Source organism: Delphinapterus leucas, chromosome 3 (genome assembly GCF_059928025.1).
Source record: "Delphinapterus leucas isolate spDelLeu-1000000601 "Yukka" chromosome 3, BTC_Dleu_Yukka2, whole genome shotgun sequence".
NCBI classification, from domain to species: domain Eukaryota; kingdom Metazoa; phylum Chordata; class Mammalia; order Artiodactyla; family Monodontidae; genus Delphinapterus; species Delphinapterus leucas.
The window spans coordinates 74,614,296-74,686,384 of NC_143131.1; the positions used below are offsets into that span (position 1 = coordinate 74,614,296).

Below are 72,089 nucleotides of genomic sequence, written 5' to 3' on the forward strand. Positions count from 1 at the left end.
CAGTCAGGCTCTGGTTCCCTCCGTGAAGACAGTGTGTAGTAGTCTGCCTTTAAACTTCCTATTCCTCCCCTAGGAGTTCAGGGCTGCCTACACCTGCACCCAGCATTTAGATCCTCCAACCACTTCTGCCTTCCTACATGCAACATTCACCCTTCTAGTGTCTAGTTCTTCAGGGCTCCTGGTGAGGATAAATGCTAACTGGGAGCTTTCTGCAGACAAAGCCTTGGTTCAGATAAGGGGTTAATTAATTATATACGTAGTGTTATAGCAAAATGCCAGGGCTTTAAATCCAGACAATCCTGGATGTGAATCACTGGTCTTTAATGTGACAGGTGTGTGGATTGAGACAGTTGCTCAAACTTTCTTTAAAATGGTTTCCCCAACTAAAAAATACTACATGTAATAATTATCTTTGAAAGTGGCTGGAAGGATGATTAAGAAAATATACATAAAGAGACCTTGAACAGTACCTGACACATTGTAGGAGCTTCGTAGGATGGTATTTACAAGACAGGCCAAAGAAAAACACACATGTGCCGTTTCTGCACTTCACAAATCATTCTACACAGGCTTAGGACAAAGAAGATTAAGGCAGACAGACATACAATCTTTCCCCTAATTTAGGAATATGTACTCCAGGTTCTACCTGGTCAGAGATTTTCGATTTCTATGATGTTCTTTTGAAAGCTAGTGCTTCGGCATACAGAAGAATAGTACCTTAGAGAATGAAAGGAGTTAATAGATTTTCCTTGAATTGGAGCAATTTTCTTCTCCTTTATTGAATCAAGAAAGCTAACTGTCAAAGAGACATAGAACGGTGTAGATAATGCTCTAAGGAAACAAAACTCTATTATGCTGTATTCCATTAGCACCGAGCCAAGGGTATTTCGGAAGGAAATTTCGCTGTGTAATAAGGGGGCATTGTAGCTCAAACTTTATACTGCATTTTCCCAGGTTTTTCTACTTTGTACCATAGTAACATTGTCCCAAATGGAAATGTCCCAGGTTAACTTTTTCCTCTTGAAAGAATCTCGTGTTAACACTAAATTGGAGATTATCTTTGAAGTAATCTACATTAAGGTGAACAGAGAAATATTGTTTCCCTTAGAAGGAATGTTTCGACTTATCATCTTCCTCCCTCCTTTTAGGGAAGCCAGGGTCACCAGTGTCTTCACCGTAAATAAGCAGGCAGGTGGCCTTGAATCTGCTCCTGAGTACTAGCCAAATCTTCTCGGGGAGTTTTACTCTCTTCTGACTGTTACACCAACGAAGACTCAATGGCTCTTTCTATGAATTAATGTTTGCTGTCATAAATCTTATAAAACCAAATATATTTCTTATTTAATAGTCATATCCTAAAATTTAAAAAATGATATCCCTATCTTAGCATTAGGAATACGTATTAAAATTGCTCAATGCAAAAAAAAAATTGCTCAATGCTAGGTAAAAACACACATCGTTGTGCTGGAATTGGGAAGATTCTAGTTACCTAGAATCTAGGTAACTAGTAAGAAAGAGACTTTTGCCTTAATAATCGAACCCATCCCAAATCAGTTTGATTATGTGGTACTCTGAAAGCAGGGTCTCACCCGCGTTTCGTACCCACTGAATAAGAAAGAGGTATGTCTAGAAGAAATTGCAGGAGTCATGGAAAAGTTTCACTTTTACTGTTGGAGAATGAAGAAACTGAGGTCCAGAGAGTTTACTGATGTGTGTACTGTGATCAGCTAGCTAGCTAGAGGACTAGGATCTAGGATTCTCAATTCCTGACGCAGTCTGCTTTCTAAAACACAGTGGCTATTCGATGATATCCTGGGCTAGCTTTAAACGAAAATGGTGAGTTTTACTGTTTTGAAATAAAGTAGTGGCCTACATACTACTACAAATTATTTTTGAGAGTGAAATTCAATTGTATAAGTTTTAAGCTACAGTATTGGTTTAAATATATGGAAATTATAAATTTTGTAATAATTATAAAATCTTGAACACCAGAGCCTGAACGCAAGGCTAGGTATTTTCACTCCATTATATCAGGTAACCCAAGTAGAAAGGTATTGTTGGAAGGGCCCCAAAAGACTTTTGTTTCTTAAATGAGGAAACAGGAAATGGGGGCCCCAGAAAACTCAAATGACTTGTTCAAGTTCATTCAGCTACTTTGTGTCTCTGGACCAGAACTTAGGTTTCTTATCTCCCAGATGAGTGGTTGCCTACCACAGTATCTAATCAGAAAAGAAAAAAAAAAAAAAAGTGGTAGCTTTTCCTTATAAATACTGCATTGTTATTATGGTTTCATTTTTGAATGGAAGGAAGATGGTATGAGTTGAATTGCATCTCCCAAAAAGATATGTTGAAGCTCTGATCCCCAACATCTCAGAATGTGATCTTATTTGGAAAACCGTTCTTGTAGATGTAATAGTTAGTATAATAAGGTCATACTGGAGTAGGGTGGGTCCTTAATCCAATATGAATGTGTCCTAATGAGAAGAGAGAGTCAGAGAGAATGCCATATGAAGAGACGGAGATACACAGAGAGAAGATGGTCATTAGATTACAGTGGCAGAGATTCTAGTGATGCATCTACAAGCCAAGGAAGGCCAAAGACTGACACCCGCTACCAGGCAAGGAAAGATTTTCCTCTCCAGGCTTCAGATGGAACTTGGCCCTGCTGTGATTTTGTACTTCTAGCCTCCAGAACTGTGAGCGAATAAATTTCGGTTAAGTCTCCTGGTTTGTGGTACTTTGTTAAAGCAGCCGCAGGAAACGAATACACAGGGCAATGTAACGAGGCAATTTATTTGGCTTTTTCAGATCAGTCTGCTCAAGGCACTCATAAAAACTCACCAGCCTGAGGCATTTGTCTACTGCTTCCCTACACAGCATGTACCCCTATGGCTATTTCTTCACAAGGGTTTTGTAGAATTGGCTTTCCAAATGGGAGGAGGAATAGTGAAGGGGAAGGAACATTTTCTCCTCTGCTTTTGTAATTTTGGAAGGCAGCTATGCTTACCACTATACCACCAGCGCTGCTTTTGTAATTTTGGAATTGACAATTTGGAGAATGCCTGTGTGATTTTGTTGTAGGTTCTGGGTATGTTTTTATAGGCTGCCGGCATACTGTTTTGTTTGCAAGATCCATGTGCTGTATTTGAGTTTCCTGTTATTTTCCTAATATTCTAAACATCTTGAGTACTACTTTTTGGGTTTCAGGCCTGTCAAGATGTCTAGATTATCAAAGTGGGCCTTGTACTAGAAGATGGAAATACTGATTTTCTTTTTTTTTTTAAAAAAAGGCAGAAACTGCTTATTCTAACATTTTTTTGCATTTCTATCATTGTTTAAGCTACTAATTCATGTGACAAAATTGACCTAATAAATCCAAATTCCTATACTCAGTAAGAATCAGATAGCTTTTGCTTTAGACAAAAATTCTTATCATCTAAAGTAATAATAGTGTAATACTTTGATTTTCACTAGTTGTATCATCACTGTTAGACCTACAAGTTGCCTACAAGGCAAAAGTAACATCATCTTATAAGGTTAAAAATTAGGGCAGTATATTTTAATTTTTCACAACCTTCTGTTCACTGTTAAGACTGTTCTGTGTAACTGGTAAACAGACCTCTAAATTATACAAAGTGATGTTCTAACTCATTATTTTAACTTTATTAGTGTTCCCAGAGACTTACCAGTGCCAGAGGTAATAATTATTTTGTTTAGATTGGAAATTAATGTTGAAAGCATATGTAAGTCTTGAATTTAGAACTAGCAAAAATCCATTTCCAGTTAGAATTAGCTATGATGTATCAGAAGTTCTTAATATAGGTGTCATACATATTTGTTTTCTTGAATCACATTAGACTATACACGTTTTTTTATAAAAGGGATGATTTTTTAAAACTAATTTTTTATAAATTTATTTATTTATTTTATTTATTTTTGGCTGCATTGGGTCTTCGTTGCTGCGCGCAGGCTTTGTCCAGTTGTGGTGAGACGGGCTACTCTTCGTTATGGTGGGCGGGCTTCCCATTGCGGTGGCTTCTCTTGCTGTGGAGCACGGGCTCTGGAGCACGGGCCCTAGAGCACGCAGGCTTCGGTAGTTGTGGCTCATGGGCTCTAGAGTGCAGGCTCAGTAGCTGTGGCGCGCGGGCGTAGCTGCTCCGCGGCATGTGGGATCTTCCCAGACCAGGGATTGAACCTGTGTCCCCTGCATTGGCAGGCGGATTCTTAACCACTGCACCACCAGGGAAGTCCCTCTTTTTTTTTTTTATAAATTTATTTATTTAAAAACTAATTTTAAAAAATATATTTATTTTTATTTATTTATAAATATTTATAAATATTTATTTATTTATTATTATTATTGTTTTTTCCTTGCGGTATGCGGGCCTCTCACTGCTGTGGCCTCTCCCGCTGCGGAGCACAGGCTCCGGACGCGCAGGCTCAGCGGCCATGGCTCACGGGCCCAGCCGCTCCGCAGCATGCGGGATCCTCCCGGACCGGGGCATGAACCCGCGTCCCCTGCATCGGTAGGCGGACTCCCAACCACTGCGCCACCAGGGAAGCCCTATTAATATTTATTTAGGCTGTGTCGGGCGTTAGTGGTGGCACGCAGTATCTTTGTTGCGGTATGTGGACTTCTTAGTTGCGGCATGCGGATTTCTTAGTTGTGGCATGTGGACTCTTAGCTGTGGCATGCATGTGGGATCTAGTTCCCCGACCAGGGATTGAACACCAGCCCCCTGCATTGGGAGCGCGGAGTTTTACCCACTGGACCACCAGGGAAGTCCCTAGACTATACACTTTTAACATATAAATGCTATAAACTATTGCTTTTTGGTTCTACATATTACCTTGACATTATTTGTCTAAGTTGGTTATTTGTGAAGCTAGTTTGAAAAAAAAATTCTTCTCCTTTTATGTTTACCTTTGTGCTGTTCAACAGTCAAAGACAGTGATACTGGTTCCATTTCCAGTTGGGCATGTGCTTTTGGATTTTTAAACTACTAGTTGTCTTGGATTTGAGGTGATCTTTCCACATTCATGTGTTTACCACATCTCTGGGTTATTTCCCTAAAATTTTTTTCTTCAGAATATTGCAGACTTACATTCCTCAAAAGTCAAAAAAAAAAAGTCAAAATAAAATTTCTTATATCAATAATTCTTTTCTCATGAATTGAAAAATGTATTTCCCCTCTGTCTTGATTTGATATCAAGAAATGAAAAGGCAAATTTCGTTATTCAGTCATGGAAGTTTTGAGAAATGCCGATTGTTGACATGGGAGTTCGAAAGGTATAATAATTGCCACCAGGGACTTCCCTAGTGGTGCAGTGGTTAAGAATCTGCCTGCCAATGCAGGGGACATGAGTTCGATCCCTGGTCCAGGAAGATCCCACATGCCACGGAGCAACTAAGCCCGTGAGCCACAACTACTGAGCTCACGTGCCACAACTATTGAAGTCTGTGTGCCTAGAGCCCGTGCTCTGCAACAAAGAGAATCCCCCGCGATGAGAAGCCCGTACACCACAACAAAGAGTAGCCCCCCACTCGCTGCAACTAGAGAAAGCCCGCACACAGCAGCGAAGACCCAATGCAGCCAAAAATAAATAAATTTTAAAAAATAAAGAAAAAAAAATTGCCACCATCTCCGTAGTTACAAAGTTCTGTCTCAAAAATATCAAGCCGTAAATATGCCTTGGGATTTAAAATGGCATGGTTATTTTTCACATATTAAGTGGCCCAAATCTTCAGCTCTGTTACACCTTGGGATTCATGAAAACAGTTGCCTATTGTTTTCGTCTCATACGTTTGTTTGGTGTGCTGCAGTTTCTCAAACATTGCTGTACTTATTGTACAAATCACCTGGGAATCATGTAAACAGGTGTTTTGGGTCAGTATTCTGTGATAGATCTTGATATTTTCCTCTTTTAATGAGCTCTCAGGTGATGCCATTGCTGCTGGTTTGGACAGCACTTGAATAGTAAGAATATAGTGATCTCTTTTCTCCCTTCTTCTGGAAACAGAACTCTTTCTATTGGGAAATCCATCCTAGGTAGCATGAAACATGACCCAGGTATTGTCCAACCAGGATTTTCCCTAACAAGTGATTTGGGGACTTGAGATAGTATTTCTTCTGTGAGCTATAAACGCTGAGGTCAACTTTTCTGACCCATCTAACATGAAAGAATAGGCTGATAGGAAAAAATAATGCTAATATGAAAAAGGGTAAGTGAATGGAGATGAGAGATGAGGGTGTCCTCAGAGGATTATTTGGATTTCTGGATCCAAATGTGCTTAATATAGTTCATCCCTGGAATTACTATTTAATACATTTTACTTAAGCTAGTCTGAGTTTCTCCCTCTGTTACAATCAAAAGTCATACCAATGTTGGCCATTCAAAAAATTATAATTAATGACAAAGGGAGTTTGATGAGTATAGGTGATATAAGGCAAAAATTAGACCCAGATAACTGTCTTTTATATAATTTGAGACAGGTACTGAACTGTCTAAAAGTATTCAAATGCAAATTTAGAAGCAGCATGGTTAATTTCCAATGTTTTCATAATTGACAGAGCATTATTTCTTTACCTAAATATGTATTATAACCTCACATCTGCAGTCACGATAAGGACTTTGGATAGCTACTTTTCCACTTTGCAGATGAAGAAATCAAAATTCACATATCTTGTTCAAGGCTACATCTAAAGCCATAGAACACAGAACCTAGGTCTCCCCTTCTCATGCTATGATTCCTCTTCTTCTAGTCATTTTTATTTTCTTATCGTATTATTATGTAGATTGCTGTTAACAAGGATGATAGTATAGTATTTCTATAAAATACAATATAAATGTCTGTCTCTAAATGTCTCTTTGTAACACACTTTTTTCCATGTGTGTATACACTTGAACTAGTGGAGAATCATATACTAAGGCACATATACAACTTGATAGTTCATCCGTGAATGTATAAACACTGAAAGAAGATAACTTCTAAATGTGATTCCAAACGTACTTCTTAATGTTACAAATCACTATAAAATTCAGACATTCTTTGAGAAAAAGGACATTTTAAAATTTAGAAAAATTGTTTTAAGATTAGATTAATACAACTTTTAAATTTATGTGCTCTTAAAATACTAGAAACTTGGACACATCACAGAGAGAAGGAATTAGTACCTGAAACTATACCTGGTTAAGTTTGGTTCATATATAAGATGGATATTTATATATCTTTTTTCTAACTTTTAAATTTTATTAAAAAAATTCATAGCTTAATGAATCATTAAGTAAAACGATAATTTGTACTAAAAATTCCTGTAAGCCTTCAGTAATTTTCTTTAGCAGAGAGCTAGAAACAATTCTTACCCAGAATGGCTTAAGAGTTTAATTGTAGTCTTCATTTTATTTTTTTAAAATTTTTGGTCATGCTGTGTGGCTTGCGGGATCTCAGTTCCCTAACCAGGAATTGAACCCAGGCCATGGCAGTGAAAGCACTGAATCCTAACCACTAGACTACCAGGGAACTCCCTAATTGTAGTCTTAATTGTGTTTGCACATATGATGAGTTACTGATATGATCAGATTCAAATAAATCTCCAAACAAGTTTACAAAAAGGAAAAAAACCGAAAACACTTTTATTTTCCACAAGGAAGAGCAATAGGAAAAATTAAATCATTTCCCACATATTGTTTTCTTAAAACAGCCTACAAGGACATATTCAGCACCAAATAAAAAAGAAAAAAAGAGAGAAATTACAAACAGCCACAGAATATAATCTATAAAGCAAACATTTAATATTGCACTTCGTTTTGCTAACGTTTTGGATTTTACTTTTCCTAATTGAAAAATCAGGAATCTATCTTGAATACTGGAATACACCTGTGAACCTCACATCTTATATCAAGAATTGACCAATATTTAGAAAGGAGTAATGCCTCTAAGTAAGAAAGTAAAGGAATACTTTAATGGGGAAAATAAAACTTTATTTGATAAAGTTTTATATATTTGAAACTTTATCACGTTTTGTAACCCAGTGCCAATTATCAGAATATTGGTCATTCTTTCCTCATGTGTTATTTAAAAGAGTATATGGTGATAAGTATTCCAATGCTATGCATATCAATAATTGTTCCCTAGTCAGTTAGACATAAGAAAAGGGATTTTCTGACAATCCCCCCACCCCCCGCCCCAACAAAAATAAAACCACCAAATGCCCTTTATGCCAAATATTCCATTAGCTTCTTTTGAGGGGGACATTCACAAAATGATTTAACAACAATAAAAAAATATTTCACCCCCATTTCCTTATTATCTAGTATTAGTTTGCTATGGGAGCCCAAACCCTTTAACCGAATCACTTAAAACGCGATTCATTTTTACATGGGCTTTCTTCACCCTGTCAGCATTTTTCAAACATGAATTGTCTTCCATGTTTTCTTAAAGGCCACTTATGGAAAAGCCTATTTGTTTTGTATGAAGCTTTAAGACAGTATTTAACCAGGTCAAGCACCAAGCCAGAGTTACTATTATTTTCAGCCACTTTATTAACTGTGGGATTAAATGGCAGGATAGATGTTAAGACCCATTTCACGCATATGTTGCAACACCAGAGATGCTGATTTTCATTAAGATACATCAGAGCTGAATTCCTTCTAGAATAAGACAATGAGTACAACTTGGTACCTTGGAAAATGCAGTTATAAGTGTCTTCATGAATGCTGGTATATTTATGAGCCAACTGTAAATTATCTTTAATATAAGCTATAATTTACTGATGTGATCGTTCTTCATAACTATATATACTCAAAGTGAATGATTTCTCATGCTTAGCAAAATCTTCTTTAGGTAATGGAAGAAAATACTTTCATTAAAAGAACCACAAAAATATAAAAGTTATTATTCCAGCACATATTCTAGTATTTGTAATTTTGAAGTTATACACTTTTAGAATAAACTTGGGTTTTCAAGCTCTGTCAAGCTTGAGCAGGATAGGAAACGTATAAATTGAGCTCTCTAATCATAATCTGAACATATATATTCCTGCTCATGAAAATACTCTGCACCAGCAAAAACGATTTCCAACATATGTGTTTTGGAGGTAATTACGTAACTCTGTATAAAAATAAATGCACTTTCTCCTCCTTTCCAGTGACTGGAAAACTTCCATACTTTTAAAATAATAATAAAAAATAACAATAATTTTAAAGAGCAACAGCCCTTAACTCTTTGCTGGTGCCTGCCATACTGCCTCTCTTTACTCCATTCTTAGCTCTGCTAGTTTCTTCTCATATGTAATGATAAAAAGGCAATGCGGGTGGGTTATCACTTTTGTGTATGTCCCTTTTCCAAATTTCCCTCTCCAAAAAGCCAACCAAACAAACAAACAAAAAAACTCAACAGTGCAACAAAACACAAATAGCATTCCAACAGTTTGGCAAGTGATGCGTTCACCTGAGATTAAGTGATTTTAGGCAGTCAGTAACAAAATGCTGCTTTGCTGTAATAGTAGAAAGGCAACAAATTCTTAAAAGAAACCAAGAAGGTATACAATCTTGACAGTCTCTTATTAGCTTCCTCCTCTTATCTCTTTTCCCACATATCTGTTGCGTATCTACTACAGTAGGCTGCAAAACATACAGCAAGAAGGATTGGCTTGAAGGCATTTGATGTTTGTAAATAAATCCACAATAGGATCCAAGCTGAAGAGGTGATACATGGTCAGCCTAGTAGGACAATTCTGAGCATGTGCATACGCAGGTAAAGTCCAGGCTATATTAAATTAAAAAAAAAAAAAATGTCAGTGCGTTTTTTTCATGTTAAAGTTTTTTTCAAAGCTTTCTTTTGTTCCTTGTTGTGCTCACTGCAAACAAGTTTTAAAAGAGTATCAAGAGTCTGGCATAAATGGAAAAAAAAAAAGCTGTAGTGACATGGAACCGCACAATGTAAGCATTGAGCATGTGCAAATTTTCAAATCAAAAGAAGGAAATCATCCCTCTTTACAACGTGGTGTCTTGACACGTATGACCATAGGCTAAGAAGACTGCTCTTAGTATGTGCCAGTTTTAAAGGAAAAAAGCTTAGATCTTCAAGCATGTTGGAGCAGTCCCAGAACGTTGCTGTAGGCTTCTAAAGCATGATCACTGGTTGTTTCATGTATTCGCCATTTTTCTGGGCAAAAGCAATTCCACTTCCTCTGAAAACGTGTCTCCAAGATACTTCTCTGTCCTCAGCCGGGAAGGGAAGAGATACAGTTCGGAACCCACATCAACTTGATTTAATCAAGTATTCCTTCAACGAGACGGGCAGGATGGTCTATCATCTGCTGACTGATCAGGATTTGGATCAATCTAGAAAGAAAAGAGAAAAAAAAACCCAAACCAAAGTTAATTGATAAGGTTTAGTAAGAATGCAGCAAATACGCTAATATTTTGAGTACTGGTTGAGAAATGTAATCAGAAAGTACAGAGTTTGTATGGGGAAGAAAGGGTATTAGTATCATCTATAAAGTACTTGCTATTCAATTACTAGATTAACAATTAAATTTAGAAGGGTATGCTGGAATAGTTTTATTTGACAAAAGGTAAAGGTAACATTCTATCAGAGAATGGAGTTTTACTCAGCACTTAGTCATACTTAAGACTCAAATACACAATTGGCCAACATTTTCATAGCAGTGATTTTCTTCTGTAAAGTATCCATTTCATCCTGTTACAAAAAAGTCAACTCATCTTTTCCCGAGCTTTGGGAAGAATGTAGTTGTGTAAACAAAGTTCTTGGTGCTTACGAGAGGTAATAACTCATGGGTGTAAAGCCCTAGGGAGGGCCTAGGAATACAGTGTATATCACGAAATAGGAATGGTGAACCCAAAATGCTCTAGAGGCTTCCCACCTTGCCTCTTTCTGTAGTGACTTTCATATGCACATACACTTAATAAAAGTGAACATATTTCAGTTGCTTCTCAGGTACAAAGAGAATGGGCACAGGAAGGCAAATTGTTGGGTTTAATACATTTCTTTTACTGAAAGATCTTTTGGACAAGACCCATTTACAATACTTTCCCCCCTCTATGTGACTAGATGTAAAATAATTAAATCACACAATATAGGGTTTTAAAAGTTTTGAATTCTCTTAATTATCTTTAGTTCATTTAAAAAGAAGGAGGTAGATTTTATGACAAATTGCTTAAAAGTGGATACTTAGATTGCCATTCTTTTAAAATGCCTGTCAGATCAAATCACAAATGAGGGACTTAATAAGCAAGACAGAAATGTCAGAATAAAAATGTAGTGACAATGTTTCTAAAAGTGGGAGGACATTTTTAGCATCTAATAATTTTATGAATTGAAATAGTGGGATAGAAAAATTATGTCCAATCAAGAATCTGCAGAGAACAGAACAGATTCTGAACATCCTATAATAAATGAATAAAGTGGATTTCATATTAATCATATCCAAAGGAAAATTAACTCTTCTAGTCATGGTATTAAGGGGAAAAAAAATAAAAGCAATTCGTTGAAGAGTGAAACAATCCTTTTATGTCTTTCTTGGGAGTAATATTTCACTGTAAAATAACTATCTAAACTACAGCAACCAAAAAGAAAAAGCTGATGCTAGTGATTTACAAAATCATTTGGTATTAACATTGGTATCAAGGCCAACTCTAAAGTCCCTACAATGTATTATTATGCATATATATATTCTGAAGTATCCCGACATTGCTGGATTGCTCCCTACCTCCTTTCCTTTGCACATATTTTTCTTCCTGCCTGGAACATTCTACATTTTGAGAATACTTACTCTTCAAGAATCAGTTTAACAATCACCTTCTTAGGGAAGCCCCTCCTGATTCTCAAGACCCAGCAAGCTGCTCCTCAAATGAACTGTGCATTACTATTACATTGTTAGGTAATATTTTTGCTTCTAAGTTTGTTTTTCTCACCAGTCTGTACGCTTCTCCCAAGGGCCATGTTTTATTCTTATAAGTGCTTAGTTACTTGAGATGAATAAAAATAATCTAAGAGTACAGGAATGCTGTTTAAGATGTTATTACATATGTTATTTTCCCTTATGACTGAGAATATTAAAATATGAAAATTAAATTGGAAAAGGATGATAAGATAAATTCTAGCTATTTAATCAATGACTGTAAAATGCCAGTTCTATAGATGCTTTAAAAGATGATTTATTCCTTTAACTGGCATTTTGGAAGTATGAGGTTAGATCATTATCTTTATTTCCCCAATAATATAAGAGACCAGTCCTACCTCTGGGTCAAACTTAGTAAATAGTGACAACTTTATGATCTAACTTTTAATCTGTTGTTCAAAATTATTTATTTTTCTCTTATGATAATCAAAACCTAGCTGTGTTTTTAAAAAGTTTGCAATACTGTTTACTAAGAGAGTCACAGCCCATTTTGTACTTGAGGGTTTGATGCTTACCTCTGAATAAAGAGGTGGAGGCAAGAAACGAAACTCCTGAATATATGCAAACAGTGGTCCCTGAAGCGCTCTCTCAAAGTCATCACAAGCACTCACTGGTGCAAGATTATTCCGCCTTTGTTCCTCTGTTACCACTTCTGCATAGCTGGGTGGTGCTGAAGAAAAAAGATACACGCAATTCGAACAGCACGTTCTTATGCATGTCAAAATACACAGAATAGAAGGTATTAAAAAGGACTGTCAAGTAACATAATAATAATCTGTCTTGTGATCAAAACTAGGGGGATATACATTTTAAACCTAACATTAGGGGCACATCTACTCTTTTCAAGTATAGACAAACTTTAATCATAAAATATCAGAAGCAAAATTATGTTCTTGAAAATAATAGATTAAGCTTAGATATGCATTATCAAATTATTACCTTCAGGTCTTTCAGGTAGGGATAAACCAAGCCAGTTCATATTCATGCTACACTGACTGCTTACACTTGAGGTTCTGCTACCAAATGGATGTAGAGGAATGGTACCAATGACAAGTGGCAAGTTAAGAAATAAATCCATAGCTCCAGGAATATCCACGTATACCTAAACAATGAAAGGAGATGTTAGGTTTAGAATGCCAAGTACTATTTCCTCTAAAAAAATGAAAAACCCAATCTAATGTTATTTGAGGCTCTCATTTACTTCATTTTTTAACTTATATACATATGATATACTTGAAAAGTTTCTCCATCGTGTACATTACCTCAGGTAAAATTAGTAATTATATTCCAAACTACATAAAGAATTACATATAATTATATATATCACACATGGAATAAAAAAAATCAAATCCTGGGTAAGACAAAATGATACCCTTACGACTTTAAAACCTAAAAAAACCCCACCCCAAACCCTTAAATCTATACATACCATTAGTGAATATTCCACACGGATTATACTACAGTCGAGGATAGAGGGAGAAACTGGTGGAATTTTCAGCAACTTGCCATTCCACGTCTCTGTCTTTCCAGATGATAAGGATTCCCCACGCAAGTTAGCCACGAGCTGTTTGACTTCCTTCATTTTCCCTTTGGCATAGAAGGCCTGTGTTTGGTAAATGGCTGCCTTTGGCACCACCATTCGGGAGGAGCAGTTCTCAATCTCAGCAAATATCTGAATTGATTCACCTACAGGAAAAAAAATATATATCTACTGTTAAAAACCAACCAACCAACCAACCCCAAAACAAATGTAGACTCTCAGGCTAAAGTCTGAAAGTTCAATGAACTACAGGGATAAAAAGCTATCCTAAGAGTGGCAAATAACTTATAGTTATAAAAATAAACACATTTACAGTAGCAATTTAAAAAAGAAGACTACATTCCAATTTATAAAAGGAAACTGGATAAGCACAATTTATGATATTTTACCAAAGAATACTGTATCATGTCTGCATTTAGTAGAAATAATGTAAATTTATACACAAGAGCTAAGTGAAGAAAGATCATTTTTTTGTGGGAATGCACCTCATACATACCTGGCGTATAGCCCTTCCTTTCAATTTTGGCACTTAAGGATATTGGGCCTGAGGTACAGAACCAGCAACAGAGAGTCTTTTCTTTTGTGCCTGCTTGGGGTGACTGTAAGAAATAAATTTATAGAAAATGATCAATGTATGAATTGAGACAGTAATAGAATGTTTTAAAATACAATCTTAAATTCTTGAAGAATTTAACATTTAAAGTAGTGTTGTTGTTTTCTTTTCAGTATCCAAATATACTTTTCCACTAACCAATGGGCTTCTGATTTATATTAGTATTTTTGTCTTTATACAAGTTTCCATTCAATTAAAGAAAAAAGGGTACAGGGTTGAACACCATATTTCATAAACATAGTTTTAGCCCAGGCTATTTACATACACAATAATTAAAAAACAACCAAAAAAACAAACAGAAAAAAAAAAAAAAAACCCTTTCCACATTCCATTTAAACTGCCTTTAAAAAAAAAAAAAAAAAGCAGTTTGGAAAGCAACTTGGTTATAATCCCAAATGATAACATCCTTCTCTGAGACTGTAAAACTCAATACATAAAAAAAGAAAACTGCTCATTTTTAAGATTAATTTTACTTGCTTAAAGATGTTATTATTTGTTTAAACCAAGTAAAGTTTTTGAAATCAAATTTGAATCTTGTGAAAAAATACAATTAAAAAAGATTTCCTTTAAAATAGAATTTAAGTTTTTTCATGAAAATAATTATCTCCCCATCATTTGACAACTATCCCTATATTGGAATAATGCAATAAATAATACAAATTTTAGATTATGATATTTTCAAGTTAAGTGATATTGTTATAATAATAATTGATACTACTGTTCTTTTTCCACTAAAATTATTTAGGGAACAGATCTATTCTTTTGTTATTGCTGTTACCTTCTGAGGAAGATATTTCATACCAAATACTGGTCTTACTTTAAAAATTTACTTAAAGTTATTACAGTATCAGAAAATGTGAGCATATCCTGCATTAATTTGTGTGCTCTTAACTATTTTTTTTGAAAGTGGTATTTATGTAATTCAAAAATGAAGTTACTATTTAAAAATTATAAAGAATGTGTATGTAGTTTAGGTGATTATTCTTTAATATTTATATGCCAAAAACAAAAAATGAAGAATTCAGTTAATTCTTACCAGTAATGAAGGAGTGTTGATATCTATATGCTCAAAGACTGTAAATTCCTTCTTTAATTTTACTGGTAGAAGCCAAGGCCTGTGCAATTCGGCTTTCACCCAATAGCGCACACTGCCATGTCGGCCTTCGAATGAGGTAGCAAGTGGTCTGTGCAGAATATAAAGGTCAATATATTAATCTTACACCTCTTTTTAATATTTATACAGTAGCTCATCATAGAAGTGTTAATATATTGTAAGTTTATACATGAATGAGTTATCAAAGGCATAATTTATATTTCCAAAGGGATAAGTCACTGGGGAAAAAACCTTCTGTTTCCAAATAATAACACAAAGTTGTTAAATATTACAGAAATTTGGTTAAAAAAGCCAGAAGAATACACTCTCTTTAAACTAAGAAGAGGCTACTTTTAATGCTGGTGGCAAAATTACGAAAGTCTGGAAATGAACAATTCTTGAAAAGGTCAAGACTTTAGTTTAAAAATAAAGTTAAGAATGGTTTAACTATTTCTATTGAGATATTCTGGACACTGGTTAAACACTCAGACCAAACGACTCCCTATGGCGCTCCATTTTTCATTAACTAAGAATTATTATTATCTCTTATTATAGTAACTGAGATTTAGAAAAGGCCTGGAATAGTCGTTATAGTTTCAAAAGTTTTTCACATTTCATTAAATCCACTGAAGCTCTAAAAAAATGCTTTTACATTTCCCAGTTTACTTATGTTCTAACTCTTTTTGGCCATGCTTTCTAACTATACTATAGACTTAAAAAGAAAAAGAATTTTTTCTGTTGACCTGTATCAAGAGAATCATAATTCTTTTTCAACTCTCCCAGATTTTATTACTTGTGGAAGATTATATTTTAGTGAATTTAGTCTCTTTTTCATAATTTCATTAGAAAAATGCACAAGGTTCATTTATTTACAAGGTAGAGTGCTAGCTTTTTATGAGGAGTAGTGGTGTTTTTGTTTTGTATTTTAGACTTCTGCATTAACTTGTATAGCAGAGAAATAAAACGCAGGATCTATGCTAGTCTTCTAGAGTTTACTTTAAATGACGGGTTTATAGATAGAATTTTTAAAAAATATATTAAATTACTTCCATGCTTTGAAAATATTCAGGCCCAAATGTATTATTCCTATTGTATTCAGACTTAAAATATTTCTCTCAGAAAGTAATTAGGGCATTATATTAAAAATCATGTTCTTAAGCAATATGATACACAGGATACTCTGAAAAATACCCTTTATGAACTCTATCTATATATAACAAGTACTAGAATTTAAAAAAATACAGAATTATGTACATTTGGCACTTGACGTTCTTATGTAATGCAAGTTTACCTTTCAGAGCAAACAGTACAAGTGCCACTTTGCATGTTTTAATATCTGTTAAAGCATTTTTTTCAAAAATTACTCTTTGTATAATTTCCTTTAATGATTTATTATTACATTAACAATATACACGGGCTTCCCTGGTGGTGCAGTGGTTGAGAGTCCGCCTGCCGATGCAGGGGACACGGGTTCGTGCCCCAGTCCGGTAGGATCCCACATGCCGTGGAGCGGCTGGGCCCGTGAGCCATGGCCGCTGAGCCTGCACGTCCGGAGCCTGTGCTCCGCAACGGGAGAGGCCACAACAGTGAGAGGCCCGCGTACCGCAAAAAAGAAAAAAAAAAGAATATACTACTTTCCTTCTTCCTTTCATACTAGATTCCAAGCCTTATATTAAGGTATCTCTGATGGATGTTTCCTTTTAAGTACAGGTCATAATATCTCGAGTGACCTTCTCAATAGCTCTTTGCACAGAAGCTAATGAATTCATAACAGAAAAAACACATCACTTCTAAAGTGAGGATATTCTTAATTATTTTGACTTTCTTAGCTTACTGCTGTTGGGTAGCATCAGTAGAAAAAATGATCACTGAATTTTTATAAACTACTAAATGAGAGACTTGTTATGTTCTACCTTTTCTGCTAATGCTGATGATAAACTAAGTATTAAATGCTTACTATTTTACTGGCACCTTCCAATTCACTCAATTTAAATGAAATACTATTCAAGTTTTAAAAACCATATAAAACTTGAGACAGCATACTAAGAATTGAGCTTTGCTTTCTATAATATTGCCACTCTAGATTAAAAACATAGCTTCTTTTCTGAGTATATGTTTTCCTCTAGCAAGTTTCAGTAATGAAAAGGGTTTTTTTTTTTAAACTAAAAATATTTAAATTTAGAATGTTTCATTTGAAAAGAATGGATGTTTATGAAAAATGCCTGTTACAAAATACTTACGTCTGTGGAAGCTCGAAGCTGAACGCATATTCATGCCTTCCTGAATGAATAGTGTTGAAGCCTTCTTCGGAATTATCATCATCTAAAACAAACAGAAAAAGAAAACAAAAAACTTGTTAAACCTTTACACTCTCTTCCTGGTGGCAGAACTTTAAAGATGCTCACATAGTAATTAAGGCCACAAACTTTAGAGTGTGAGAGATCTGAGTTCTAATTCCAACTTCATCACTTCCTCTGGGTAAAACAAAAGTCCTGTCTTCAGTTGCTTCATCTGTAGAATGGGGATAATTAATACTTATACCCCATAGTTGGTTTTTCAATGGAAAACAACCTAAACTGTAAAGCATCTATGTGTGACAATACAGGCTCAACAAAAGATCCAGATTTCAAATCTCATACTAAGATGTTACCTTTCTCTTCATCCACTTACTTAAATAGACTATATATAAAATGAAAACTGTTCATGTAAGCCTTTTAAAATATGTCAGTTTTGATGCAGAAGATGTGAATGTTAAAGCTCTAAAACCATTAGAAAACTCTGTCAAATAGATGTTGGAGTTAAAAAAAAAAAGGAACAGTGATTTTAATGTCAGTTTCATAGCTAAAAATAAAAATTCTTATTGAACCTAAAATTATGACAATCTCAGTCTGTCCTAGCAACAGCTAAAAATTCGCATATATATAAAATATACCTTAGATTTAAAAGGTGCCTGCTTAATGGGAAACAACTGTCACACATCCTTGAAAAATGAAGACTAGGTTTGTTTCCCATTGCTAGAAAAAACGGGATGACTTTATTTTACAACCAATTTCTTTTGCTCAAATAGGTTTATCTCCAAAACGTCTCCAAAACAAATATAACGAAATGTGGGAGGGTGTTCTGGATTCTTAAAATGATTTTCTAAAGCGTTCCGACCGGGTAATTTAATTACATAAACGTCTACTAGCGCAGTTTTCTCGGTGTAGAAACCTTTATCATTAACCAGGAGACTAAGAGAAACGGGTATTATCATTTAACTTTCCCTCACCAAAGTAATGAATTCACACAAAAATCGTGATGCTTCCCTTCCACCACAGGAGAAAAGGAAAAAAGCGCCTATATGTGGAAACTTGTATTCAAAAAAAATCACCAAGACTCCCTTCTACCTCAGTAGTATTTTCTTCTCCCCCCGTGCAAATCCTCTCTACGGTATTTCAGCACGGAAATCCCGCTGACGAGCTGGGGGCCATTTAAAATCGCTCCTCCCGACGGCGCCCAAAGTTTGTCTCCCTCTCCCTTTCTTCCCGTCTCGCTCCCTTTTTTGTGCCAGCTCAGCAGTCTCATCGAGGCGAGCGGCGGCGGCCGCGCCGTGGTAAACAAGTGCCGGGCTGTCAATCAAGAACTAGACCGGAGCAGGAGAGGACCGGCCTAAACCGGCGCGAGCAGATCCCAGCCGGCCCGCCCGCGCGCCGCCGCTGCCGCCCGCGCGCCCAGCTATACATACGGCATATGTCGCACGGCGCTCGCGCTCGCGGCCGCGCAGCCTAGCCTGCTGACGTGGGGCGGGGCGAGCACGCTGCGGCGCTTCCGCTTTACACGCCCCGGCCGGTGACCGGTTCGATCTGGCTCGGGCCACCCTGACACCTTTACAGTTGCGGCGACGGCGGCGGGGAATGGTGCGCGGGGTGCAAAAGCCCCAAAGAAACAATGACAAGTGGGCAAGGAATACTCGCCGAAGCCCCCACCTCACCCCGCTTTCAATGTTAATGTCACTTTTCCTTCCCCGTCCCGGCCAGTCTTGGCGCTCTCTCCCCACTCGGGTCACATCAAGGTAGCCAGTCTGGTGACTGCATAGAAAGGGAAACACGCTGTTTCAGCTAAGAAGAAGACAAGCGTTTACAGAAGCTGCCTGACAACTTCCACCCGAAAACGTGGAAAATGGGGTCCTGCTAACCCTGCCCACCCAATTTCTCCGTGAATGGAACTGGCAGCTAAAAAGTTGCGCCCAGGGCCATCCGGCACCTGTAATGCCGGCGGAAGCTTCTCCTCTCCACTCTGTTGAAACCTGTAGTCGCTCTTTTCGGGGCTGCAAGCGGGCCCAGGTAAGGGGCAACAGAACGGTATGTGATACGAGCCCCGCGCGCCTCCAGAAGCCGGGGCAGGGATGCGAGTAGGGGCGGGGGCCGCAGCTCAGGAGGGACCTTTACCGGCGCACGCCGGTTCCAAGCCTCGCCCCAGCCGGCGAGCCCACTCTCCCCACCCGCTCGCGCCCAATCCAATCAGAGCCTGGCATCGCCTTAGCAACAGGCTAACAAAACCGGCTCCGCCTATCGCCGGCCGCCCGGGGCGGGGTCTCAGTTACCAGGCTAGTTTGAGAGGTCCCAGTTTTAAGTCATTGAAACTATTCCAAGCGAAGCTCGTTCTAGCTTGCAGGGGTTGAGGGGTGTCTCGTGGGGGTGCGGGGCACATAGTGTTCTTTACTATGAAATCGTGGCGCAATTAATGAAATTGTCCCCATAAGTCGTTATTCTACTTTTACCCCACTGCAAACCTCAACTCCTTAAAAACCTTTGTTTCTTCTCACTCATCTTATAAAAAGCTGCCAGTCCAGGAAGGATCAAATACAAACTTGTGTGTCCTGTTCAACAAATACCAGGACTGTCATTAGGCAGTTGCATTTCTTATCACTGTCACTGCTTAGAGAGGTTAACTAAAAATTATTTCAGGATGCAAATTACCTATGTGTAACTGAAAATCCAACTAAAGATTGATTTCATCTTAATATTTTAAAAATAATGCATTCATGCTGTAACTCAAAGCACCCTACGTTTCTACACTTGCCTTAGTTCAATTAGCACTTCCTCGTGGATGTGTATTTTTTAATTAAAAATGGAGGTAAAAATGTGCTCTACTCTGAAAAATCATCAACATTCGAGTTAAATACTGCATTAAAAAGGAGAAGGACAAAATTACATAACCAGTTTTAACACTATATTCTTCTTGGGCTAGGAATTAAGTCATCGCCACCACCTGACGCGTGTAACCAATCTGCTGAGAGCAGAACAAGCGCCCCTCCTCACCACCCCCCAGAACTGGTCCGAAACAGGATTGAACCGCTTCTAACAAAGGGTGGAAACTTAGAAAAACAAGCTTAGAGTCTGCTATATTTCCACAATGTAACCATTTAAACAATAGATTTGAAATCTCAGGACCCCTTCTCCCTTTGACAACCCTTCATCTCCAGTTTCTAACCAAAAATCATATCCAACGAGCCGAATACTTTTCAATTCCATTTGACTGGCACGGGTTTCATTGAATGCACGTTCCAAAGTTAGGCATGATGCTTGGAAAAGAAAATTTCTGACCCTAAATGGCTTCTAAAACTGACTTTAAACATATCATAATGATAGGTGCTGTCCTTTAAAATAGAGAATGCTTGATGTAAATTTCTAAAGGAACTGGAAAGAATAGGAAAAAACACGTGGGGTGTTGATACCATATGTCAAAATAAACCACAGAAACCCATTATCAAAGAACAACGGTCAATTCTCTTAAGTCTTTTGCGTGTCAATATTAAAAATGAAATACACCTATTAACCCACTTAAAAATGTTACTCCATTTCTTCACTGAAGCTTAGTTTTTAAGATCTAAGGTTGCAGAGTACAAGGGAAAAACCTAATATTGGATTGCAGCTTTTAGCAATTCATTTGAAAACATACTAGTAAAATTACTGAATCGCATATAAGCAGAATTTATACGTAAGGTGGAAATGGATTGCAAGTGTGTATGGCACAGACCAAGCCGGGTACAGAGGTAGTGGAATAAGTGCAGTTTGCAGTCACTTTGCAGATGCCTGCATGCATTACGGCTTAACACACGATGAATGTCAAGGAGAATTCAAATCTTCCACCTTTCCAACCTTTATCAAACAGCTATACGTTATGGTAGGAGTAGGATTATATTAATTCAGGAAAATTGAAAAGGTACTTTGCCAAAGAAAACAGGTCTAATAGTTTCTGATTAATGTAAAAAACTTACCTCTTTCGTGTCCAATTAAGATGTCTTTATGGTTGAAATATTCTACTTCTTCAGTGTAATTCTGTGTATAGGCAGTATTGGAGCCGGCGTTTCTCGATTCGGTCCAGCGTACTTTCGCATGTCCTCTTGCATGAATTTTAAGAGATTTTACTCTGATTTCCCCAGTAACTTCTAAATTCACCCTTCCTGAGACTGTATCCCCACTAGAATACACAGGGACATTGCTGTCATTAAGACAGTCAAAGCTTATTGTCAAACTCTTTACCTTTCCCAGCACCATGTTTATAACAAAATCTATAAAAAATATAATGTAAGACAAAAAAGTCAAGATCACATATAAAATGTGATCTTCACTTAACACTGATCGATGTCTTTGCCGTGCAAAGAGCTTGCAGGCAGGATCAGTGATTCTTTACAAATAGTTCATTGAGATTTCTTAAAAAGTCAGGGCAGCACAGAGGCTGCTGCTCCGCGATCCTGCTAGTCTCAGTGGTCTCCTTACAAAGACGGGCGGCTGGAAGCTGCCAGCTCACTTTAAGAGCAGCTTTGTGAAAAACAACCCCAGTGCGCATGCGCACGCCGCGGCTGCTGTCCGCCCTCCCTGCGCGCCCCCTCCCACCCCGCGCCCGGCTCGCTCGCGGGTACAGTAGGTGTACAGCCAGGGGAAGAAGACACTGGGGCTGCCGGGAGGCTGAACCTGACTTCTCTTCATTGTAGGCTCCTATTGGTAGGCAGGCTACCGTAAACCCTCGATGTGCTAGCTGGAGTCCCGTACTGAGCGCAGTCTAGTAGAAAGATAATGGCCGAGGGAGGGAACTGGGGGACAAGGTTGGGTGGGGAGCTGTTTGCAAAGCCAAGTGAGAATAAATTGCTGAGTGACCGGCCCGAAACGTGCGTTCCCGGCACTGCAGTGTTTTGACCACTGCCCTGATGGGAGGAGGAAAAAGTGATGTGTGTAGAGAAATGGGGGAAGGGGAGAAACCGGTTGGGCAAGGGCTGGTTGTTGAACATAATCTAACGTATTTCAAAAGAAAATGTAATAAAAACCAGAGAAGAGATAATGTTCATAGACAAGAGCATTCTTGGCTTGGAATTTTTTTCTTTTTAAAACCAGTGCTTTGCAGGCACGGTGGAAATGAGCCCAGTCGAGGTCAGGTCGAGACCTTAAAAGAGAATACTATAAGGAGCAAGGAAGAGAAGCAAGTATAGTTTCATCAGTATATTTTGCTTTCTCCTGAACTGCTTTCTCTTCCATCTCTTAATTCGATAGCAACGAAAAACAATCAAGTTTTTGCCTGATTACACGAGGGAAAAACAAGGTTTGACCACTTCCTAGAAGGAAGAAAACGTCCTTTTTTGAGACACCACCTACCGCTAGATTTGCAGGGTATGACATGATTACAACTCCTGTGTCCAGAGGATTAAGAATAGGATTCGGCCTAAAAAAGTATCACCTTATAAAAGGCAGCATGACATAGTGTTTTAGCTGACATAATGTTTACAACAGCGTTGAAAAATCTTTGTTAGAAGTTAGTGAAGTGCAGAAAATGTTTTTTTAAAAAGCATGGTTTGTTATATAAATAGGGCTTAATTCTGTAAAGCTTTAATTTTAATTTTCAGCTTTGGACTGTTTAACATAATTCTCATTATACATCTTTCTTAAGGACCGGTACATTTGTCTCTTTACTGTGAACGTTTTGGTAACAAATTTCAGTGCTTTTGTAAAATCACACCGGGATTCAAGGCATAACAGCATAATTATCTAGATTTTTTTGCAATCAATGAAATTGCTTATAGGAGAGAAATATAGGGAAAAAGAATATGAATCTGGAAGTATATATACATAACCAAATACACTTTGGAAGATTCTTGGCTGTCTGTGCCTAAGCCGTTTTAGGTTCTTTTGTGCAGTGTATTTGGATAGGTTGAAACTATGATTCACAATACATTGAGCTCATTCATTGGTCTTGCTGGTTTTTTCGTTGTTTTTTTTAAAGAAATTAAATTTTACTTAGTTGGGTTTTAGTTGAAAGGCAGTATCTTGGAGTCAAGAGCATTGTATAAATTATATAGAGTATAAATATGCAAACTATTTAGACAGTTAATGGACAGGGTATTTACCTCTGATAGAGCTTAGATGGTTGTGCTTAAAACTGAATTTTTGTATTTGAGTGGGGAGAATAGTCTTTTTTTTTTTTTTTTCCTCTCTTGGATGACACCTGGTGGCTATTTTAGTTGTTCAAGCACTTGGGATCTTGTACTAGCTTTGTTAACAGATACTATTTGGGTTTTTTCGCCACCTAGTGGTAAATTTGTTAAAGTGTTAGCGTTAAGGTCAAATATACTAACCATTAAATAACTTTGGGCGTGGATTTAAAAGCACAGTTCACAATGATGCCTTTATTACCAAAGTTGTTTTAAATTATTAAGGGCTAGTGAACAATTGCTGAATTCTTCAGAATTTTTAGTAAAATCTCTCCGTTCGGAATATAACTTATTTTTGAAAAAATAAGAATCAGCTGTTTAAATCAAACTAGAATTCCATTTAACCAAAAACTTATGAGATTTACTCGTAGTTTGGAAAATTGTTTAAGCACATTAAATGATTCAACCCTGTCACTCTATTACATTATTCCTTCTGTTTGAACCCTTTAGGATATTATAAATCATTATCATTATTTATTTTTCTACTTCTCTTTATTTTTTTTTTACAATGTCTTCCTAAATACTTTAGTAACTGACAAGTTGCCAAGAAATTCTTATCCCTTATAATTTTTACTTAAGATCCTTCTCACTTACCCTAATTATCACCTTTCTTCTCTTTGGATTCAGTCATGTGACTATTTCTTAAACACCTAAACTTGAGTTTACTTGCTTCATTTTGTTTTCCTCCTCCTATTTATTCAAACTATGAAAACATCAGAAACAAACAACCAACTCTGGCACCTCTAAATCCCTGCTTGTGTTTTCATTTCTATGAAAACACTTGGACTAAGTTTTGAATGTTTTCTCTCATGACTTTTATAACCTCCCCTTTTCAAGACTCCTTATCTAAATATCTACCCTGTAAACAGCTTGAAATGCTGTACTGTAGCCATTATTTGCAGCTTCTGGACTTGCTTTACTGGGCCTTTATTGTATTTTGCGTGAAATTGAAGCTGTTCATCTTTACCACCAAGGCTCTTTCCTACCACACCCCAGCCTACGTCTCATATGCCATCTCCTCCTACTCATCTGCTAACCCTCTCTACTGTCAAGTACATCTTCTGTCCCCTTTGTTAGCCTGTTAGCCCTTGCCAACATGCAGTTACAGGCTGCTTTCCCTGCCCAGAACAGTATCCCACGGCTGTGTTGTCTCCCTCCTTCTGGCACAACTGAATAAAACTCTGACTAGGCAGAGTAACCAGTTCCCTCCCCCTTTTATAGCTGCTTCAGAACTTATATGGGAAGCTCTTCTTATGGTATTTGTTTCTTGGATTTTAAACTCCATGGCTGTTCCACCTTACTGTGTAAAGGTTTAAACTCAATCTCAAGAACTCTGTCAAAAACAGACAAATGATAATTGCTATCACGGTATATAATACTGAGGCAACATGTCAAAATTACTGCCAAGTCTGGAGTTTTTCACATTATATCAAAATGCTCAGTATCATTAAAAAAAACCCAACAATCCATCTCAACTGAAAGTTTTGCTGTGTGGTTGTAAGAAAAACTGTATCAGCAGTCGAAACCTATTTCTTAAGGAAAAATATGAAATCCATGCTTACTCCTTATTTTAACTAACACCTGACAGGCTTGAGTGCTGTAGAACTAAGGGAGGTTTTGTTTGTTTGTTTTTTAAGTCTTAACTCTGCCTTTCAAGATTTTGCAACTCTGGCTCAACTCTAACATCTTCAAGATGCAGCAAATTTGACTTTGATGTGGAGATTAGAGGTAAGATTTGCTATACATAGTATTAGCAAAATGAGTAAGATTTGTTTTTTATATTAATTTTATATATGTTTGTTACATTCTTTGTACTTAATACATGTTTTAATGTCTTGTGGATTTTGTGATAAAATTCAGTACCAAATTTGGTTTCTGTTTTCCATCGTTAAATAGTGTGGCATGTGTTATATGAATGCCATTTAATTTTCTTATTTTTGATTTTCGATTTAATGTAAAATCATTCGTAATTCTACTATTCACCCGGAGATGCCACTGTTAACATTTTGGTACATTTCCATCTAGATGTACAACTAAGAAAGAAAAGCATTACCAGTTAAGCAACGATAGTGCTTCTTATCAAGTACACTTTTTAAACTTTAAAAAAATTACATAAGCTTTAGGTGTACAGCATTATAATTTGACACCTGTACACACGACAAAGTGGTCACTACCACAAGTCTAATTCCCATTCACCACCGTCCCCTTCCCCATTTTCACCCACCCTCCAAACCCCCTTTCCCTCTGGTAACCACTAAGCTGATCTCTGTATCTATGAGTTTATTTTTATTTTATTTTGTTTGTTCACTTGTTTTGTCTTTTTAGATTCCACATATGAGTGAAATCATAAGGTATTTGTCTTTCTCCATTTGACTTATTTCACTTAGCATAATGCTGTCCAGGTCTATTCATGTCGTTGCAGATGGCAGGATTTCCTTCTCTTTTTATAACCAAGTAATAATCCGCTTTGTATATATATAACGCACCTTTATCCATTCATCCATTTATGGACACTTAAGTTGTATCCATATTTTGGCGATTATAAACAATTCTGCAGGGAATATGAGGGTGCACGTATCTTTTCAAATTAGTGGTTCCGTGTGCTTCGAGTAAATACACAGACATGGAATAGCTGGGTCATATGGTAGTTCTTAATTTTTTGAGGAATCTCCCTACTGGTTTCCACTGTGGCTGCACCAATTTACAGTTCCACCGACAGTGTATGAGGGCTCCTTTTTCTTTGCATTCTCTCCAACATTTGTCATTTCTTGTCTCTTTGATAGTAGCCATGCTAACAGGCGTGAGGTGAGATCTCATTGTGGTTTTTGTTTGCGTTTCCTGATAATTAGGAAATTATCTACCTTTTGGCCATCTGTATGTCTTCTTCGGAAAAATGTCTATTCAGACCCTCTGCCCATTTTTTAATCGGGTTGTTTGTTTTCTTGTTGTTGAGTCCAGTAGGCTATTTTGACAACAGATATGATTAGTGGCTCCAAAGGTATAGTGTCTTTAATTAATTTGTAACACTTAGGCCCTGCTAAGTTAGATGAGTTGAAAAACTTTATTCATCCAGGCTCAAAGTGGCATCAGGCCTACAAGAAGGATCAGAAATGCTAAATTTCTTTTCTGAACTATTTTATGATTTTTGACCAGGCACAGCATTATGTAGTGAGGGTAAAAGAATTCTAATTATAATAACTCATATTTTCTGATGGATATTGAGTTTTAGTGGCAAAGTATAATTGAAAGGAACAAGTTCTCAGTTTTTTACATAAAACTCATATTTGGCTAACTGGAATTTCATGTTCAATATCTTACTTGGAGAATTTTACCCTTCCAGTCATCTACATTTTTTCTTTTGATGTTGAGGATCATTATGAATGATTTAAAAAACCCAAAACTTGTTACTCACTGCCACTACCTTTTCAATACTGTTTAATGGAAGCATTTTACAAAGGTCTGCCATCTAAGGTTAGTTTTATTTATTGTGGTTAATTATTATTAATATTGTAATTTAAAAATTGTAAGAGAGAATTCTTGCTCCTCACCCATCTGTAATCAGCTCAGTTTTCATGTTACTTTCATTTCTGTTGTTGGGGAATTTTACTTGCTACCACATTGAAGAAGTAGCTATGATGAAGGAAGTGTTTCATGTGAAAAGCTGTAAGGAGGAGGGGCAATTTAAGTTTAGAAGTTTGCTGAGGACTCACTGTCCCCAGAATTTTACGAATTTCAAATGACCTTGTTTCAGGATTATGGAACAGGTTAGGTGATAGCTAAACCTTAAAATCACAGTTTCAGTCTATGACATAGTAAATTCATATGTGGATCATCAGCAATTAGCTTTATATTTGTCGTTTTTGTAACATAAACATCTTTGTAGTTCTTGTATAAACTTCTTAATACATTTCAGTGGAAACATGAGGCAACTAAAATTTTCTTCCTCAACTTGCTATAACATTTTGTGGTCATGTAAGAGTTTCAAATTATTTTGCTGCAGAGAATCTGATTGAAAGAAATTTAATGCTTTAATATTTTGGACTTTGAAACATATATGAAGGATTTTGTTGGCATGGAGGTACACATGCTGTTGTGAAGATGTATAAAGCAAAGTATCCAAAGTGAAGAACAGAATTAAATCATGAATAATTTACAAATTAAAATAATACAGTGTGTCTTGGTTTTTAGAAAGTGGGAGTAGTGCTTAGATAAAGCCAAAACAATTTTGTAAGGTATGTGTTAAAAACAGAATTTGGAAGCTAGAGTAGATGCCCTTTTACCCGATTCTTATAATGTCCAAATCATATCTTTTGCACTCTTAGAAATAAGGAACACTTAGTTCTACCAGTGAGCCACTTGAATAGGGAAACATCTTTTAACTTTAATTTGTCATTTATTATTATTTATTGCTATCATTTGAATCTGTTTTGGTGAAACTTGGTAAAAGCCCTCAGAAACGTGAATGTGTAAGAAGAAATTGAGTTGAGCCCTGCCCCTCCCGTAGGTCTTTCTGCAAATGAATAGGAGGGAGAAAACCTTTCAGAAAGGGTCACTTACTTGATAGAAAATTAACCAGTGGGAGATTATTGCAGGGAAAGACTGGATTGTAAAATAGAGTCATGATCCTAAAGAGGATAAAGTAGGAAAGAACAAAAGACCCAAATGTTATTCTTTTTCTAGCACTAGCTTTTCTCAACCTCACAAAGCTTGATGATTTTGTTTTAATCATATATATATATATATATATATATATATTTTTTTTTTTTTTTTTTTTTTCTGTCTCTGCAATGATGGTAACTCCAAATGAAATGAAATGTTGGCCACTGGCTTGGAGACAGTGGTGGCCAATAGAGGGCAAAGCTGATTAAGTGAAATGCATAAAAATCACCAAAACACTGCTAAGAAAGACCCATCAGAGACTAGTGTGGGGCTGAAAGCCAAAAGATCTGTCTCCTGGTGGATATGGGGGACAGTGAAGGATGAGAGGAGAGTGGTGGTGGACAGGTAGTCCAGAGATGCCTCTGTGGTCAGACTAACGTTCAACGAATGGGCATGGCGCAGGCATGTCTGGTAATGACAGCAAGTCAAGCAGACTTTTCAGGGGACTGGGAAGCCTGGATGATAACAGAAGATGGGGGTGAGGATGGAGCAGTTTTTTCTTTTATAGCTGTGTGGCACATGCATACATTGGCCAAGAAGTCCAGAAACTACCAGGTTCACTGAGTGGGGTGTGTATGTGAGAGAGAAAGAGATCATCATTATAACAACCAGAATACTAGCATATCTTACAGCAGCCATTGTGCTTTCTACTCTTATTTGGTGTTTCTACTCTTATCTTATTTGGTCCTCTTAACAGCCCAATGAGGTGAATACTATTATATTCATTTTGTAAACAAGGAGGCAAGCTTGGGATGATGAAGTAAGTTGTCCAAACGTATACAGTTGGTAAAAGGTGGTGCTAGGATTTGAACCTGTGCTCTTAAATCATTAGGCCATACTGCAAGCAAGTCAGTAGACTTATTTGTTAATAACTCCTCCAAGAAGGCTCCTGTAACCATCCTTTCCTCCCCTAGTTTGGATTATATATTTCTCTTCTTTGTACACAGCACCTTTTAAGACCCTGTTCCTTAACAATCTTTTATATAGTTTGTACATTAATTGCCTCTTGCATAATACTCCAGGCCTCTCAAGGGCAGTCTCCATATCTTATCTAGTGCTCAGGCGTTAATCATTTTTATATTTCCAGCACTTAGCGTAGTGCCTGGCAAATAAAACACGCTCAATAAGTATTTATTGATATGTGATATATTGATAATGGAGTGTTACCTTTAAGCAATTTTCCATTGTAAGATTGTAGAATCTTTTTTTTTAACATACACATAGTAAAGTGCACAAATCGTAAATTTACAGCTTGATTTTTACTTATTTATTTAAATTTATTTATTATATTTATTTTTGGCTGTGTTGGGTCTTCGCCGCTGCGCACGGGCTTTTCTCCAGTTGCGGTGAGCGGGGGCCACTCCTCGTTGAGGTGCGCGGGCCTCTCATTGCCGTGGCTTCTCCCGTTGTGGAGCACAGGCTCTGAGTGCGTGGGCCTCAAGCAGTCGTGGCACTCAGGCTCAGCAGTTGTGGCTCACGGGCTTATTTGCTCCATGGCATGTGGGATCTTCCCAGACCAGGGCTCGAACCCGTGTCCCCTGCACTGGCAGGCGGACTCTCAACCACTGCGCCACCAGGGAAGCCCCTGTAAGATTGTAGAATCTTATGGGAAGTTTTCCCAGAGGACCACATGAGACTGAAGAATTAAAAATAAGATTTAAATTTCAAACCATCATTTTATAAAAGTATGCCGATTGCCACAAGGTCACCATCATGATGTATTATCCAATACTAGTTAAAGCAAATAAGGATTACTATTTGCTAAAGTTTTATGGTTATAAAGTAATAATCATATTAAAATTCATATATCCTCTTTGGGCAATTTTCTACTTATATTATATTTGGTACATTGTTTACAACTGATGAACAAAGAGTCTTCCAGCCTGCTTTTGATTGCTTAGGAAAAATCCAGTTGTGTGCCACAGCAGAGAGCAAAATACAAGACTGTAAGAATTTGGGAAGTTAAATGAAACTTGTAATATTGTTTATCTGTATTTTAACAGTGTTTCACAGCTGACATTTAATAAAGTATTCTGAACAGATTTGCAAGTCGGTAATAGGTTTATTTCAAAGATTTCAATTATGTAATATTTTATTTGCTACATATATTTAGATTATGTATCGGTGATATCTCTCTTAGAAATAAAATCACTAAAAACATTTCTGAAGACAAACACTTCTTCATTCATACGTTTGGTAAATTCATCAGTCTGGTATGTGAAACCCTGGTCATTAAAAATATATATTATTTTAAAATGATTACATATATTGTTGACTATTGACCAACTTGAGGGTTATAGGCACCAACCTCCCCCCTCCCCTGTGCATATAATCCGTGTATGACTTTATAGTCAGCCTTCCATTTCCCAGGTTCCTCCGAATCTAAGGTCCTGCAACCTCTGATTCAACCAACCCTAGGCAACCTTGGATAGCCTAGTACTGTAGTATGTATTTAGTGGAAAAAAATCCCCATATCCATGCAGTTCAAACCCATGTTGCTCAAGGGTCACCTATATTTTTAAGTATGTTTTTATTTTTAAAAATAATGAAACAATTAGGTGGAAAATAATGCAATATTTGCTGTGGAGAAGCAGATTTTTATGCATTTATGACTTGAGACGTAACATTCTAGATGCTTGCAAGATATCACAAAGCATGAGCAATGGTTAGTACTGTGGATTAAATTTGTTTGTATAAATTTAACTCTGAAAATATGAATTACTTTTCCTTTAATAATGAAAAGAAAAGCTTTAGGGATGTGGTTAGTGTATTTATATGCTTTACTAAGCAAAGGGGATCTATGATTAAATCATATAATTAACAAAGAGAAAACAATGATAGTTAAATTTAGAGAAAGTGTAGTCAGTGAGTAGAAATATACAATCATGTAATTCTGAATTTTCACTTCTGGAAGATGAAACACAATATAAGGTAGAGAGCTTCAAAATACCCACATATTTTTCTTCACAATTATGAGACTCCAAAGAGCTTTATATTTTAAAATATATTATATTCAATGTCCAGTCTGTCAATGTAGGACTCATTAATTGTTACTGTTGAATTGTTATTCTTTTTTACAAGAGGGCTTTCTTTCCCAAAACAATGTTTAGTTATTAATAAACAACTCTTTAAGTGATTGAAAACATTGTTTTCCACAAATTTATACATTTGGCACTCATTGTTTTATAATATGTTAAAAGTGTATTTTCTTATATATATATATTTATATATATGTGTATATATATATGTGTATATATATATACACACACACACACACACACACTGTATTTGCTATACTATATATATGTAGAATTTGCTGTGGGGACTTACATGTGTTTATTCACTAGAACAGGAAGGAAAGAAATATCCCATTGCCTGAGCGGAGCTAATAGTTTCTGGTGTTATTTCCCAGAAGATAACTTTCTGTAAGAACATGTGTTTTCTTTAAAAAAGTAAATAAAATTAAAAAGAACTCTAGCCTGCACGCAGCAAAGAAGACCCAATGCAGCCAAAATTAAAAAAAAAAAAAAAAGAGCTCTATCATAGAGACTTGTGATATTTGTGTTAAGAAGAAACAATCTTTAACTCTACTTGCTTGATAAATAGGGTACATAAAAAGATTAGGTATGAAAAGAAGACAGCTAAGGAGCTCTAGAGAGAAAAAATACGTTTGACTATTTACATAATTCTTAAAACATAAAATGATGAAGGCGGTGGGCTAAGCTCTTCATGCGCTTTATATCATTTGATCTTAACAACAATACAGTTATCCTTGTTTTACAGATGAGGAAATTGAGGCTTAGAAAGGTTGAGTAACTTGTTCAAGGTCCCACCCTGAGTGGCAGGGTTATCTGTACAGAAATGCAGTTTAAGAGGGAATATAAACAAATAGTTACAATAGAGATATGTATGCAATAGACAGAGTTACTAGTAGGATTAGTATAGCGTGAGGGAGCATCTAGCAAATATAGTGAAGCCTGATCCAGTGTTCAGGCAGAGCGTTCCCAAAAGAGTTGAGATTCACTAGCGAGGAGAGGGAAATTGGGGGAGTGCTTAATGATCAAGCTAGAGAAGTAAACAGAGGCCAGATTTTCAGAACCTTACAGTGAGAACATTTATGTTATTGATTGTCCTGGTTGGGACACTTGAGAGTGAAAAGGAGGCCAATAATGTCTGTGTTGGTACAACAGAAATGAACAAAACCTGTTCGGGCAAACCAGGAATTCACTGAGATGAGGAGCATGAGAAGGAGTGAGGATGATAGTGAATTTGTATTTGTTCAGTTTCATATTTGTTCATTTAAAAATTTTTTGATTTTTATAATTCTGAAACAATTAAAAATTGATAGAAAATTTCCAGGCATAAAAAAGTACAAAGACTTTTTTTTCCTGAACCATTTGGAAGTAATTTGCCAGTATACTGCTCCACTACCCCTGAATACTTTACTGTGTATTTCCTATAAATAAGGACATTTGCCTACATAAACATAACACAACCGTGGAAATCAGGTCATTGACATTATACATGACTACCATCTACTCCACAAATCCCAATCAAGTTTGTTGTCTTAATACTATCCTTTAGAGCAAAAGGATACAGTTCAGAATCACCTGCTGCATATAGTTATCATGCCTCTTTAGTCTCCTTCAGTTGGGAGCAGCAAAACAATCTTTCCTGGTTTTTAATGACCTTGACATTTTGAAGATTACAGATCGGTTGTTTTATGGACTATACCTCTGGGCCTTTTCCAGCCTGGGTTCTGGAAGGGAATGAAACCCTAACATCCTAAAGCATCTATTGTATGAAAAAATTAACTTCTCTCAGTACACCTAAAACAGTATTAGTTATGAAGCATTCTTGAGAGAGTTGAGGAAATAGTCACTGTGTTCTCTGGCTCAGCTGAAAAAAGCTAAATTATTAGATTTTGACAGGAATACCTCGAAAGTGATGATGTTTTCTTCTCATTGAACCCTATTAGATGACATACAATTTTGATTTGTCCCATTACTAATGGTCACTTGATTAAGGATGTGTCTGTCAAGATTCTTAACAATGAAGTTTTTTTTTTTTTTTTTTTGGTAACTAGTAAGTATTTTGCAGGGAAGTTCTTTGAGACTGCAAGTATATCATTCCTAATCATACTTTCAGTATACTCATTTATTTATTTGTAGTACTATTGGGCCTTAATTCATTGCTATCATTATTTATCTTGATGTTCAAATTGTGCCCAATTTAGCTACAGGAAACCCCTTCCAGGTAGCTTGTGTGTCTCTTGACATGTTTCCATCACTTTTTGACTACTTTCTTTCTTTCTGGTACAAGATATTAACAAGTTTATCTTGTACTTTCCCTACCCTAGCCCTGGAATCAGCCATTTTAGACCTGAGTCTTTTTAGTGGCGAATAATATTTAGAAGACAGGAACTGGGCACTAGGTGTGCTCTTTGCTTTTGGAGTATGGTGCTTGAAGGCTATCTCAGTGAAGAGAGCTAGGACATATATGCATATATATATGAATGTATGTACACATCTTTGCATTATATCTATCTATCTGGCCATGAATGTACACTGATACCATTAGTTCTAATCTAGTACCTCAGAGTTTCTTCTAATTTTCTTCCTTTACATATATGTTACCCCCTTTTTTTTTTTTTTTTTTTTTTTGCGGTACGTGGCCCTCTGACTGTTGTGGCCTCTCCCGTTGCGGAGCACAGGCTCCGGACGCGCAGGCTCAGCGGCCATGGCTCATGGGCCCAGCCGCTCCGCGGCATGTGGGATCTTCCAGGACTGGGGCACGAACCCGTGTTCCCTGCATCAGCAGGTGGACTCTCAACCACTGCGCCCCCAGGGAAGCCCTACCCCCTTTTTTGATGCTGAGAAACCTGGCTCCCTTTGGCCTTATTAGATTTACTTGTTTAGCCAATCTCCCTGTATGTAATCAATCTCTCCTTTCCACTGCCATCCGTTCTCCCATATAGATGCACTTTTCTCCTGTGTGGGCTCTGTTATCCACATCAGACTGCCCCTCTACATGGATGTATCCTCACCCTACTCAGGCTGGGCCTCTCCACACTGGACTGACCTTTCTGTGATGCTGTCTTCACCCTGTACCAGGTGGGCTCTGACTCGCATGCTGCCATTGTTTCTTCTTCCTGAGCCCTTCCTTCCACAAGCAGGGCAGATATACAACTACTTTAATTTAGTTGTGAATGAGAAGAGAAAGGGCAGTAGCTAAAAGGTGACTCATTCAGGAAAGAATTGTTTTTTTATAAGATGCCCATCTGGAGGGTAAGGTTAAAGATATATCAATAGAAGAGACAGAGATAATTGATAAAGCTGCTTCTCTCAGAAGGTAGAAAAGAATGGGATCTAAGAGCATAATCCTAAGGATTAGTTTTAAGTATGAGAAAAGACCATGTTCCCACTCCAGCAGAGACCAGGAGGGAAGAATGGGTTTAATACAGGTTTGTTTGAGAGTTTCCTGCCTGGGAGAGGAGTAAATTTCCATCCTATGGCTTTTACTTTCTCTGTATGGACATTGTTGAGAAGGAGTCATTTACTTGGAGATTTGAGGAGAGTGGAGAAGGTTCTAAAATCACTGTGGAAAATGAGAAGTGAAATGAGCAAAAACACAGGAAGATTTCTGTGTGGCATGGAAAATCTAACTGAAAATAGAAACTGAAGATGAGTGAAGACACTAACCCAAACGGTTGCAGTATTTTCTCCAGCAGTCCCAGCACTAGGAGTGGAGAAGGCAGTTTTTATCAGGCAAACAGTTAAATAGAAAGACATGGTGCAAGTAAGTTGAGGATATTGGCTAGAGAGAGGTTGACATGAAGGAAATGAATATTGAATGTTGAATAGTTCTTTTGTAAAGAAAAATTTATTGAAGTGTAGTTGATTTACAATGCTGTGTTAGTTTCAGGTGTACAGCAAAGTGATTCAATTATATATATAATTATGTATATTTAGATTCTTTTCCATTATATGTTATTACAAGATACTGAGTATAGTTCCCTGTGCAACAAGTATGTCCTTGTTGGTTATCTATTTTATATACAATAGTGTGTATATTTTAATCCAAAGCTCTTTTAATTTATCCCTCCCTCTCTTTTCCCTTTGGTAACCATAAGTGTATTTTCTGTGTCTGTGAGTCTATTTCTGTTTTGTAAATAAGTTCATTTGTATCATCATTTTAGATTCCACATACAAGTGATATCATATGATATTTGCCTTTCTCTGTTTGACTTACTTCACCTGGTATGATAATCTCTAGGCCCATCCATGTTGCTGCAAATGGCATTATTTCATTCTTTTTTATGGCTGAGTAATAGTCCATTGTATATATATTACCACATCTTCTTTATCCTGAAATGAATAGTTCTTTAAACTGTTAGAAAAGTAAGGAAAGAAAAGAGGGTTCTGGAATAGGGACAGTAGATGGGTCATGCCTATCCCAAGGTCCTTGTGTGATTTGCTCCCAAACAGTAAGAAACCAACTCTGTCTAACTTAAAGGTATGTGTGTAGAGGTGGGAAGGGAAAGGATTTATTATATGTATATTGAGTAACTCACAGAATTTAAAATCAGGCTGAACAATCATGCCTCAAAAATACAGGAAGCATGCAGCTTTGGTGTTAGAGGTTTTAGGAAGCCTCTTCAGATGATCACTATGGGGATGAATCTGCTCTATCATCATTTATTCTTATATTACTGCTCAGGATTCAAATACTGAGGGAAAGGTTAAAGTTTCATGGCTTTGCTTGGGTCAGCTAGGTGGTTGAGGGTTCTACCAAGACTGCCTGAAATGGGATAGGGGTAGTTCCTCAAAAGAAAACAAAGGTGCTGTTAAGAGAAGGAGGAGAATGGATGCTATGCCGGCAAAAACAAAAGATGTTCAGCACTAGTAGATTGCATGTGTGGTATTGAATTCACGCAGGATAAAGCATGATTTGATACAGAAGGGAAGATGATGAATAAAATACTAATCCTTGTTTTTTTACTTTTATTTTTCTTAATCACAAAAATAATAAATGTACATAGTAAAAATAATTAAAGGTATCTCCTTTTCCCCAAGTCTTTTGTGACTATGTAACAATGACCAAGATATGACAGCAAAGGGGAGAACTGGGTAGAAGGTGATAGATTGATTTGAAAGTCATGGCTTGAACATTTTCTGTGGTTCAGGTCTGTCAGGTGCACTGTGGATAGGAAAGTGCATAATGAGAGTTTGGTCTCTTGCTCATAAGTTAAAGTACAAAGCAGTGCATTGAAAACTTTAAAGTCAATACAAATCCAAAATTTGTTTTACTAAAAATGTCTCCTTTTGGAAAAGACATAAGTAAGTATGTGTCTTCAACGTATATGATAAAATAAATTTATATGATTTTTTATTCTTTTAAAATCTCCTTCCATAAACCCTACATTTAAGAATTGACTTTAAAAAAAAAAAAAAAGAATTGACTTCTTTTTTGTTATCTTTGTTCTTTTTATTCATTATTTTTGAGACAATGCGTAACCTCCTTTCCCCCCTAAAACAACCCCTCCCAGCTTGCTTTCAAAAGTCAACATTTTCATGCAGTTTATTGAGTAGACTCTACATTGTGCATATTAACACCGTAATGTTTTTATTTTTCCCCAATCACAATTCCCAGTAGTGCTATATAGAATCTCCCAAGACAATTTCTTGGGTACATTCCACAACTTTCTCATCACTTTCAGTTATTAAAAAAACAAAGCAAAACCAGACTAATTTCACTCCAGTGTAAAAATCCAATCTCAAATCTGATTCAAATGTAATCCTCTCAATTCCCTCTACTAGCATCTAACTCCTTTGTTGGGGAGGAGGAATATGAGAGGTGGCAGGGGTTGCTTACTGGAGATGAAGAGTGCCCCTCCCCACAAGACTACATGATTCTGTTGCTGCTGGTATTCTTTGAGGATGTGGTGGTCTCCTCATAACTTTGTGCAATTTTTAGAGTTGTTTAGCTTCACCTTGGGTCACCACATTACTGAGGACACCTGCAGAGGGGGCACCCATGTCTTCCTGTAGTCTTGCCTTTGGTCCACATCCCAACCATTTCTCCTCTCTTCTTTATATTCCTTCATATGGTGTCAAACATGGTAGTTCTCGTCTGCACCCTCTGAAAGACGAGGAGCCCTGGAACGGGTTGGAGGTTTTCTCACCTTCTTCTTAAGTTCCCTATAACATGGTCTCTTTTTGTTCCACTTTCATGGGCTCAGACAGTAAGTCCTCTTCCTTCAAAGTCTCCAGAAAAGAAGCAGGCACAATTCTTGGTGTTCACATATGTTCCCAAATTCCAAAGGACACAAGTCAAATTCTCCCCCAGACTCTCCCACGGGGCTCACTGCACTTTGAAGGCAGGCATCAGGTTGGTCTCTAGGTACCTGACTCTGCAAGTCTTCAGCCAGGTAGCAGGCTGTCAACCTTCCCTCTTTGCCAGTACTCACTTTCTGTCTTCCATTGAAACTCCATGCTCCCTTGGCTTCTGGAGGGTTGATGGGAAATACCTTTCGGCTGACCTAGGACTGAGATGTTGGTTGGGAGGAGCAGAGGTGGTTCTGAGTAAGTCCTTCAGGAGGTTTTTGGCCCCAGTGGTTGGAGAAGCCTTTTTTTTTTTACTTTCGAATTTTATTTATTTCTACAGCAGACTCTTATTAGTTATCTATTTTATACATATTAGTGTCAATTATATGATATATGTCAATTCCAATTCATCCCACACCCCACTCCCCCCTGCTTTCCCCACTCGGTGTCCATACATTTGTTCTCTACATCTTTGTCTCTATTTCTGCCTTGCAAACCGGTTCATCTATACCATTTTTCCAGATTCCACATATATGCGCTAATAAAAGATATGTGTTTTTCACTTTCTGACTTACTTCACTCTGTATGACAGTCTCTGGGTCCATCCACATCTCCACAAATGACCCAATTTCGTTCCTTTTTATGGCTGAGTAATATTCCATTGTATATATGTACCACATCTTCTTTATCCATTCATCTGTCGATGGGCTTTACGTTGCTTCCATGACCTGGCTATTGTAAATAGTGCTGCAGTGAACATTGCGGTGCATGTGTTTATTGAATTATGGTTTTCTATGGGTATATAGTGGGATTGCTGGGTCATATGGTAATTATATTTTTAGTTTTTTAAGGACCCTCCATACTGTTCTCCATAGTGGCTGTATCAATTTACATTCCCACCAACAGTGCAAGAGGGTTCCCTTTTCTCCACATCCTCCCCAGCAATTGTTGTTTGTAGATTTTCTGATGATACCCATTCTAACCGGTGTGAGGTGATTACCTCATTGTAGTTTTGATTTGCATTTCTCTAATAATTAGTGATGTTGAGGAGCTTTTCATGTGCCTCTTGGCCATCTGTAGGTCTTCTTTGGAGAGATGTCTATTTAGGTCTTCTGCCCATTTTGGGATTGGGTTGTTTGTTTTTTGACTATTGAGCTGCACGAGCTTTCTATCCTGTTCCATTGATCTATATGTCTGTTTTTGTGCCAGCACCGTACTGTCTTGATTACTGTAGCTTTCTGGTATAGTCTGAAGTCAGGGAGTCTGATTCCCCCAGCTCCATTTTTTTTTTTCCCCTCAAGATTACTTTGGATATGTGGGTTATTTTGTGTCTCCATACAAATTTTAAGATGTTTTGTTCTAGTTCTGTAAAAAATGCCATTGGTAATTTGCTAGGGATTGCATTGAATCTGTAGATTGCTTTGGGTAGTATAGTCATTTTCACAATATTGAGCCTTCCAATCCAAGAACATGGTGTATCTCTCCATCTGTTTGTGTCACCTTTGATTTCTTTCATCAGTGTCTTATAGTTTTCTGAGTACAGGTCTTTTACCTTCTTAGGTAGGTTTAATCCTAGGTATTTTATTCTTTTTGTTGCAGTGGTGAATGGGATTGTTTCCTTAATTTCAGTTTCTGATCTTTCGTTGTTAGTGTATAGGAATGCAAGATATATCTGTGCATTAATTTTGTATCCTGAAAATTTACCAGATTCATTGATTAGCTCTAGTAGTTTTCTGGTGGCATCTTTAGGTTTTTCTATGTAGTGTATCATGTCATCTGCAAACAGTGACAGTTTTACTTCTTCTTTTCCAATTTGTATTCCTTTTATTTCTTTTTCTTCTCTGATTGCCATGGCCAGGACTTCCAAAACTATGTTGAATAATAGTGGTGAGAGTGGACATCCTTGTCTTGTTCCTGATCTTAGAGGAAATGCTTTCCATTTTTCACCATTGAGAATGTTGTTTGCTGTGGGTTTGCCATATATGGCCTTTATTATGTTGAGGTAGCTTCCCTGTATGCCCACTTTCTGGAGAGTTTTTATCATAAATGGGTGTTGAATTTTGTTAAAAGCTTTTTCTGCATCTATTGAGATGATCATATGGCTTTTATTCTTCAACTTGTTAATATGGTGTATCACATTGATTGATTTGTGTATACTGAAGAATCCTTGCATCCCTGGGATAAATCCCACTTGATCACAGTATATGATCCTTTTAATGTGTTGTTGGATTCTGTTTGCTAGTATATTGTTGAGGGTTTTTACATCTATATTCATCAGTGATATTGGTCTGTAATTTTCTTTTTTTGTAGTATCTTTGTCTGGCTTTGGTATCAGGGTGATGGTGGCCTCGTAGAATGAGTTTGGGAGTGTTTCTTCCTCTGCAATTTTTTGCAAGAGTTTGAGAAGAATGGGTGTTAGCTCTTCTCTAAATGTTTGATAGAATCCACCTGTGAAACCGTCTGGTCCTGGACTTCTGTTTGCTGGAAGGTTTTTTTTTTTTTTTTGCGGTATGTGGGCCTCTCACTGTTGCAGCCTCTCCCGTTGTGGAGCACAGGCTCCGGACGCACAGGCTCAGCGGCCATGGCTCACGGGCCCAGCCGCTCCGCGGCATGTGGGATCTTCCCTGACCGGGGCATGAACCTGTGTCTTCTGCATCAGCAGGTGGACTCTCAACCACTGCACCACCAGGGAAGCCCCTGCTGGAAGGTTTTTAATCACAGTTTCAATTTCATTACTTGTGATTGGTCTGTTCATACTTTCTATTTCTTCCTGGTTTAGTTTGGAAGGTTATACTTTTCTAAGAATTGGTACATTTCTTCCAGGTTGTCCATTTTATTGGCATAGAGTTGCTTGTAGCAGTCTCTTATGATGATTTGTATTTCTGCGTTGTCTGTTGTAACTTCTCCTTTTTCATTTCTAATTTTTTTGATTTGAGTCCTCTCCCTCTTTTTCTTGATGAGTCTGGCTAAAGGTTTATCAATTTTATCTTCTCAAAGAACCAGCTTTTAGTTTTATTGATATTTTCTATTGTTTTCTTTGTTTCTATTTCATTTATTTCTGCACTGATCTTTATGATTTCTTTCCGTCTACTAACTTTGGGTTTTGTTTGTTCTTCTTTCTCTAGTTCCTTTAGGTGTAAGTTTAGATTGTTTATTTGAGATTTTTCTTATTTTGTGAAGTAGAATTGTATTGCTATAAACTTCCCTCTTAGAACTGCTTCTGCTGCATCTCATAGGTTTTGGATCGTCGTGTTTTTGTTGTCATTTGTCTTTAAGTATTTTTTGATTTCCTCTTTGAATTCTTCAGTGATCTCTTGGTTATTTAGTAACGTATTATTTAGCCTCCATGTGTTTGTGTTTTTTCTTTTTTTTCCCCTGTAATTTATTTCTAATCTCATAGCATTGTAATCAGAAAAGATGCTTGATATGATTTCAATTTCATTAAATCTTTTTTTTTTTTTTTTTTTTTTTTTTTCCGGTACCTGGGCTCTCACTGTTGTGGCCTCTCCCATTGCATAGCACAGGATCTGGACGTGCAGGATCAGCGGCCATGGCTCACGGGCCCAGCCGCTCCGTGGCACGTGGGATCTTCCCGGACTGGGGCACGAACCCGTGTCCCCTGCATTGGCAGGCGGACTCTCAACCACTGCGCCACCAGGGAAGTCCCAGTTTTCTTAAATTTACCAAGGCTTGATTTGTGACCCAAGATGTGTTCTATCCTGGAGAATGTTTCATGTGCACTTGAGAAGAAAGTGTAATCTGCTGTTTTTGGATGGGATGTCCTATAAATATCAGTTAAATCTATCTGGTCTTTTGTGTCATTTAAAGCTTCTGTTTCCTTATTAATTTTCTGTCTGGATAATCTGTCCATTGGTGTAAGTGAGGTGTTAAAGTCCCCCACTATTATTGTGTTACTGTTGATTTCCTCTTTTATAGCTGTTAGCATTTGCCTTATGTATTGAGGTGCTCCTGTGTTTGGTGCATATATATTTATAATTGTTATATCTTCTTCTTGGATTGATCCCTTGATCATCATGTAGTGTTCTTCCTTGTCTCTTGTAACATTCTTTATTTTAATGTGTATTTTATCTGATATGAGTATTGCTACTCCAGCTTTCTTTTGATTTCCATTTGCATGGAATAGCTTTTTCCGTCCCCTCACTTTCAGTCTGTATGTGTCCCTAGGTCTGAAGTGGGTCTCTTGGAGACAGCATATATATGGGTCTTGTTTTTGTGTCCATTCAGCAAGCCTGTATCTTTTGGTTGGAGCATTTAATCCATTCACATTTAAGGTAATTATTTATATGTATGTTCTTATTACCATTTTCTTAATTGTTTGGGGTTTGTTTTTGTAGGTCCTTTACTTCTCTTGTGTTTCCCACTTAGAGACGTTCCTTTAGCGTTTGTTGTAGAAGTGATTTGGTGGTGCTGAATTCTCTTAGCTTTTGCTTGTCTGTAAAGCTTTTGATTTCTCTGTCGAATCTGAATGAAATCCCTGCCAGGTAGAGTAATCTTGGTTGTAGGTTCTTCCTTTCATCACTTTACATGTATCGTGCCACTCCCCTCTGGCTTGTAGAGTTTCTGCTGAGAAATCAGCTGTTAACCTTATGGGCGTTCCCTTGTATGTTATTTGTCATTTTTCCCTTGTTGCTTTTAATAATTTTTCTTTGTCTTTAATTTTTGTCAATTTGATTACTATGTGCCTTGGTGTGTTTCTCCTTGGGTTTATCCTGCCTGGGACTCTCTTTGCTTCTTGGACTTGGGTGGCTATTTCCTTTCCCACGTTAGGGAAGTTTTCGACTGTAATCTCTTCAAATATTTTCTTGGGCCCTTTCTCTCTCTCTTCTCCTTCTGGGACCCCTATACTGTGAATGTTGGTACATTAAATGTTGATCTGGAGATCTCTTAGGCTGTTTTCTTTTCCTTTCATTCTTTTTTCTTTATCCTCTTCCATGGCAGTGAATTCCACCATTCTGTCTTCCAGGTCACTTATCCGTTCTTCTGCCTCAGTTATTCTGCTATTGATTCCTTCTAGTGTATTTTTCATTTCAGTTATTGTACTGTTCATCTCTGTTTGTTTGTTCTTTAATTCTTCTAGGTCCTTGTTAAACATTTCTTGCATCTTCTCAGCCTTTGCCTCCATTCTTTTTCCGAGGTCCTGGATCATCTTCACTATCATTATTCTGAATTCTTTTTCTGAAGGTTGCCTATCTCCACTTCATTTAGTTGTTTTTCTGGGGTTTTATCTTGTTCCTTCATCTGGTACATAGTCCTCTGCCTTTTCATTTTGTCTATCTATCTGTGAATGTGGTTTTTGTTCTACAGGCTGCAGAATTGTAGTTCTTCTTGCTTCTACTGTCTACCCTCTGGTGGATGAGGCTATCTGAGAGGCTTGTGCAAGCTTCCTGATGGGAGGGACTGGTGGGGGTAGAGCTGGCTGTTGCTCTGGTGGGCAGAGCTCAGTAAAACTTTAATCCACTTGTCTGCTGATTGGTGGGGCTGGGTTCCCTCCCTGTTGGTTGTTTGGCCTGAGGCGACCCATTACTGGCACCTACAGGCTCTTTGGTGGGGCTAATCGTGGACTCTGGGAGGATCACACCAAGGAGTACTTCCCAGAACTTCTGATGCCAGTGTCCTTGTCCCCAAGGTGAGCCACAGCCAACCACTGCCTCTGCAGGAGACCCTCCAACACTAGCAGGTTGGTCTGGTTCAATCTGTGGGGTCACTGCTCCTTCCCCCTCGGTACTGATGTGCACGCTACTTTGTGTGTGCCCTCCAAGAGTGGAGTCTCTGTTTCTCCCAGTCCTGTCAAAGTCCTGCAATCAAATCCTGAAAGTCTGATTCTCTGGGAATTCCTCCTCCTGTTGCCGGACCCCCAGGTTGGGAAGCCTGACATGGGGCTCAGAACCTTCACTCCACTGGGTGGACTTCTGTGGTATAATTGTTCTCCAGTTTGTGAGTCACCCACCCAGAGGTTTTGGGATTTGATTTTATTGTGATTGTGCCCCTCCTACCATCTCATTGTGGCTTCTCCTTTGTCTTTGGATGTGGGGTATCTTTTTTGGTGAGTTCCAGTGTCTTCCTGTCAGTGATTGTTCAGCAGTTAGTTATGATTCTGGTGCTCTCACAAGAGGGAGTCTGGAGAGGCCTTTAAAAGCATGAAATCCTTGTGCCTTTTTGTCATCATTTTTCGGCCAGAATAACTAATTTCAAGACAACAGAAAAAGTCCCATTCAACATTCTATTATTATAAAACTGAAGTAAATGATAATCTTTATTCTTATTTGATACTGCAGTTTACAATGAAAAGAAAAAAAAACACACAAACTCTAGCCCATAGGATATGGCAAACCAGATCTTTTCAGTGCCTAAGATTTTTAGTTAGGCATGTTTAAAGTACCATTGATTTTCCACAGTCATCAGAAATATTATTAATGAATAATATTATAGTTGTTTTGTCTGACTTCCTATTGGAATATGGCAGGTATAAGAGGGGTCAGTGAGGGAGAGAAGTTAGGCCTATTATTAATCATTGGTCAGTTAAGAATATAGATCAGTAACAATGTTTAACTATTTTTATTAGAAGGGCTTTGAATATAATAAGTAGAATTGGCGTCAGTTAAAAAAAATAAATAGATCTTCGTTTAGACCTTTGAAAGACACTTTTTTATTTAAGTAGATGTTAAAATGTACTTGTTAATCTTACGCCTCATAGCCCCCTTAAGAGAGGTTTGAATAAAGAAGTATTTTAGGTTCTGGCTTAAATATGAAGATGATTTTAGTGTTCCCAGTGGCCAACAAATATAATGATTATCATTCCCAGAATGGTACTGTCTTCAGACTGTCTCAGCTGAATTCTTTCTGAGTGACATTTCTGTTATCCATATCGTTCTTGTTAAGGATTCAATAATGACTAGGTTAATTAGAGATAGGTAATCTTACCTTATATTAATCATCCTTTTGTCAGAATAAATTAACCTTTTTAGCTTCTATTTTGTGGAATTCCCAGCCTCTGCAGACTCTCTTCTTGAGGCATTAGTCTCATAAAATTTTAAATTCATTTGAATTTAGAAATACCCATTACTGATAGAGTTATTACACTTGATAATCAGAGCTTTACTCTGAGATCACTGAAGGTAAGCCTAGTTCATGCACCTCACAGCCTTGTTCCTTCCTAGATGTGTGATCTGGGGAAATTCAGTGATCATCTCTGAGTCTTCATTTCCTGACTCAGAGAATAGGGATAATTATAGCCACCTAAATTGTGGAGATCAAATGGGATAACACCTACAGTAGATTCTTAACGCCCTGCTGAAATGTTCGAGATTATTTTGAAATGTGATGAAGTCAGAGGACTTTACTTTTTCCAGTGTTGGTGTTAACTGACCCCTGATATCATGGAGTCTTTTTCGCTGGATCCCCTGTATCATTGGCAGGGAGAAAAATCATGGTAAAATGTTGTGTGAGAGGGTATTCTGACCACTTGTGGCTCCCACAATTCTTTGGTACGTGTGTGGTCCAGGGAGCAAATGTGTCAGTCCATCAAAGATTAGAGCTTGGGCCATCTGTGGTAGAGATCCATGGCACCCCGTGACAAACACACTGAAAACTAGCATGCATTGAAATAAATCTATTAACAATGTACATATAAGTTCATCTGCTTTTAAAAGACAAAATTTGCAGTGAATTTCATCAGAGGTAGTTTGGGATATATTGAAATATTTGGCTTTAATTAGAAAGCAGGAAAATATATCAGAACTAGATTCCGTTTGGAGAGGATTTGTTTATCCTTCTCATCTTGAGTTTGAGCCCCAAATCCTAAGTTTTGACTCGTTCTTAAATGTTTCTCCCAATTTGGGTAGAGCCTTTGGCCTATTTAGATGTAGATGAAACTTAGTTCATGTTAGATAAGAGGGATGGTGGCCCATGCATATCAGGACCCACCAAAATGAAGAGCAGGGGCGAATAATGCTGTGTGTGTAGACAGAGGGTCACCACTAGTGGGTAAATGAGTACTTCATGAGGTGGAGGAAATCCCATTCGTTGGAGTTTCTCTTGGGCAAAGAATGTATGTATTTAGAAAAAACTGCTTTGATAAACTACTTGGGAGTAGTTGTCAGAACCCGCCTTCCTCCCCCTACCATTAAGGGAGCATCATTGCCTTCCACATAGGGCCCTTTGTTTTGGTCACTTCCCTAAAGAGTTGGTAAGTAGGTTTGGAGGTAGAATTTAGGAGAGGGCTGAGTTTTGGGGTATATTTGAGGAGAATGGAATATGAGTTTCTGAGGAATCCTGGGAGGAGTGAAGAGCCAGCTTACCGGACGCTTTAGAGAAGGAGTAAAGGGAAGTAGCCACTAGGTTAAAAGAAAGACTTTGAAAAACAAAAATGTTTAATGAGGGATTTTTAAAATTAATTTTTTAAATAGAAGATAGAAACGCATGTTTCAGCAGAAGTATAGAAACACGGACCATAAAGTTTCCTTAATATCCTGGTGCCTCAGTGCTCACCCCTCTCTCCACCAGCTAACCACTGTTATTGTTTTTTTATGTAAGCTTTCAAATTTCTTTACACACATAAAAGCAAATGTGAATATTGATTTTTATTTTCCTTCTGTGCTTTTTTTAAACACCGAATTTAGCTTACTACATACATTGTTCTGTACCTTAATTTTTTTTCATTATACTGTATATTTTGGACATCTTTCCTATCACCACATAGAGAGCTTTCTAGTTCTTTTTATTGTCTCACTGTATTCCATTTTATTGATATATCATAATTAATTGAACCTATTTGTGGACATTGGGTTATTTCCAATGGTTTGAACTTACAATATTGAGTACACTTATATAGAGCTTATTTTGCATTAGCACATGCATACCCACAGAATAAATTTCGAGTGTTGGTATTGTTGGACAACATATATGATATATGCAGTTGGAATTTTGATTGACATTGCTACATTTCCCTCTTAAGGAGTTGTACCAATTTATACTCCCAACAGAAATAAATGAAAGTTCCTGTTTTCCCAAATCTTTGCCAGCACAATGTATTGTCAGACTTATACATTTCCACAAATCTGGTAGGTAACAAATGGCATCTTGGTGTCTAGGTTCAATTCTCAAGTTCAGTTTTTCAAAAATTTCAAGCTATCTCAAACTTATAGAAAAGTTGCAAGTACAAAAAACTTTTTTTCCCTATTTAAGAGTAAGTTGCCAACATGATATCCCTGCACTCTGGAAAACTTTAGGGTATATACTTTACAAACAAATACATTCTTTTTGTAACCAAAATAAAGCCATCAATCTCAGGGCATTAGCTTTGATACATTACTACCATCTAACCCTCAGACTCCATTTATGTTTTTCTCATTATCCGTAATATGTTCTTTATGGCAAAAATATCCAGTGAGAATCATGTGTTGTGCTTAGCTGCTGGGAGTCTTTAACCTCTTTCAATCTGAAGTGGTTCCTTCTGTTTTCTTTACCGTGATACTTTTAAGATTATAGGGTAGGTATTTTGTAAAATTTCTCTTAATTTGGGTTTGCCTGATGTTTCCTTTTGCCTCAATTCAGATTATACATCTTTGGCAGGGATATCACAGAAATGACACTGTGTTCTCATTGTAACCTATCAGATGGTGTATAATTTTTTTTTAATTAATTAATTAATTTTTGGCTGTGTTGGGTCTTCGTTTCTGTGCGGGGGCTTTCTCTAGTTGTGGCAAGTGGGGGCCACTCTTCATCGCGGTGCACGGGCCTCTCACTATCGCAGCCTCTCTTGGTGCGGAGCACAGGCTCCAAACGCGCAGGCTCAGTAGTTGTGGCTCACGGGCCTAGTTGCTCCACGGCATGTGGGATCTTCCCAGACCAGGGCTCGAACCCGTGTCCCCTGTATTAGCAGGCAGATTCTTAAACACTGTGCCACCAGGGAAGCCCAGATGGTGCATAATTTTGAATTATTGTATTAATGATGATGTTCATTCTGGCCATCTGATTGAAGTCATGGCTGCCAGGATTCTCCACTGTAAATTTAGTCTTTTCCTTTTGTAATAGGTAATGTTTTGTGGTAGGGTACTTTGAAATTATGTAACTATCTCTTTCAGTATTAAAATTTTGATTTATTAATTTGTTTCTTTTAGTTATATCACTATGGACTTATTAGTTTCTATTATGTTCAATGGATTATAATCTTTTATTCTCATTATTTATTTTGTTGGTCAAATTATCCTAGATTTGGTCAGTGGGAGCTCCTTAAAGCTGGCTCCTCTGTCCTTTTGACTTATTTCCATCATTCTGTGAGCATTTCCTTATTTTCTGATTCAAAGAGATGTCCCAGGGTCATCTTGTACTTTTTCTGACCCGGACTTGGAATTATTAATTTCTTCAAGGAAGCTTTTAGTGGAGAATGGTGTTTGGAAGTCAAGATCTGGCGTTAGGTGTGCTCCTTCCTATTGGGGTGTCTCTGTTCCCAGGCCCCCTTAATAAACAGACACATATTTACATCTATATTTGTTTATTTACTTCTATATTAAAATTATGAGTCTATACCATACCTTCAATTCTTATCCGACACCACATGATTGATTTTAGTTTTCTCCCTTTCCATATTTTTAATTCCCTTCTCTGACAGTGAGAAAGCTAGCTCACGTTATCCTTACATATTTACTTACTTGATCATTCCCCTGTGTGTAACGCATCTCACATCACTGCCTCTCTCCCACATAAAGACTTCCCACACTCCACGTGGGCTTTTTGTTTCCCCTTCCATATTCCCTCCCCCCATCTCCTGAGGAAGTTCCCTTCACTCCTCGTTGGCTCCTCAAGCTTCTTGGTGTAGTTTTTTTTTTTTTGTCCTATAAATTTATTTATTTATTTACTTTTGGCTGCGTTGGGTCTTCGTTGCTACACGTGGGCTTTCTTTAGTTGTGGCGAGTGGGGGCTACTCTTCGTTGCGGGGCGCAGGCTTCTCATTGCAGTGGCTTCTCTTGTTGCGGAGCATGGGCTCTACGTGTGTGGGCTTCAGTAGTTGTGGTGCATGGGCTCAGTAGTTGTGGCTCGCAGGCTCTAGAGTTCAGGCTTAGTAGTTGTGGTGTATGGGCTTAGTTGCTCCGTGGCATGTGGGATCTTCCTGGACCAGGGCTCGAACCCATGTCCCCTGCATTGGCAGGCAGATTCTTAGCCACTGTGCCACCAAGGAAGTCCCTTGGTGCAGTTTTAATTTATATTCTTTTTGTTGTAGTTAGGCTGAGCAATTTTTAATGAAGAGTACCAATATAAACCCTATCTTCATTTCCCATACAAAATGTTCAGTAAAATCAACCTTGCCCAATGGTATTTTTGTATGAGTGAATTATGTAGTAGTTCTTGAATCAGAGCTGAGTTTTATGTTCAGCTGCACAGAGTGAGTACAATTACTTAAATCATTTATTCATTTAACAAATTATCTGTTGAAATCACTGTACATTCCAGCCACTCTTCTAGACACTGAGGATCAAATGGTAAAAATGAGAGACAAACTGCCTTCCCTCATAGAATTTATATTTTTAATGGTGGAGTCAAATAATGAACAAGTTAACCTATCAGCTTAGAATGCAATTTCAAGTAGTAAAAAAGCTACAGAGAGAATAAAGCATAGTGACAGCATTTATAGTTACAGGTGCCAGAGCATCAGGGAAGCCTCAATGGGTACCCAGTGACAGAATGGAAAGAAGTGTTTTGTGCATACATCCCCAAGGATCAGCATCTGGTGAATCACGTCTACCTGGAAAGAATAAGCCAATTTCTGGGTTTCAGAGCCTGGGTCAGAGATCCAAACCACAGAGGAGGAAAACTACTCAGTAGTCTGTGGACCTCTTGCTAATTAACCCTGGAGTCACTTCCCAGACCCAGGCCTGTGCAACACTGCCTGCTCAGCTTTAATTCTAACAAAAACATCAGAAACAGCAACTTCATAAGAAACCAAAAAAACTTTGTCTTAAAAACTTTTTAAACCTATTTCTCATCTCTAGGACATCATCCTTGCAAGTTAGAAGATATTACTTCCTTCTTACATATGAGGAAACTGAGACTTTTAAAGATTAATAACTTGCTCAGTATCATACAGCTAGTAAGACACTGAGCAGTGATTAATTCCAAAGCCCAGCTCTTTCAACTGTTGACAAGAGTCACACCCTTTCCTGTTCTTTTAGGGAAGTGCCTTGCAGAGGCAGCTCCACTATAAGGTAAACTAGGGCCTTAAAGGAGCCAGGATTCTCTAGACTATGGGCCTCTTGCTAAAACTTAGTTAACATCCTCCTGTCATGTAGATCTGTTCCCATTTCAGTTACAATAGAATGTGAACAAATTTTTATTCACCTTTTTAGGCTGAACATTATCCTCTAGTGTCCAGAATCCAGGGTATATTGGATGGTTTGTTATATACTTGCAATCAACTAAAAGCATACATCCTTGTAAGATATAAAAATGCATAATATTATTTCACAGCAAGTGCAGCTACCCCACCTGATACTCTTGTAAATGTGCATCTCTGAGCTGTATTGCACCAATGAGATCATAGATAAATTCGGCCAGTCAACTCAGCAAAGCCCTGATCACAGATCAGTTACTTAAATAGATTTATTTAGATTAGATATGAGAACTCAGTAATTAAACTGTAGTTGTGGTTAATATTACACTTGAAAGCATCAGATAATTGAGAAAAAGCAAATTGTTCATAATTGGGGACTGAATAAAATAATAATATTATACCCATCAAAAATCAAGTTCAAAAAAACAACACCAGGAGAGGTAATAAGAGCAAAATATTTGAATCACTTTGTGTATAATGAGAAAGACATGTCACCGTGGAAGAATGGAATTTGCCTCATCTGTGCTTTAGGTGAAACCTGGGAGAGTGTAATCTTCCTGGTCATTGGCAGTCACTTGGGAGTGCCTGCCTAGAATGCTGTATTGAGGAACTGTGAATCCTAATCAGGTCTCAGCAGCATAGAGTGCAGGGATTGAATACCTGATGTCTACCTTGGGAAGGTGAGTAAGGAGTGGTGGCTTTCCTTTTGCCTGGGGCTACACAGGCCCTGAAGCCACCTCCAAGCTTCTTTCTGGAGCTAACTCTGCAGCTCTTTCCTTGTGGTAACTGCAGAACACAATGAAAATAAGCATGAGACCTAGAAATGCTGGCCACCCAAATTTACTTTAACTTATAGTCAGATAGCTTAGTCTAGCACCCACCACCCTATCAGAAGAGTTTGTCAGTATACTCGTCCTGTTAAAGGGAAAGAGCTGGAGGAGTCGCCGGTGCTGGGGAAAAGGAAATCAAGACTGTGTGAGGAAATGGCCTGAGAGATGGAAGTATTGCTAGGGTCTTCAACAGCTGTGCCCTCTACAGGCCAGTACCAGTGCACCGGTTACAGCCCCGCAAGAGAGGCATGTGGAAGTGGAAAGGAATTCTGCTTAGGAAAACAAAATCACACCAGAAATAGTAGCAGTTGGTGAAATGAAAAGAATCACTTGGCAGAATCTTTTTCAACACAGAAGCATAATGATTAAATTAAGTACATTTCTGAAGCATAAAACTGAAAATTAAGATAGGATATTGCAATATTTCAAATCTTTTCTGAATTCTGACTCTCCTGTCTGTGAAACCTTGAACCCCAGTTCCTTATCAGTAAAGTGGAGATAATAATTACCCTTGTGGGTGATCAGGGAAACCCACTGAATGATTTCATAGAAATGGAGCACTACACAGCCATTGAAAAAAGGGAATGACCTCCAAGATATGTTGCTGCTTGGAAAAAAGCAAGGTGCAGGACAGTATTACTGTATGCTTGCATTTTTAAAAAGGATATATAAGCACATGTATACTTGTATACTTTGGCTTCCAGTGTGGTAAGAGAGAACTCTGTTATCAGTCTGAGATTTTCCTCCTTGTAGAACCTGCTCTTTCTGCCTGAAGTCATGTACCATTTTCTATTAATGATTAGAGTTCAGAGATTTTATCATGATATACTAAGTGTTTTCCCTCATCGCTCCAGCCTAGAACCTGGTGAGATATGTACATTTTTTGGAGTGATACTCAAGAAACTGTTAGTACTTGGTGAGGGGCAGAATGAGTGGTCCATAAGCCTCATTTTCACTATGTACCTTTTTCTTTTTTTTTTTTTTTTTTTTTGCGGTACACGGGCCTCTCGCTGTTGTGGCTTCTCCTGTTGTGGAGCCCAGGCTCCGTACGTGCAGGCTCAGCGGCCATGTGGCTCACGGGCCCAGCCGCTCCGCGGCATATGGGATCTTCCCGGACCGGTGCACGAACCTGTGTCCCCTGCTTCGGCAGGCGGACTCTCAACCACTACGCCACCAGGGAAGCCCTCACTATGTACCTTTTTGTACTGTTTGAAATTTTAAATCATGCATGTGTACTTTTTAATTGCAAAGAAAAAGTTCAAAGTTAAGAATATATAGAGGTAAATATTCACTCAGGGCAGACATTTTTCCAAAATATTGTTTCACCTATTGAAATAGAAAATTTTCATTGGTAAATTATGAAAGTGAGCTACTGCTAACAGAATGATCCTTAGGAATTCCAATAGATATAGTTGAATACTGAAATCTATATAAAATTATCTGTAGTCAATCATGATCTATAACAATTTATGGTATGTTATGGTGAAATATTTGTTGGATCTCATTTTAATCCTCATCTTTAATTCAGTAATTTGGATTAGAAGTGTATTCTAATTAATTGAAACTAAATCATAATGGTAACTTATTTATCAGTTATAAAGCCTGTGACACATTTCAGCCAATAATAAGCATAGACTTTTAAAATAGCATACGAGCAGCCAACAGCTGGCTTTAAAATGAATAACAACATGTAACTTTCTTGTTTATTAAAATCATGTGTATTCATTTTAGAATATTTGGAAATTGTAGAAATAACAAACATGCCCCCACCCATAAAATTTCTATCTGGTACACCTACTTCTGTGAGTGTATTTTCTTCCAGCCTTTTTCCTCTTAGTTTTTATAAATTGCATAAGAAGTTGCTGGGAAGGTAGTATATGGAAAAGTTTTTGCTTCATTTTCACTCCCAATTCCACTCTATGTGCTTCTCCTGGATGTAACTGAGAAAGCTGAGTGCAGGTAGGGTGTGAGGCCAGTGGCTGAGTGGGCAGAGGAGAGCCAGAAAGCAGTGGTTTCAGGGGAGACTTCGGACCCTGGGGGACAGGGTCAGTCCAGGCTTAGCATGAGTAAACCCAGTCTCCTTGGTTTCTAAAGTCAAGAAGGAGTTGGGGCTCAGAAGCCAGAGGGAAAATCAGGCAGAATATTCAGTGAAATAGAGCTTTTGGATGGAGAAAAAGGAAATCCTGAATTCAAAAATAAGAAGAGCACCCAAGGAAATAAACATGCAGCACAAAAGAGGCTTTCTGGAGCCAAAAACAAAACAGAACAAGCAAACCAACCAAATAAATAATTTATTAGAAGAACTTGGGGAGAGGGTGCTCATTGTTGAAATCTGAAATTGTCTGAAAATCACACCAAGACATTTCTCCAAGTGCAGAGTAAACAAAGAGCTGGGAATCTGAGAAAAGCAATTAGATACCTAGAAAATGTGTCCAAAAGGTCTAACAAGTGAATAATGGTAGTTCCAGAAGAGGAAAAAGGAAGTCAGACAGTAATTAAACAAACGAACTCAGTTTCCATAAAATGAAAGAAATGAGTTTGCAGATTATAATATCTCACCAGGTTCTAGGCTGGAGCGATGAGGGAAAACACTTAGTATATCATGATGAAATCTCTGAACTCCAATCATTAATAGAAAATGGTACATGACTTCAGGCAGAAAGAGCAGGTTCTACAAGGAGGAAAATCTCAGAGTGATAACGGAGTTCTTTCTTACCACACTGGAAGCCAAAACACAGTGGAATAGCATCTATTGGCACTTGTACTTCTTAAATGCCTTAGAAATATTAATTATGCTAATTCATTTATTCTTCACACCAACCCTGTGAGGTAGGTATCATTTTAATCTACATTTCACCAGTGAGGAAACTGGGGCACAGAGAGGTTAAGTAATAGGACCAAGGTCTTACAGCTAGAAAGTGACAGGCAGGACTCAACAAAAGCGGTCTGGCTCCAGTGGCGCCTTGCTTTTTCATCACAAGTTGGGTCTCAAATGGGATATCAGATTTAAGGAAGATGCATGGGAAAGAGTCTAAGCAAACAGCCGATGAACTAGAAGAGAAAAGAAAGCAATGAACCATGGTGTGTGTGTGTGTGTGTGTGTGTGTGTGTATGTATGTGCGTGCACCTGCACTTCTCCCCCTAACCCCGGCTTCTCTCTCATTCTCTTTCTCAGCAAATTCTCCCTTTGTGGACAATGGTTCATCTCACTGCCACCGCAGGTGGAAGGGAAAAAGGGAAAACTTGGAATTGATTGTTCTGACTTGAAATGATCATAAGAATGTGAAGTATTTCTCAGGGAATCAGAGTTTTGTGTTAAAATTTATGCTGCTAAGTTAATAAATACACCTTAATAAAATTTATGCTGCTAAGTTAATAAAATACACCTATTTTATTAAGTTCATTTCTCAGTCTTTTTGAAGATGTAGTTGTAAATGTTCTTGTAATTTACACTTCACCTATAGAAAAAAAATTCAGATAATGAGTGATAAAAGTTAGATAAGGCTTTGTTCTTTGAAAATTCCCTAATGCTGGGAAAGAATACAAGCTCAGAATCAGATCCTCACACATATAGAAAATTGATAAGTGACAGAGATATTATAAAAATCAAGGAGAAAAGGATGCACTGTTTCATAAATGATGCCACAACAATTCTTGGCCCATATGGAAAAAAAATTAGATTTTTATCTAACATCATACTCAAAAATATATTTTTGGTCCTTAAAGTCTTCAATGTGAATGGAAAACTTAAAAATTTTTAGAATAAAATATAAAGAAGTATCTTTATGCCCTCAGAATAGTGATTATTATTTTAAACAAGACACAAGATATAAAAAGTACAAACCATAAAACAAAGAGATGAAGCTGCCTGGTAGGTATTCCTCCTCATATTACTTTATGTGCATTAAAAAAGCATTAAAAAGAAGAAAATGAGCCACAGATGGAAAGATATTTGTAGTGCTTATTACTGACTTTCAAAGGAATGATATTCCAGATGTACAAAGAATCCTACAAAATCAATAATAAAGACATCAGCAACTTGATAGAGAAATAGGTGAAGATATGAAGAGGCATTTCACAGAAGAGAAAAACTTAATGGGCATTAACACAAGAAAAGATGCTTAACCTCACTTGTAATCATGAAAAAGGAAATTCAAACCTCATTGCAACACTATTTCACTCTCATCAAACTGGCATAAAATTAAAAAATTTCATTTAAAAAATGTTTTGGTGAGGAGGAGAAACAGAAAGAATTCACACTGCTAATGAGAGGCTGTGTCAGGTCAGCGATGTACCTTGAAATGTGGAATTCAGACAAAGTCTTGCATATGTGTATGAGAAGACTGGGGCAAGAAGGCTGATTACAGCATTGTTCATAAAATAAGTACGGAAAAATATCAAATTCCCAACAATAGAAGAGTGGGTAAGTAAATAGTATGTGGTAGGAAATCTGAATGACCTATATAGTGTCATATGTGTCAATTTGTAGCTAAATCCCAACATTATATTGGATGAAAAAGCAAAATGGGGAAGCATCTGTACAATAGAATACTATGTGTATAAAGTTTAATAATATGCCAAATAATATTGTACATTGTTTGTAGGTGCTTATATAAGTAGTAAAGATATAGCAACATGCAGGATCTTAATGATAAACATCAAATTAAGATAGAGTTTATCTCTGGGATGGGATTAGGGTATGTGTGGAGGTACACAGGAAATTTAATTTTCTGTTTCATGTTTTAAACTCCGGTGGGGGTGCTTAGCTATTTCTGCTGTTACTGTCTGTATGTTTTGATAGGCCTGACAATTTTTACGTTTAAAATGAGGGAAGATACACTCTTGGTATTTTTTAAAAGCATATGGCAGCAGGCATTTTCCAAAATGATGCATAACATTATAATGAACTTGATTGGATGTTGGATTTTTATTCATCTTTTAAAAATTAAGGCATCTGTCAATTTATTTGCAGTGGAGAAGAATGCCCTGTATAAAGAAATATGATTTTAGAAGTTAATGCAACAAAGCTTTTATTTTTTTAGAAAAATAAAGCATTATTTTACCTCAAAGGAAAACACTGTGATTTAGAGTTAGGTTAAAACTACTTGAAGATAAAAAATATACTCATGGTTTCAATAACTCCTGATAAATACTTGTAGTCTAATCTAAGTAATGCCTTCTTTCTCCAGAGTTACACACGTATAAATAACTAACCATTTAGTGCTTAAGTAGTATTTTCATAGACGTTGTGGTTGAATGGGTCACAATGAAAGTAAAAACACAAGTGAGATTAGCATTATGTAAACGTGATTAGTTTGCTGCATTCTCCTGGGGCCAAGTCTACTAGATGAAGGTTTAAGTGATAGCCCCAGAACAGTGGAGGATGTTGAAATACTTTCTAATTGCCTAGTTATAGCTTTGTTTATATAGCATTTTTTTCAAGATCTATGGAACATTTTGATGTGTCAGACATTTAAGAACTCTGTTTTTTTTTTGTTTTTTTTTGTGGTACGTGGGCCTCTCACTGTTGTGGCCTCTCCTGTTGCGGAGCACAGGCTCTGGACGCGCAGGCCCAGCGGCCATGGCTCACGGGCCCAGCCGCTCCGCGGCATGTGGGATCTTCCCAGACCGGGGCATGAACCCGTGTCCCCTGCATCGGCAGGCGGACTCTCAACCACTGCGCCACCAGGGAAGCCCAAGAACTCTTTATTTTACAAACCATTAGAAGGAAACCTTCCTGGATAGGGAGGTGGGAGGTAGCAGCGGGGGGGGGGGGGGGGAGAATAGGTTTATTTATTTATTTTAAATTAAAAAGATTTTTTATTGGAGTATAGTTGCTTTACAATGTTGTGTTAGTTTCTACTGTACAGCAAAGTGAGTCAGCTATACATATATCCCCTCTTTTTTGGATTTCCTTCCCATTTAGATCACCTCAGAGCATTGAGTAAAGTTCCCTGTGCTATACAGTAGAGGTGTATTTTTATTTATTTATTTATTTAAACAAATAAATTTATTTATTTATTTTTGGCTGCGTTGGGTCTTTGTTGCTGCACGCGGGCTTTCTCTAGTTGCATCGAGCGGAGGCTACTCTTCGTGTGGTACGCGGGTTTCTTATTGCACTGGCTTCTCTTGTTGCAGAGCACAGGCTCTAGGCGCGTGGGCTTCAGTAGTTGTGGCACGTGGGCTCAGTAGTTGTGGCTCACGGGCTCTAGAGCACAGGCTCCGTAGTCGTGGCACACGGGCTTAGTTGCTCTGCAGCATGTGGGATCTTCCCGGACCAGGGCTCAAACCTGTGTCCCCTGCATTGGCAGGTGGGTTCTTAACCACTGTGCCACCAGGGAAGCCCAACAGTAGAGATTTATTTTTAAGGTTCTTTTTTTGGTTTCTTTCCACCATGCCTCTCCTTTTCCTCTGTCTGCATCCTAATCCAGGGCCCCGTATCTTTCTGAGTTACTGCAGGTCATTCTGGATGTTCTTTCTTCTAGGCTTCCCCTTCTAGGCTCTTCTAGGCTCCACCTCCACACCCCAATTCTAGTTGGCCCTCTACTCAAAGATGTACAGTAGTTACTGGTTGCCAACCAGGTGAAATTACTCAGCTTTGTTTTGAAGATGTGCTCACTTTCTCATTCATCTCAATTTGGATTCTCTGTATTCAGGTCAGTTACTCACAGAAGCTGGCTTGTGACAAAGTTTTCACTGGCCCATAGTAAAATGATAAAAATATGGAAAATGTGGTTAGAGTAGTATACTCAAATTAAAAAATTTGAGATTATTTGTCCTGCTTTTTGTGATAAAATGTTCATTCTTCATAAAATGCTGGTAGTTGATGGCAGAATTTTAAAAAACATCTTCCTTGGGAAAAGTACAAGTTGGCAACTTTGATGGTTGCCTTCTTCCCACCTCCCTACTCCTCTACTTCTCCCCACCTTAAAAACACAACACAGATACACACACACACTCTCTCTCTCTCTCATTCTCACTCACACACACACAACATACTTATTCTGTTAAATTTTTTTTGTTTTTGCAAGTCAGGGAAACAATGATCTTAGTTGTTTTACATAATTCATAGTCAACAGTTGTTTATTCCCACTTCTCTGTCCTTTCTCATGGTCATTCCCATTGTCTCAAATGTCCTCCTGATACTTCAATACAAATTCTACACTTCCTGTAATGCTCAGATCAAATCTCCTCTCCTTCAGCTAGTTTTCTTTATCACTTTGTGACAGTTTTATTTTATCACTTTATTTATTGGCATGGATATTGGTTGTCATAAGAATTTTGTTTTTTAAATATGTCTTTTCTATCCAACCAGTTTTAATGCCTGTGAAAGAAAGACCTTTTGCATTTCTTTAACACTAGGAAGATTTGGTAAGGCCATAAAAATTCATATAAGATGTTTTATATTATAGAGTGATGTAATAGTTATGATTTGCATATAGTGTCTCTTCACCATGTATTTCCAGCTTTTGGCTTTATAGGTCTCCTGGTGTTAGTTGTATCCATGTGACTGGTTTTGGCCAATGAGATGTGAATGAAAGTAGAGTGTTACTTTCAGATGGAAGCTTTTGAGCAACTGTAGGAATATTCCAATTGGCAATTGATCCCTAGCTTGGGTCCTAGAACGAGTTTGATGCGAAAGAGAGCCCCAAACAGCCTGCAGTGGGCTTGTAGTGTGAGCAAGAAATAAACCTTTGTTTCTTAATGCACTGAGATTTTGGAGGTTGTAGGTAATAGCACAACTTAAGCTATCAATACCGATACAAACTTTAGTTAAAAAAGATAAAATTTCTAATTTTCTTTACTAATAATTTAAAAATTCATTTATAATGTTAAATATCTACAGTTTCAATATATTCTATTTCTTATACTTAAAAATAAAGAGGAGAATATTGAAACCTGAATTATGGTAATAAGATCAATACCAAAGTCTCAAAATCTCATAGTATCATCCAGAAACATGTAGAACGGATTTTAAAATACACAATGGAACATTGAAAGTGTCAAGTTGAAAACTAAGATACATATGAGGAAGAAGATTCATCTGTAGATTAAAATATTAACAGCAAAGCGAGAATCTGGTAAGATCGCATAAAGGAGTCTTGACCCTTAGGAAATAATTTCCCCTGACTCTTCAAGGTGGTGGTGTATGTAACCACAAAAGTCAGTAAGCACAATAGCCCGGAGATGGAAGCAACCTAAGTGCCCATCATCGGATGAATGGATAAAGAAGGTGTGGCACATCTGTACAATGGATTATCACTCAGCCATAAAGAGAAACGAAATTGAGCTATTTGTAATGAGGTGGATGGACCTAGATTCTGTCATAGAGTGAAGTAAGTCAGAAAGAGAAAGACAAATACCATATGCTAACACATATATATGGAATCTAAAAAAAAAAGGTCATGAAGAACCTAGGGGTAAGACAGGAATAAAGACACAGACCTACTAGAGAATGGACTTGAGGATATGGGGAGCAGGAAGGGTAAGCTGTGACAAAGCGAGAGAGAGGCATGGACATATATACACTACCAAACGTAAGGTAGATAGCTAGTGGGAAGCAGCCGCATAGCACAGGGAGATCAGCTCGGTGCTTTGTGACCACCTAGAGGGTTGGGATAGGGAGGGTGGGAGGGAGGGAGAGGCAGGAGGGAAGAGATTATATGTATAACTGATTCACTTTGTTATAAAGCAGAAACTAACACACCATTGTAAAGCAATTATACTCCAATAAAGATGTAAAAAAAAAAAAAATAGAACTCAGGCCCACTGGACCTACTGAATCAGAATCTGCACTTTTACAATCTCCCCAGTGTACTTGTGTACCCATGAATAATTGAAAGGTACATTCCTACCTCGACGTGTCTTTTCTGTCTGAGAAATACACACATTTTATCCAATTTGATATAAATAAAACACTCAAAAATGCAAAAAAAAAAAAAGTAAGCAAATGGCTCACCTTCTAGACCTAAATTAACTTTTGAATGCTGTTTTGTTTGCCTGCTACAAAGATTTTTGGGACCTTGGCGCCATCTTCTGGTCAAATACCAACATTTTGGACTTCCTTTTGTGACTTTTCAAGAACTACTGTGATTATACTTTCTAATAAGTACCATTAAGTAAATAAGTAAAAGTCTTTCAAATATAAATTTCAAGAACTTATGCACATAAAACAAAGACATATTTCTGTGCAATATAAGCTACGTATATTTATATGACAGAGTTTCAATCATGAGTGAATTTTTTAATATTTGTACTTGATTTATTTTTCAGAAGCTTACACAGAGAAAACTGCCACCTTTTTCTTAATATAAAGAAGACTCTTTTCCAAAAAGAATTCAAATTTGTCTGTGTTCGATAAGATTTAAATTTATTTTATGACATTTCTGTAAAAGCTTGAGCTAGGGGTGGGGTGTGTGTGTGTGTGTCTGTGTGTTTTATTTCAGAAATTATTTTTAAAATACAAGAAAGAGAAGGGGAGGGGGCTGCAAATAACTTTGTTAATTGTCTGCATTGTATTCAGCCTTGTGCTAGATGCTTTCAGGAGATGGTCTTATTTACTTCCCACCCTTACCCCTCAGGTTAGGCAGTGTTGCCTCAGTTTTATTGCTCAAGAAGTAAGTCTAAAAGGTTAAGGACATAAATGCTAATGTTTTGGGAGAAAGCAACTTTATTTTAATAGAATGATTGCAATTGCTCATTTATTAAGCTGTGCCAGAAAAACTGAATTGACAGATTTTTTTTGGTCTTTTTTCTTTTGTAGGGACTGATTTTTGTCATTGTTAATTAGATTAGGTAGGTATTTGATTTAATTCTATTTTTAGGATAATGAAAGGCACAGGGTTGTTTGTGTTCTTCCCTATTACACTTTTGTTCACTGCTGTCTCCAGTATCTAAAGGAAGTGGCAGCATTAAGTGTAAAGTAGGCATTCAATTTCTATTTCAACAGAAAGAGAAAAAGAATGGGAGAAATATATATAACATTATTATTATTTTATATATTGATATCAATATTATATATTGATATATATATATATCAATGGAAAGAGAGAGAGAAAGAGAAAGGAAAAGAAGGGAAGGCAGGAAGAGAGAGGAGATAATCCTCTACTTGGCATATAAAAGGCTTCAGTAAAAAAATAAAATAAAAAAAGATACAGTAAGAAGTTTCACCCATGGCATTGGGGTGTTGTGGACTTGGGGTGGTGGAAGGTTAGCACTTATTGGAATTTGCTATATGCCATGCACTGTTAAGCACATTATACCCATAATTTCATTAGTCCTAAAACCAACCAAGTGAGCTATTTATTATTATTTCCATTTTTACAAATGAGAAAATTGTACTTAGTGTGGTTAAGTAATTTACCCAAGGTCACACAGCTCACAAGTGGCACAGTCAAGATGTAAATCTATATCTGTCTGACTTATAGACATATTTTTTAATGGGCTGTTTACCTATTCATTTAGCAAACATTTACTGAATGGTATATCACTCTTGTCAGATAATCTCATTTCTTCTCATACCTTGCAATATCACATGTAAGGTAAATACTCCCAAAGTATTTCTTCATATACCCAGATGCCTTTTTGACATTCCTTACTCTGCCATCTGTACATACTTTCACCTAATATGTAAGATCAAATTCTAGATTTTAGCCCCCAATTTGTCTTTTCCTGGGTCTCCATTTCCTCTGCAGATTATACAACTATCGATATAGTTAATAAAATCAGAAAATTGGGAGTCATCCTTAACTCTTTTCTTTTTTAAAAACTCTCAAATCCTAATCTCATGTTTTACAAGACTTTATAAGGCCTGTCCGCTACCCTCATCTCTACCTTCATTTCTCTCCTGCTTCTTATCTGCCAGTCATGTGGGCATTCTGGAAGTTTTGAGAACAAATCAAGCTCTTTCTTTTTTTTTTATTACATTAAAAATTTTATTTTATTTCATTTATTTATTTTTTGGCTGTGTTGGGTCTTTGTTGCTGTGCATGGGCTTTCTCTAGTCGCGTCGAGCGGGGGCTACTCTTCATTGTGGTGCGCGGGCTTCTCATTGCGGTGGCTTCTCTTTTTGCAGAGCACGGGCTTTAGGCGCATGGGCTTCAGTAGTTGTGGCATGCGGGCTCAGTCGTTGTGGTGCACGGGCTTAGTTGCTCCGCAGCATGTGGGATCGTCCCAGACCAGGGATCGAACCCGTGTCCCCTGAGTTGGTGGGCGGATTCTTAACCACTGCACCACCAGGGAAGTCCCAAGCTCTTTCTTACAAAAGGATTTTGCATTTGCTATCATCTTCCTGGAATGCTTCCTTCATCTTTTCTCTCAGGTCTCAGCTTAAATGAAACCTCCTCAGAGAAATTTGGTCCTGACAAACCATAATTAAAAAAAAAAATTTCTAACTAGGTCCTTGGTTATTCTGTCATAGCACTCTACTCATTTTCTTCCTAGTACTTGGAATGGTGTAGAATTAATTTACTTTGTTTACTTGTTAAATGTGTCTCCACAATAGACTGTAAACTCTTTGATACATTAAACCTGGTTCTTTGCTGCAAACCTGTGACCTAGCACTGGGCTTGGTACCTAGAAGGCATTCGATGAATATTCGCTTAGTCAACAAATAAATAATTTTTGGTAGAACTTCTTGAATCCTGTCTGTGCATTCAGAATGCTTCTTTAAGACCCATAATGATATCCATTTTATGAACAGGAACACTTTTGTGTCTACCAGGATTTTGTCTTCAGCCTCTTCTATTTTCTCTCACCGCTCTCCATGGATTAGAGTCTCCTAACCTAACCCATTATCCCAGACATTTCTTTTAATTTTAGGCTGCTATTACTGTGAGTCTTCTGAATACAATACAGGTAACTTAAACATACTTTTTTCAAAGCCAAGCTGTTATTTTCTCCCCAAACTTTGTTCTTTCTGTATACCAAGATCAGAGTGCACACAATTCACCCAGTCCACCAAGCTAGCAATGTGAGTCCTCTGGACTACTGCTCTACTTCATCCCACATCTGATCAAGGAAGTCCAGCCCACTTTAGCTCAGATATGTCTCTCAGTCTGATTGCTTATTTCACCTTTGCTGCCTGTGCTTTAGCACATGTCACACTCCATCTCAGAGACCTTTTATCTCTTTATTGTCTGCAGGATAAATTCTAAACGTCTTCCCATAGTGTGCCATGCCATGCTTACCCTTTAAGAATTAGCTCACATATTATCTGTGTGAAGCTCCTTAGTGAATTTCCCTTCTGATATCCTATACTGCATTGTGTGCACATTTAATTGAGCACTTATCATGTTGAATTGTTGTGATCTGTCCATTAAATTTTGGACTTTTAAAAGACAGTGTCTGACCATCTCCAGCATCTAGCAAGGTGCTTTTTGCATAGTTTCAGTTGGTGTTTAATGTCTGTTTTCAAAATGAATGATGATCAGTGAAGTCAGATGGGTTCCCCAAGGTAACATGCCTCTCTGTGGAAGATTGAGCTTAGGTTCTCTGATGCTTTTGCCTACTGTAGTGTTGGCATAAAGAGGCACTTTGAGGAGAAGACTTTACACCCTTCTGTAATCTACAGCCTTTCTTCCCTATTTATCAATCCCACATAAATTTACAGTGTAAAGAAAAATAACATGGTTATCTTGCAAACATAGGCCAAGACTAGCCCCACCTTCCAACCAGTTCACCTAAGTCCCCTTCTATAAAAATGACATTCCATACTTGCTTATTTAGATTGCATTACGTAGACTTCATAGCTGATTTAAATATGCAGATTAGCACAATGCACTTATGACTGATGAAAAACTGTCTGTGATTTACTAATTCATGTATTTTTTTGGTAGTCATCAGACAGGAGATTACTCTGACAAAAGAACAGGTTAATGACAAGTCTGAGATCAGTTTGTATCACTTGGATTTTCATGTACATGTTCACTACATTTAATAACTCATTTAGTAACTCCAACATAGATCAGTAGACTAAAATGGCAATACACTGTTTTTCAAAATACTAGGGCAGTTTTTGTGTTAGATTGGTTATTAAATACTATCACATGAAATTCTTGCAAATTGAATGTTATCTCCCGTGGGATTTTATAAATGTTTGTTAAATAACTTCATAGTCTGAAACAGGGGTTGGCAAACTGTGGCCACTGGGCCAAATACAACCTATCTCCTGTTTTTGTATGGTTGCACACTAAGAATAGTTTTTGCATTTTTTGTGGCCTCTGTTGTGACCTCTCCCGTTGCGGAGCACAGGCTCCGGACGCGCAGGCTCAGCGGCCATGGCTCACGGGCCCAGCTGCTCCGCGGCATGTGGGATCCTCCCGGACCGGGGCATGAACCCATGTCCCCTGCATCGGCAGGCGGGCTCTCAACCACTGTGCCACCAGGAAAGCCCAGTTTTTGCATTTTTAAGTGTTTGAAAAAAACTGAAAGAAGAATGATATTTTTTAACACATGAAAATTACATGAAATTCACATTTCAGTGTTCCTAAAGTTTTATTGAGACTCAGCCATGCTCATTTGTCTATGTATTGTCTATGGCTACTTTTGTGCTACAACTGCCCAGTTGAGCAGCTACAACAGGGATTATAATGGCCCACAAAGCCTAGAAGTTTACTCTTTGGACCTTTACAGAAAACCTTTGCCTACCCTTGGTCTGAAATATAGCAGAGACTGTCCAAATCCCATCAGGTCCCACCCACCCCTGTAGTACAAAGTCCTTGTCACTGTCTGAGGGCTTTCTCTGGGCCTGAGCCCCCTTGCCTGGGTTCTCAGCAGGTGGGAAACAGCCACAAATCAACACCTTTGGGGAGTAGCTTTGCATCAGTGACTATTAATGGATAGATACCCAGGCTCCCTTGTCCCTCGACTGGGCATGTTCAATACTGACTGTCAGAGACCTCTCTGGTTGCCCACAGTGTTAACTGCCTCAGTAAAACACCCTTCACTGACTTCTACTCCACCACACTGTTTCCTGTGTTCTCCTTCCAGATCAACTAGTTGTACTAGAATCCTTGTTGTAGAGTGTGCTTCTGGGGGGAATCCAAACTAAGACAAATGTGAATTATTCGTGTATATATATTATTTAGGGTGTCACTTTGATATGTAAGCTACTCAGGTTTGATGAAAAATCTCTAACCAAACATTTGGGCCATTTTTTTTTCTTACTACTAAAGGAAATGCAGGTTTTATTAATTGATAGTTTTATTCTGTATGACATATATCGGCCAAATTTATCCTGAAAGATGCAGTTTGATAATTTTCTCATAGTTTTGAACATAATGCCTGTTCCAGGAGAGTGATTCTTGAAGTATTGAATTAATCTTTCATATTACAAAATCTTCCTTTTATCTTTTGTAAAATTTATATTTTCTTCTTTTATACTAACAAAACTTTTCTGCTTCCTCTTCAGAGAACTTCAGTCCAAATTTTATTTTGCATCAATAATAGATGGAAGCAAACTCAGTATAAGAGGTGGCCAAGATAATTTTTTTCCATATGATAATTAGCTATAGGTTCAGAATGTTTAAAAAGAAATATTTCATAGCTCTATGGAAGATGTCCATATTTTGTTCTTTGTATACCCCTCATATTTTTTTCCCTAGTGGTTAGTTAAAATTAATTAAATGTGTCAGACCTAAACCCCTGCCATTTATCCTTTAAGATTCTGTAGGTGTCTATTGCTTGAATAAAACTTTAATTTTACCACTTAAGTTACATTGCCTGTTTTTTTTTTTCATTTGCTTAATGAACATAATATTTGATGCTCCTAAACTGTTTCAAGGAATAGAACACATGTTTAAGGACTTAATGAAAAAACTCTGGGACTTTCCTGGCGGCACAGTGGTTAAGAACAGGGGTTCAAGCCCTGGTTGGGGAAGATCCTACATGCTGCGGAGCAGCTAAGCCCGTGCGCCACAACTACTGAGGCTGTGCTCTAGAGCCCACAAGCCACAACTACTGAGCCTGCGTACCACAACTACTTAAGCCCACACACCTAGAACCCATGCTCCGCAACAAGAGAAGCCAGGGCAATGAGAAGCCCGTGCACCCCAACGAGGAGTAGCCCCCGCTCGGCACAACTAGAGAAAGCCCATGCACAGCAATGAAGACCCAACACAACCAAAAATAAATTAAAAAAAAAAAAAAAACCCTGAGGAATAAAGTATTCTGTTTGTTTTCACCACATTAATGTTTTATTGTTTAAACAATTATACTGCCTCAAATTACTTTGATATTTTCCAGTTTTTACCTCTTTTTTAGTGTATATGTTAATGTAGTATATTGTTTAACAATTTTAGAGACATGGTTATATGAAAAAAAGTTGAATTATGTTTAAAATACATTTTAAAGTTGCATTTAAAATACTACCATTTGTGTAAAAAAAGATACATATATTTGTATATGCCGAGGATATATTTAGAACAATACAGGGGAAACTAGTGGCTACATTTTTCTTTGAGGATGGGAACGGGAGACCAGAATCAGAGGTGAAAGGGAGACATACTTTTCACTGTACACTTTTTACACTATTTGTGGGTTTTTTTTTTTTACTGTTTATATGAATAACTTTAAAAAGGAAGTTAAGAAGAAATAAAAGAAAGAAGGAAGAAGGCAAACAAGGAGACTCTGGTGTTAGAGGGATCCAGGATTGAATACCAGTTAAGCCACTTACTGACCACATGATTTTATTCACATCACTTAATCTCTCTGCTCTTATTTATAAAGTGCAGATAATACAATTATAATACATTCATAAAGGCACTTTGCATACTGCCTGGTACCTAGTAAGTCTCCAATAAATGGTTATGTGACTATATGCATTATTAATATTTAAAGTAATCTTCTGCCCTGACTTCTACACAGAGTAGGTTTTTGTTTATCCACTCACTCAGCACATGTTTTCTGAGCATTGTCTTATTGACAGGTACAATAAGTAGCCTGGGAAGTCACACTGCATCACTTCTGCTGTACTCTGTTGGTCAAAGGAGTCATAAGATTCAAGGGGAGAGGCTGTAGACCACGTTTCAATGGGAGGAGTATAAAGAATTTGTTGTCATCTTCAATCTACCTCAGTCTGCTTTTTGGTTGCAGATAATTTATATCCCTCTCACTTGCAAAATATACGTACCCCTTCCAAGGTTTTCTAAAATGTCATTCTACTACAGCATCAGCTCATAATCCAGGAGCTCTTTATCTAAATCAGATCCAGATGTGGCTGAGGTTCCTCACGTTTGGTAACTTGGGTACAGTTCCTTGAGTTCAGATCCAGTTGCTCTGAAGACCTGTTCATTAAAGAGACTGATTATCTGTCCTCTTCCACACTGTTAACCCTCCCCACCCTCGAGCATACCTTGGTGAGACAGAGATAGGATCACTGCAGAAGATGTTCCATTAAAAAGGGGGAGAACAAGGGCTTCCCTGGTAGTGCAGTGGTTGAGAATCCATCTGCCAATGCAGGGGATGCGGATTCGAGCCCTGGTCCGGGAAGGTCCCACATGCCACGGAGCAACCAAGCCCGTGTGCCACAACTACTGAGCCTGTGCTCTAGAACCCGTGAGCCACAACTACCGAAGCCTGTGCACCTAGAGGCCATGCCCCACAACAAGAGAAGCCACCGCAGTGAAAAACCCACGCACTGCAACAAAGAGGAGCCCTTGCTCACTGCAACTAGAGAAAAAGCCCACATGCAGCAACAAAGACCCAATGCAGCCAAAAATAAATTAAAAAAAAAAAAAGCTCAGTTAAAAAAAAAGGGGGGGGGAGAACAGAAGGCTTATACCCCTTAGTGATTATGGTAAGTAGAAAAAGGGCCCCCAAAGGTGTCTATGTCCTAATCTCCAGAATCTGTGAATATGTTACTTTACATGGCAAAAGGGACTTTGCAGGTGTGATTAAGGTTAAAGGACCTGAAATGGGAAGATTATTCTGGATTTTCCAGGTCACCTGAGCCACCTGAGTCCTTAGAAGTGGAAGAGGAAGAAGAGTGAGTCAGAGAAAGGCTGCTGCTGGCTTTGAAGGTGGAGAATGGAGGCCATGAGCTAAGGAATGTGATGACCTCCAGAAGCTGGAAATGGCCATCCTTTTACAGCTGGCAAGAAAATAGGAAACTCATTCCTATAATCTCAAGCTATTGAATTTTGCCAAACACCAGAATGAGCAGGAAACAGATTCTGTCTTAGAGCCTCCAGAGAGCCCTGCCAACATTTGGTTTTAGTCTGGTGAAAATTGCACCTGATTTCTGATCTAGAGAACTATAAGATCATAAATTTGTGTTGTTTCAATTCAGTAAATTTGTGGTAATTTGTTATGGCAGCAGTGGAAAATGAGTCCCCTGATCAATAGCAATTCTGAAATCCAACTTGGCACAGGCTGCCAGTTCCCTGATCAGGCCCTGGCTCTGCCCTGGTTATACGTCTCTGTGCTCTTGGCTCCACACTCTAAGATCTTTGGTTCTGCCCTCTGTATCATCCTTCCTTTTCCATGGCCCATGTGGTAGTTGGGCAGACTAAACCTGCTTTCCACCCTCTGTAGAACATTGGTGGCACTATGGCTCTTCTTCCTTGTCCCCTTTAGTCTAAGTCAATGGTGCTCCTGTTAGTACAATTTTCTTAAAAGTTTTGTGGGTTTTCTATGAATCTCGTTGGGGTTTACTGCATTAGATAAATTCATTCCCTCTGAATTAAATCACAGCAAATATTCTTGTCTGCTCTTGCCTGCCAGCTCATTACAAATACAGTGTAATGCAGTTGTTCTCACTTTTTAGTGCACATCAGAATCACATGGGACTGATGCCTGGGCCTTATACATAGAAATCCTAATTAATTTGTCTGGGGTGTGGTCTGGACAGTAGGAGTTTTAAAAGTTCCCCAGGTGATTCTAACAAAGATCCAAGATTGAGAACAGCTGCCTTTAAACAACATTTTACTATTGCTTGTAGTCAGAGTTTCAAAACATTTATTTTGTCTTGAACTCCTAAACTTCTTTTTTCTATAGGAATTTCCTAAAGGATTAAATGAGTGATAAGGCAGTATTTTTAGGTCTCCACGTTGTAGTAAACTGTTAAATTCAGAGTAACAAAAGCTATAGTTAGCTTTTCAATTTTATAAAATGATTTTGACACAAACCAGAAATTTTACAGCCATCCTAAGAATAGTGTGAATAGATGCTTTCAATTAACTCTATGGAATTATTGTTTTTATTTCATGGTTTTTAAATCTAGCTTCTATATTAGGCACTTTGGAAATGATGATCAATTCTTCAGTACTGTTTAGGATAGAACATTACATTTTACATTTTAATAAGATTTATAAGTTACATTTTATAACTTTACATTTTATAAGAACGAAATACAGTGAATAGGAAGACATCCCCCTACTGCCTGCAAATTAATGTATCCAGAGTTGCCCACGTTGCTATGTGTGGCTTTAAATATAGGATATTCTGGTTCATTACATGCACTCTTTGTGAGCAATGTCTTTTTAAAACTGATTTTGGTTGGCGTTAGAAGGAATGCTTTTCTTGTTTGGCAGCTGGGTATGAATTTAATTATTGAAAATAAATATGATCTAATGTTACATTGAGCTTTCTGAATAACAGGATAATATGGTCAGCACTGCTATCTAAAAAGGCCTGGAAGAAAGCCAAATCACAAGAAGCAACTGCTCTGGTGAGGAGGAAATTATTGGCAAATTCATGTGATTTACTCCATTTAACATACATTTTAAAAGCAGGTGTAGACATATATATGGAGTCTAAAAAAAAAAATGGCTATGAAGAACCTAGGGGCAGGACAGGAATAAAGATGCAGACATAGAGAATGGACTTGAGGACATGGGAAGGGGGAAGGGTAAGCTGGGACGAAGTGAGAGAGTGGCATGGACTTATATACACTACCAAATGTAAAATAGATAGCTAGTGGGAAGCAGCCGCATAGCACAGGGAGATCAGGTCTGTGCTTTGTGACCACCTAGAGGGGTGGGATAGGGAGGGTGGGAGGGAGACGCAAGAGGGAGGAGATATGGGAACATATGTGTATGTATAACTGATGCACTTTGTTATAAAGCAGAAACTAACACACCATTGTAAAGCAATTATACTCCGATAAAGATGTTAAAAAAAAGCGGGTGTAGATTTGCTTGATACTCTAATGCTTCTGTATCTTGTGACTTGGTTACAGAGAAATGTTATAGAAAGGAAATGGCTGCTGATGTGTGTTCTCCATTTAACACGTGGTTTCACAACCAAAGCTATTGTCCCTGTGTAGAACTGCTGTCTACAGTGGCAGCTGGATTTGAAGGTGCAAGACCAGGAGCATTTGCAATGTGAACGTGTTCTTGGCACTGAAACTACATAGGCAGAGGAGAGAAACAAGGTTTGAAATGTGTAGAACCAGAAACCAGTCATATATGAAAGAAACTTAATGAGAAGAGTTGTCAAATTTGAAAAAAAAAAAACCTAAAAATTTACTCAACATTCCGTATTAGGTGTTGTAAAAGAAACGTTTAGAATCTATTTGTAATAAAAAGCAAAAATCTGCCAACCATGCTAGAAGAAAGATTGAATTACTTTTCTATTCTCTCTGTAGAAAATATGAGCTAATTGTTGTCATTTAAAGACATGGTCAATGAGTGTACAGATTAAAATATGTAGTAAACAGTCTTAAAAATCTGTCAGATATGTCAGCTTTAAAAAAATGAGTAATTCATTGTTATTTATTTTCTCATTCTAAATAAATATTCACTTTTGTGCCAATTTAAAAAAATTGAAAAAAAATTGTAAGTCTGTATTAAGCAACCGTGGGTCTGCCCCTGCCTTTTTTTTTTTTTTTTTTTTTTTTTCGGTACGCGGGCTTCCCACTGTTGTGGCCTCTCCCGTTGCGGAGCACAGGCTCCGGACGCGCAGGCTCAGCGGCTGTGGCTCACGGGCCCAGCCGCTCCGAGGCATGTGGGATCCTCCCAGACCGGGGCACGAACTCGCGTCCCCTGCATCGGCAGGCGGACTGTCAACCACTGCGCCACCAGGGAAGCCCATACCCCTGCATTTTGATTGAAGAAATTCACCTTAACAGACTTTTCCTTATCTCCTTCTGGATCATAACTTACTTTTTATACTTTCCTATGCCTTCACTCCTGCCTTTAAATCTGTGCTTTTACTGATGACTGGATCACTTCAGGGCTAAATGTCTGGGTCTATAGTATTTACTGCTTGTGTTTTTCATCCCAATAGCACAAGACCCCCTTCCTTGGTAATGGCTATTCATATGCTAATTTACCAAGGGTACCTGTAGGTATTTTAACAGAGTTGATCCAGAGAGACCAGGCCTTAAACTTCTGTGGCTATTGGTGTGGGAATGTGAGGGAAATGTGAACGGTTACAGAAAGGGAAAAGCACCGTGGAGGTTTTTAGCAACTCATTAAGTCATAACATTTTCTCTTCCTGTGTTTGTCTCTGTCTGGGAGCTAGTTTGTTGAGCAGGGATTGATTGATCCAGAACATTGAGATGGAAACCTTCAGAAACTGGGAGGGAGAGAGGGAGGAAGAAGGGGAGGGGGTGGGGGGAAAGGAGGGGAAGGTAGGAAGTAAGGGAGGGAGAGGAAAGGAGAGATTTTGATTTGTAGATTTGTAGTTGGGCAAAATACATATTAGCCCTGGGGCTGGTGATGGGGACACCTGCAGACTTCTTTGGGCATAGTACACGATAATAAGGCTTTCCTGCTGATCCTGTTGGTTAACCTACCTTAGTAGATGACTTACTTCACTGGAATATAAAAGGCCATTCCTAATACTTACTAACTGAGGTTAACAAGCTGGCAGGGTGAATGATGCGCAGTTAGATAAATGATGAAATCAGTTTAGATTGTGGCTTATAAAGCTTTTGAAAACTGAGGTACCAGTTCCTTGATGGATAAAGAAAAGCAGAAACTGCAAGTAAAAAATTTCCCAGGTGTTAGAAAAAAGTTAAAGAAATTTAATTTCTAATATAGAAGGAGGATGGAAAAGTAAATGAAAGCTGTATTGATGTTTTAAAATTTAAGCTGAAAACAGTTATGTTAATTCTGAGATCTAATTGTATTACCTGGCACTAGGCAATTTTGAAATTGTGACTGATGGGGATTGGGAGAATATATTTTTTATAAACTTTATGCCAACAAAGTACAAGTGATATAAATAATAAATGCAGAATAAGTAATTTTCATTGTGGGAAATTACTGTTTTGGCAAATAGACAGAACTTTGCATATTTCTTGTGTAGGGATATCAGGAAACAGTGCTATTGAAAGTGATTTTAAAA

General features: G+C 37.7%; 1 protein-coding gene and 1 long non-coding RNA gene across 6 annotated transcripts; one reads left to right on the forward strand and one right to left on the reverse strand.

Annotated features, from left to right (window-relative positions):
- Positions 1–7,604: 7,604 nt before the first annotated feature.
- Positions 7,605–21,944, reverse strand: ARRDC3 (arrestin domain containing 3). 4 transcript variants are annotated; one of them, XM_022592843.3, is made up of 8 exons: positions 21,433–21,943; positions 17,414–17,495; positions 15,117–15,264; positions 13,964–14,066; positions 13,357–13,613; positions 12,867–13,029; positions 12,443–12,597; positions 7,605–10,347 (listed from the first exon to the last, which is right to left on the reverse strand). In XM_022592843.3, exons 1-8 carry the CDS (start codon positions 21,710–21,712, stop codon positions 10,291–10,293), a joined length of 1,245 nt encoding a protein of 414 aa, XP_022448551.1. In that variant the 5' UTR covers positions 21,713–21,943; the 3' UTR covers positions 7,605–10,290. The 4 variants fall into 4 exon arrangements, with proteins under 4 accessions (XP_022448551.1, XP_089765239.1, XP_022448566.1 ...); XM_089909113.1 differs by lacking the exon at positions 15,117–15,264 and adding an exon at positions 17,600–17,684 and having other exon boundaries at positions 21,433–21,519; XM_022592858.3 differs by lacking the exon at positions 15,117–15,264 and having other exon boundaries at positions 21,433–21,448.
- On the forward strand, positions 18,688–40,737 carry LOC111184395 (uncharacterized). Of its 2 annotated transcripts, none has more exons than XR_016392722.1 (3): positions 18,688–22,159; positions 25,275–25,365; positions 34,274–40,737. It is a non-coding gene; the product is annotated as an uncharacterized LOC111184395 (long non-coding RNA). The 2 variants fall into 2 exon arrangements; XR_016392723.1 differs by having other exon boundaries at positions 18,688–19,513.
- The last annotated feature ends 31,352 nt before the right edge of the window (positions 40,738–72,089 follow it).

Coding starts and splice junctions, on each gene's coding strand:
- ARRDC3 (XM_022592843.3), bottom strand. CDS start 21,712: ATGGTGCTGGGAAAGGTAAAGAGTTTGACAATAAGCTTTGACTGTCTT. Junction 14,067..15,116: donor TCAACACTCCTTCATTACTG/GTAAGAATTAAC, acceptor TATTTCTTACAG/TCACCCCAAGCAGGCACAAA. Junction 13,614..13,963: donor AAGGAAGGGCTATACGCCAG/GTATGTATGAGG, acceptor TTTTTCCTGTAG/GTGAATCAATTCAGATATTT.